Genomic DNA, 60,948 nt, shown 5'->3' with positions numbered 1-60,948 from the left:
TGTTTTGTCGCCATCAAACAATATTGATTGGTTAATTGATTGCAGCGACCTGAAGCAAATTTGATTGGTTGATTATTGTAACCAAAAGCAATATTGATTGGTTGCTTGTGGTGATTGGATCATTGTGGTGACCAAAATCAGAATTGATTGGTTGACTATAGTACCCAGAAGCAATTTTGATTGGTTGTTTTTAGTTTCTTTTAGTTACTAGTGTCCTTCCTCTTTTCCCTGTAGTGTGACCCATGCATGATCTTCTATTCATGGAGCAATATTAATTAATTATAGTAATCAGCGCCCTTGACCTTGATTTTCTTCCCGGCGACTTCTTGGACAAACTAAGAGAAAGACAAGCTCAGTCAAGTTCACCACAAGTCGTAAACGAAGACAACTTCCCGGTACAAACAAAGAGGAACAAACGTCCAAGAAAAAAAAAGCCCCAAAAGAAAAGAAACAAGAATAAGATTCCGAAAGAAATGACCAAAATCGTTAAAACTACCACCACAACACCAGAGCCCATGGTGATACGAAAACCAGATATTAGGAAACCGTCACAGGAAGTTAATTCTAAAAACAATAAAAATGACACACGCACCATATTGCTGCCCACCAGAGAAAAGATTGCGAAACTTCCAAATATTCAGTCACGTGTTATTTCGTCATCGATTCTGGACCAGATCCCGTTGTCTGTCCTGAACCAGATACTGCCGGGAGTTCAGGGTTTTCTGGAGTCTAATAATAACATTTACGACCAGAAGCCCGCGCCAGACGCCTTCAACAGCAGACTACACAATGCAGTAACTCTACATCAACCAATGCTGTCTAATGTTGTCGTTAACTATAAAGACAGACAGGCCAAAGTGCTCCCCCTTACTCCACGCCAATTTAACAGAATAAATAACGACCCCAATAGAAATGCGATTCTTCAGAGTTTGAAGGACATTCTGAGCCCCCCTCCTCCTCCCTCCCCCAACATGCAACAGAATTATCCTAATCCTAGGAGTAGAATGCCAGATTTAAGACTTAGCAGTGCAAATAATCAAAATGCTCTGCAGAATAATATCATTGATTCAAATGTTCCTTTTCAAAGGAAAGGGAGGGGACCACTTAGATTTTTTAATAGAAATCCTTAAATATTTCAAATACAGTAGGAAATAAGCAAATCTTTCTTTAGTTGGCTAAGAAGAAACAAAAAATAGCTGGAACGGAACTTGATTGTACATGTACATATGTATGAATATATTGGATACTAGTATTTCAAAAAATCTTAGGCTTTCTCTGTTCTCTTTATACAATCGGCAAAACGGGTGATATTTCTTACAAAAAGAAGCATCACTTTATTGGAGTTAATGTTTTACAAACTCAAAAAATTCGTTTCTTTTGTCAGACCTTTATGCAGGGTCTTAAACAACAGAAGTGTGAGTAATTATAACAGCTTTTGAGAATATTCTTAAATTCAGGAATTATGTTGAAACACATGATATTACATGATATGTTAGATCAAGATACATTTCCTAAATTATTAGATTTCTATGACTTTTCTAAAAACGTTTTGACATTTTGGCTAATTTAATAAGATATTATAATAGATAAGAATCCTGGATGTAATCTTGAAAAATTATATTGTGGAATCAAAATGGCAAATTCAAAATCAAGGCCAAAATCTTTCACTGGTTTTTCATGATTAGCGATTGTGGTCATGTTATAGTCTTGATTTGCACTAATTCAATTCAAATTTTAAAAATTAAACGTTATGAGGAGGATTCTAGTTACTATCATTAATTTCGCCCATTAACAATCGATTTAAACTGATTTCTATCCGTGCGGTTTTTTTTGGGGGGGAGGGGGTGTTCAATGAGGTGCATTTCAGTCCTCTTAAAATGCAAAAGATAATTGATAGTATATTTATTTTCTAAAATGCTTTAGCTACTATTTTTTTTTAAGATGTTGACCTTATCAATTCACTCTGATAAACTTTATATTAACCATAATATTAAGTCCACAAAAAATATATACATTCATTGACTGAGTTCGTTAGCAACATGCATTTTTTCGGACAAAAGAAGCAGACAGGTAGAAGATAGACAGTTTGGTTTGAGGGTCGGGGCCATTCCAAGTTTTTTCTAGGTCTAGCGTCCGCGTGCGCCTTGGTTTTCGACACCCCATATGTGGAAAAAAAAACACACAACAACAGGAGTCCTGGAATTGATAAATTTAGTCGAAATTTTGGAATTTTGTGAATTTCTCCAAAAAATTCTGTACAGTAAGTTATTTTTGGTGTATTGTAAGCATTTGATCCCTTGTTTTTGCTTAAGAATGGGTATTTCTTCTATTAGAGCAGTTTAATTATATCAAACCATTTTTATGACCTTTAAGCTTGTGTTTTATATTTTGGCTTGCGTGTTTTTTTGCGAATAGGTGGGTAGGTTTTTGAAAGATGAGTGGACGCTAAACAGAGAAAAAACGTGGAATGGCCCGACTGCATGAACGCATTTTGCCAATCAAAAAATCTTTACAATGCAAATTATTCCGTTTCGTTACAGCTGTTTTTTCGTCTAAATTTTCGGGTGCTCATTACCGCTACATCCTATAACTAGATTATGTAAGGTTTGTATACCATGTTCTAGATTCCTTAATTATTAATAAATTCCAAACTTACATTCTTGTAAATAAGAACAAAGGCAATCACAAGCCATATTACACAGGTACATACAAAAATCCGCATAGGATGACAGATTCTTTTAGACTAAGTATTCAAAATAATTCCTCGGAATTATAACAAAATTGCTAAGGATTTTAGACATGAGGCCTTGGCTTATGCAGGAGAAATTGTATAGGTAATGTTTACTTAATATAAATATTACGGTATAGTGCATGTGTACTTTTTTGTAGCGGTAATGAGTATTGTATAGCTGTTTGGAAAAGTACATCGCGGTAATTTAAAGAAGTTCTTTATTTTAGTTGTTCTTCGAGTTATGGATACGCTACTAGGGCTATTGCCATGATCAGTCTGACTAAAGCCAGCCCCTACTATTTCACTTCGTTAGTAGGTGATATAGTAGGGGCTAGTTTTAGTCAGACTGTAGCCATGATTGTCGAGGTTTCATCGTATTTATGACTAAATCTCGTCCATATTGGATGCCTTGATTTAATTTCTGATATATGTTGAACTTTAAACATTTGTTATATTTTATTAAACTGTCATAATTTTGTACATGCTTATTTTTTTCTGGGATATAATCATATAACTGCATAGTACATAATGATTTGAAAGCAAATATAGATTCCAGAGAAAGGAACTCTTGGAGAAGATTGGCAGAAAAATATATACTTGAACCCTGCTCTGTTTGGAATTATTTAGGGGTATTATGGAGACATTCAGTCGGATTTTCTCTTTTGTTACTTGTACCTCCGAAATTCTGATGATGTTAATTTTATTACAGAATGTAAATAAAACCATTAAAAAATTAATTTACGCCCATGCTTTTCTCTCGAAAATAAACCTTATATGCGTCCTAATTCTTTAATAAAAAATTATGATGTGTTTTGTCACCTTTTCTTTAAAAAAGTTATGAGTTGCTTGTCTTTGGAATTCACATTTGTAATGAAAACTGCATAGATGTCATGTGTATTGAATTATTTTTACAAAAGAAATGACTTCTGTGTTATGTTTTTGGTCTTGCTTTAAGTATGATTTATACCTATAGAAATTAATTGCTCCTTCAATTACAACCTCCAATCATTTTAGTCGAATTTTGGAAAGACATAGACTAAAGAGTACCTATAAAAGTGAAACTTTTAAAAAGAAAATAGTACGCATGTACTTACCGATACGTAGTTTGTGTATTTCTACATCTTCCTTGCCTAAAAATATATTAGAACAATAAAGTATTTATATATATAAACATAGATGTTTATACATGTTCATAATTCAATCGTGAATTCTTGGAATATTTTGTGTATATGATAATTGCATGTATAAAGGAAAGGTGTCCAGTTAGTAATGAAGATCAAGAAAATGAACTCTCTTTTTGTCTGAAAATTTTCCAGGAATTACCTATCGTGTATTTTTGGCACTTTTACATTCAAAAGTTTTTAGCCAATTAATTTTTACAGACAAAGGGATTTCATGGATAGATTTTCCTTCTGTAATACAAGTCATATATAGAAGAGAACTCGAATTCCTTTTGTGTACTGAACAAACTGACATCCAAGTCTGAAATTCTAGTTGAATCTCCCCGCTTCTTTGATCCGCCTATCTGAAAAATATTTAGGATCCATAATAATAATTTTAGATATTTATCTTATTTTTTATGAAGAAAAAGACGAAGATAACGATCAACATATATACAAACTACAAACATCTCATATATACAAACTACAATTATTTTCTCCCTCGTTTCACTCCTCCGCAAATAAATATTTTCTTGACTAATTTATTGAAAAACAAAGAAAAAGAATATACTGTAGGATTGTTGCGTTCGTTACAAATCGCATTTTTATTCAAAACATACAAAGCAAACTACATGTAATAAATTTTACACGATAAACAATGCAAGGGCTGGGAGGGCAGGGAAAACCAAAGACACAAAACAACCTGCGATTCTTTGTAACGAACGTCGCATTAATCTAACATTCCCTGATTAAACAGGTCTGGACGATTTCTAAATATGGAAGTCAAGAAGGATAACCGAAAGTTGCTATAAATGTACATCAAGTACACGTAATTATTTTTCTGTCCAATCAGACAACAGCATTTTTACACACCCCAAAACATATTTTAAAAGAACAAAAAGATAACACGTGCTTTTGTTTTTTTCGTCAAAAAGATTTTTTTAACAAAAAATCTGTAGAAGTAAGATGAAAACTTTTGAAGAATAAGGTATTCCCCACATTTTTACCGTGATCAACCATGACATTTTTATCTCGGTAAAGAAAAAAAAATAATGCACGATAGAATGTAATCGTTTACAGAGGTATAGATCGTACCAGCAAGATTTTATCAAGTTCAATTATAACATTTACCAGAATATATTATATGCTGGTAAATATTATTTTGCTTAGCCGTCCGATTTTCATCGAAAATGCTTATTAAATTTATCGTATGGAGTATACACATATAGTTTTGCATTATCACGGGTTTCATGAGCGCCGAATACTTAGCTATGCAGACTTTAAATGGGCATAAGGAAAGGCGTTTAACGTGGACAAAAGAGAATTTACATGAAATTACATGAATGCGTTTTATCCTAATATCTTACCTCGCAAATATGAAACTGCATGGACTACTAGTATTCTGTAATAAACACTCAAAAATAATAAAGACTGTTATCTTTTCAATAAGATTTTTATGTCAGGCTCTAAAAACTGAAAATTTACCGTATTTATATAATTTTTTTAACGTAAGTAAACTTTTGGGATTGCTACCCCCTATAGAGACAGATTTTTTTTATCCCACTTAAAACGTATTCCAAGCTTTCAAGTCGTGTTTGTTCACGGTAGAATTGTCATAAATATTATATTATTCCCAAATGCGCATAAAGTTTACAAAAAGTTTGTTCTAAAAAAATCTTTTGAGCAAAAAACTTAAAAACCGCGTGTTTTATTTATTCTCTCATGGGTTTGTCTAAATGCTGTTATCTGATTGGTCAGAAAGATTAGTGCCTTGTTTATTCTGTGTATTAATAGCAATTCACGGTTATCGTTCTTGATTTCCTTATTTAGAAATCGTCCAGACCTGTTAAAGTATTTATAGTGAGCGCTAAATCGCTCGTGCATGAAAAACCAGTTTCTTAAGATACGAAGTTTCACGGAGAATACCGAAGTAAAAACGTAAAGAAATAAATTTATTTTCTCCCTCGTTTCACTCCTCCGCAAATAAATATTTTCTTGACTAATTTATTGAAAAACAAAGAAAAAGAATATACTGTAGGATTGTTGCGTTCGTTACAAATCGCATAAAACAAAGGACAGTAGGTGCAATAAATTAAAATAATTTTATAATCCAAGATTCATTGAAACCAGAATTTTATGTTCAAGATTGGCTTTTATATAACCGTCTTTGGCTTTATCCGTGACCCACCGACCATGTATTTTTAAAAGCAATCGAACAGACACATTATCATTAGCAGCGGCTGTAACTCCGCCGCTACATAAACTGTGTAAAGCATATTTAAAACTGTCAAGGCCAATTTCATTTAAAGAAGACAACAATATTTTCCTAGCTCTTGTATATGACAGAGGTTTGAGTTTATTTGAAACGTTGCATTTATTGAGGGATTTACAAAAATTACATCTGTAAACATGTGATCATTGGAAGACTTATCCATCTCAGACATGAAGATGTTTAACCAAAACACAGGACACAAATCGTTTCCAGTTTTTGCGTATATCACCGAATTTCCTCTCCTGTAGATATCCGTTTTGCTTCTGGGAATATCAATTTCGATGTGAGCACTTTCCCAATTGGTATCACATAATCGAATATTTCATACCAGAAAAACACAATAAACACATCACAAAGGAACTTATTCTCGCATGGGTACAAATTTGAAGAAAATTCATGAGTCCGACTTATACTGTAGAAATACGCTTCCAGAAGCGATGTTGATACCCTCTGTTGCACCAAACCTCCCACAAAAAGAGCGACAATAGACACTGATGCAGGAGGATGCGTAAATGAATGCTTCGAACACCAGTCTCTGAATTTAGAGAAATATATGTCGTAGATCTTGTTCGTTGACTGAGATTTTGTATTTCTCACGATATGCGGCAAAGACTCCACTATGTAGCTAATAGGAAAATCGACTTTAAACTTGTCAATATTTATCCATTGGCCTTGATAATTCTCCAATGTCTGAAATATATATTAACATGAAAGTACATTAAAATTCAAACCAAATTTGTACAGTAACCAATAATAGCCACGATATTATATCACACATATTTACGAGCAACTTTTTTTTTTTTCAAAATCAAAAATTAGAGAGCAGTCTTCCATGATTAAAAATCAGTCATCAAAATAGTAGTATATGATTTTCAGAACCAGCATGTAAGATTATAATCTTATATTAGTATTGCAATCATTCAAATCTAGGAGAGCAGTCCTCCTTATTGAATAACAGTCATCCAATCATTTCATTTCAGTATGCATGCATATTGTACACTGGTTAACAGTCAACCTTTGTGTACTATTCTGTTCATATTTCACGATCAAAGCATGCAAATGAACATATAAATATAGTGTTCAACATCATAAATAGGAGAGCAGTCCTCCATGATTAAAAATCAGTCGTCAAAATACTAGGATATGATTTTCAGAACCAGAATGTTAGATTATAATCTTACATAAGTATTGCAATCATTCAAATCTAGGAGAGCAGTTATCCTTATTGGATAACAGTCATCCAATCATTTCATTTCAGTATGCATGCACATTGTACACTGGTTAACAGTCAACCTTTGTGTACTATTCTGTCCATATTTCACGATCAAAGCATGCAAATGAACATATCAATATAGTGTTAAAGTGACTTAATTACGAAGCATCCAATCCCAGTGCTATAGCATTACTGATTAATTTGTAAATACTCTTACTCCTTATTGGATAGCAGTCATCCAATCATTTCATTTCAGTATGCATGCACATTGTACACTGGTTAGCAGTCAACCTTTGTGTACTATTCTGTCCATATTTCACGATCAAAGCATGCAAATGAACATATACATACATCTGTATGTTGTTACAATGACTTAATTACGAAGCATCCAGTTGCGGTGCTATAAAATTACTAAATGTTAGCAGCAAAAACGTTATTTTTATCAGAACATGAACTCTTTTTTTTTTTTTTAATACTCATATCTTTCACAAACCACAAGAACTTTCATTTTTTGTCGATCAAAGAAGACCAAAAAGCTGCTGAATTCCATTTCGGGACGATTAAGGCGCCATATACATGTACACTGTAGAACCGTAATTTAATACATGTAAATGTTTTAGTGACCCCCCCTATCAAATTAATAAATGGGAGGAACAATCCAAATCCTTTGACCAGTCGAAAGAAAATGCGTCGAATGCGTTTGTTCCATGGATCCTAAACAAAGAAAAAAATATTTATTTATTTATTTATCTATGTATTTTATTTTATTTATTTATTTTTTTTGGACATTTTTTCAATTCGCAAAGATATATCGCAAATATAACGTCCCCAAACCTTATTGAAAAATGCAACAATATAATTGCATATGCCCCAAGCGACAAAGTTTGCTTCCACTTTTTGCTCTCGTGAAACCCAACCTACAGAAAAAGTGAATATAGTAAAAACAAAAGATAATAAATCCGAATTCATTGTGCCGATCTGCGAAATTCTACATGTAACATGTTTTGATTGTGTATTACTATATGTAGTTTTACAAGTTTTATTTCTAAAAAAAAAACCAAAAATTTTCACGAACATTTGAACTGTTTTAAGTTCTCTAAAAGTTGAACTTCGAACTCTCTGGTTCGGCCCACATAACATGCAAAACTTTCTTAGTCGAATCTAACATCACTCCACCCCCATCAAAATCACTAGCATCAGTAAAAACAATGCGGTCCGTATGCGATACCGTGGGGAAATAACCCTGGCGGGAATATATATAGGCTCTAGCTCACACCTTACGAGCAGTGGAATTCTAATATTTTCATCCCAACATGATGCATTAGCAATAAACATTGACAGTTTGTTTGTTTGTTTGTTTTTTTTTTTAAATATTATTATCTTGCTATACAAAACTTTCTTATTTATGTGGAGGGATACAAATAAAATCGACTTCTTAATTCCACTCAAAACCGAACCATTCTAACTTTGCATAGGACTCTTACTTGTATCATCAATAATAAGAAAAACCGGCATGCAACAAATCTTTTTGAATATTCTGTAAAAATAAAATACAGTTTTGTTTGGAATCGCAATCCCAGCCATCGTCTAAATACATTAAAACTCATATGCTTTAGCTCTCCAATACAATTCTAGTGGTCTAAATACTTTAGTAAAATATAACCAGCACTATTGAGACCGAAGGGTAGGGCTGTGAATACGAAATAACGCTTTGAACCATTGAAGTTCCAGGTTAAATTTACATGATGTTAAGCACTTGTTAAATAAATTTTGATCATGAATAAACCTTTTTGGCAAAATTGAGATCCTCTGAAGACCCCTCGAATTTGAAAATTTCTCTTTAAAACGCATGCATTCACTTGTCAAAAATCAACAATCAACCTTTGCTTTTTATTCAATGGCGCCGAAACGGTCAGTGGATTAACAAAATTGGCGGTTCAAATCATTCGATGGCTAGCTCTTCTCATCAATTCTAAAATGTACATGTACGTTTCAATAACGGGGGAGGGGCGCTCTGCAATATTGATTTGTTGTTAGACAAATACTGTAGACGTACTTTTTTCCACGGGGTCATGATTCCGCGGAATCTCAATTTCTGTTCAATCCACGGGTAGAAAATTACGCAGATTTTCTAGATTGTCACTATATGCCTTACATTTATACTAAGTACGCTTGGACAAATTTCCGCGGAAAATTTGTGAACGCGTACTTAGCGTAAATTAATACCACGTGGAAAAAAGTACTTCTACAGTATACAACTTTAGAATATGATATAAATTCTATACTCTAACCAAATTTGATAACATTTAAAATATAATTGTTTTGTTTTATAGCATTCTTATAATTCAAGAGATTTTTTTTTTTAAACGATCTTAAACTGAAACAATTGAATTTTCAGCAAACACTGTCAAAGTCAGATTTATAGTCTAATAAATGACTATTATACTCAACTTCATTCTGAACCTCGCAATCTCTCCTCGTTGCGCCGAAACTGCTGTTTAATAAACTGACAGCGTCAATGACATCAAAATCCTGTCCAGAATTGAAGCTTGTCTCTGTACGTTGTTTTTAAGGAATATCTCTTTTAGAAGTTGAACTTGAAAATAAAACTCTGTAATCTAAACATACCAAAGACACAAAACAACCTGCGATTCTTTGTAACGAACGTCGCATTAATCGAACATTCCCTGATTAAAGTATTTATAGTGAGCGCTAAATCGCTCGTGCATGAAAAACCAGTTTCTTAAGATACGAAGTTTCACGGAGAATACCGAAGTAAAAACGTAAAGAAATAAATACATCTCATATATACAAACTACAAACATCTCATATATACAAACTACAAACATCTCATATATACAAACTACAAACATCTCATATATACAAACTACAAACATCTCATATATACAAACTACAAACATCTCATATATACAAACTACAAACATCTCATATATACAAACTACAAACACTATAATTTTGCGAACAGTCGTGTTTGCTAAAAATTTCAATAACGCCAATAGAATTGACATAGACTTTATAAAGGAGAATTATTGAAATCTCTGTAGCATCAACTTATTTGTGAGTAGCTGCAGATCTGTAGCGTTATGGTTTTATATACTTGTCTTTGACCATAACGTTACAGATCCCGTAATGCAAAAAATGTGCAATTTACTGCGCAATATTTTTTGCGCTTTGGGGGAGAATTTCTCCATTTTCTAGCATTGGTTAATCATCTACCTTTCACTCCCTAATTCTAGACACATTCTGTAGCCAATATTTATGTTTTATCTACCTCCCAACTATTTATAGTTGTCTCTATAGACAATAAACTCGCTTAAAGTGAATTTTTAGTAATCTAACATATAATTTTAGTCAAGTGAGTTTATCACTTGTAGAGACGACTATAAAGAGTAAGTAGATGGATAAAATATATAGAATAGTTAAATAATGTTTCTAGAATTAGGGAGTGAAAGGTAGTTTATTGACCGGTGATGGAAAGTGGAGAAATATTGCGCCGTAAATTGCACCTTTTTTGCATTACTGGATCAAAGACAAAGACAAGTATATAAAACCATAACGCTACAGGTCTGCAGCTAATTTGTGAGTAAATCGTTTTTGCTATGCCAGGTGCTCCGAATTAAACTACTTGTTGTCTGTCTACCTGGTGTTGAAAGTGAACAATACCTTAGGCTAGGTAAACTTAATATTAAAATTTAAACCTTTATGATATATATATAATTATTTTGCTTAAGTTCAAAAAAAGTTTTTCATTCATGTTTAAGGTCAAGATCTATAGTAAATGAAAGGTCCCTACACAGATATATCGAATTTAAGAAATTATATATCATTCCTTAATGATGCTTTATAACTTTAGCTAGATCAAATAAGGTATTTCGGGGTATAATTTGTCAGTAAATAAGATAAAAATTATATTTTAAACTGTCATTTCCAATGAAAAAAAAAAGAGAACCGGTCATGAATATGGAAGTGTTTTTTTTCCCATATTCGAAAAAGGAATTTACATGTATCCAGATTGCCTTCAGTCTTCCAGAAAACGGTAATTTATATGTCCATAGCCTCTTCTTTAACATAATGTTAAACAAGCAAATTCAAAGAATTGTGGTCCCCCGCTTTCGGTGTCTTTTTGGGTGAGATGTCATTTCTTATGAACTTTTGTGCCTATATATGAACGCCCTATCATAATTTATCTATTTAGAAAGTATCACTGAACTCCAAGGTCAATGGCAAAGGGTTAACGTGTTTGGTATCCAATGAAAAGTCTTCTCAAATAAAGGATTACATATGTGAATTATGAAATCCCTAGCCCTTACCATTCAAAAGTTATGGTCAAGGTTAAAGTTTACTGATCAGTACAAAAAATCTCCAAGGTCAAGGTCAATGTTTGGAATTTTTATGTTAAAGTGGGTCAAACTCCAAGGTCAAAGGGTCAAATTTGGTGGTACCCAAAGAAAGGTCTTGTCACAAGAAATACACATATGAAATATGAAAGTCATAGCTCTACTAAATCAAAAGTTATGGGCAAGGTTAAAGTTTTTGTGACGGACGGACAGCTAGACAGACAGACAGACAGAGAGACGGACAGACGAATGAGATTTAATGTCCCCTCGCTTTCGCGAAAGCGGGGGACAATTAAATATAGGTATAGGTATAGGGACTACTTTTCATGTAATTTCACATTGAATTCCATGAAGATAATTTTCTACATATACTTAGTAATTCTATTAGAGCCGTAAGGTACGGGAAAACGGAAAGTTGAAAGTACATTTACTTTGTCTGATATGGAAATACTCCCATATTCACGACTCCTTTTCTTAATTTTTCGTTGGAAAACGACAGTAAAAAATTTGCAAGATTTTTCATCTTGTTTACTTTCAAATTATGCCCCAAAACACTTTATTTGATCAAGCTAGTTATAATTAAAGCATCATTAAAAGAATTTATTTCTCAGATTTGATAAATATGTAGGCATATTTCATTTAAAGATCTTAACCTTAAATCTTCGTTCTAAAATACTAAGGTATTCTTTGTGCAAACAGCTATAATAGATATACCTTTCGTGTATAGGCAATCTTTGGAGTTTAATTGGATCCGCTCCTCAAAAGAGCTCTTCAGTGCACGAAGGTAGGAAACTGAGTGTTTACTAAAGATGGAAAGCTCCACAAAACAGCCAATTTTATAAGATTTTTGGGGCTAACTGGGCACAGGACACGACTTGGTATAAGTAAAATAAACAGGTATGTTACTATTAAACCCCAGAAATTTATAAAAATCAAGAATCGATGTTGAACTGACTTCATACTGCAGTTAGATGTTTTCGTAGACATCTGACCTACTTTTCCGACCTTGTAAAATTAGGGCGCAGTGTTTACATTCAGTGTTTTTCCAATATAGCGGTGTTTGACAGCATACTGTCATACGGATATGTGTTGTAATATTCATAATAAGACCTTAAATTCAATTTACTTTGATAAAAAAAAAACATGGCTGAATAATTCAGTGAATTACTAAAATAAATAAATGAATAGGCCTATTAAGATATTAATCTTGGCAAGGTCCAGCACAATATCTTGATTTAGCTTTAATTATAGCTTGATTAAGCAATATATTTATTATTTAAGCTATTCTGATTTAGTCAAATTGTTTCTCTTTTTAGTAAATTAAATTGTTATTTTACAAAAATTTGAGAAACTGTAAAAAAAAAAAAAAATTTGCTCTATATAATATAGACAGCATGGACAGCTAGTCTAGTGTCTCTAGTACAAAGATTAACAAGAAAACATTGATGTAACCATCAATTGTCGCCCGGGAAATATATAAAGTAAACGATGAAAATGACTCTTGATCATCAAACCGCTTCGATATATGTGTGAAAAGGCATGCGACTAATTGATGGAGACGATGGTCGCGAATATTTTGAAACCTTGCATTCGGATAAAAATCAATCAAAAACGATGTCACTTAAATAAACTTGATCATTTCCTCAAGTAAATGTTGGCTGCATAAAATATAAATTGAAGTTTAACACAGGCATCACCTATATTTAAAAATGTGTTAATTTTCAAATTTAGAATATGAAATACGAACTGTGCAAAGTATACGTTTTTATCCGAGAAGAAAAATTCTATGTTCTAAAAAAAAGGGACTGTCATTTTTTCGATAGTAAATGACTAGCAAATTTATATATTAAATATGAAAAAAATATATATTTTTACAGATTCACTTTATGGAAGTATATATATTTATTTATGAATCTCGTAATTTATAAATGGAAAGAACATTTTGATTAACAATCTTTTTAATGTTTAGAAAACATTTAATTCTAAATAACCACTCCCACCCAAATCCCCATACATAAACACTTAAACTTAAATGTATATAGCAGCCCGGTCCTCCGGGCTGCAATAATTATAAGTTTTACTGCTCAATAAAGAGTTGCATTTGTAATGGTTTGGGCCGTGGATATCAGCCTGGCAGCTTAGCTCAGTTGGTGACTACTGACTGGAGATGCAGGGGTCATGGGTTCGATTCCCAGTCCAGCCATACATTTTCTCTCTTCCTGTTACACATTAAAGGGTTATTTCCTATTAATTCACACCTTTATATATCAATCAATAAAGATCTAAAACTTATGTGTTTTTAAATCTGATTCTGTCTGCATTCATTCAATTTAATTCAGGGTCCTTTTACAGCTGGCCATGGAATATGATGAGAAGGTTATTTTTCCCTGATTATAATTACACTAAGAAACCATCTTTACACCTACAACTCAGCTGTACAACTAAGTCAGTGAGTGAGCAAACAACAGAAGGGAGCTAAGAGAGTAGAGTGTAATCAATGGATGACCAGGATCTGTTCAGGGGAAAGAAACAAATATGGAAAATTGATGGAAACTGGTATCTGTGTATGTACCTGATGTTAAGTAAAGACATAAGTCCAATAAAGAGGTTTAGAAGTGCTTAAGAAAATAAACAATTGAACAAGTATAAATATATATCAGATATCCGGACGCCAGATATCCGTATGCTTCAGTATCTGGATGACTTTTCAGCAAAACAGAATTTTTTAAAGTTATTTTGTCTTGTTTATCTGGTAATTCAGATATCAAGAAACTTCACATAGCTGGACAAATTGACTAGGAACCAAAACGTCCGGATAAATGAGGCCCCACTGTATATGTTTCTTGAAAAAATTCCTATAAGAAACAAGCATTAGATATACTGTACAAAAATTTACAATGATGTTTTCCCCCTTTGCATGTAACAAGTGTATGGACACCTTACATGTATTTCACCTGTACTGTTGACAGACAAGCAGTTTATACGGGTGTGTAAATGTGAGGCCACAGGCACCGTCTTGGACCCTTACCTCTGTACTCGGTGTACAGACACCTTTACTTCCTACCTGGATTACCTGTCACACACCTGTACACCTAGGAGGCTGTACCAGTGCTGTTCCTGTAGACACCTGTATGGGACTGAGGAGGAGTTTGACTCTCATGACTGTAGACCCTGTCGATATCCATCTGGCAGTATAGACGATTACAGTGAGTAGGAGTAGCTCCTTAAACTGCAAATCAACCTTGTATATATTCTGCTAGAGCACTTTATACAGTGCAGGTTCTTATGATTTTTCAACATCATAGATCATATCAGTTGATCATTTATATATTCTTAATATTTATCTAGTCCCAGAAATTACAAGTATTCAAAGTGGTACCTTAAAAATATGTTATTTTTTATGGTTTAAGATCAACTTTTGAGATAGGCTGACTTTGAATTAGCACATCCTAGGGCCTTTTGAATTCTATAAAAATATGTACATTGTGTATACATACAGCATTTTATATACTGGTATACAACTGTCACAGTTCTTTGCAGTTTAAAAGAAAACCAACAATTCTTATTTCAGCATGTTCAGACACTTCCATTGGGGGAGAAATTGACTTGCCTTTAGAAACAATGAAGCACACAAACTCCCCAGGCATTTTCAGTGCCTCAGCCAAAGAAAATAGTGATGGACTTCTACAAAAAGTAAAGAAAGATGAGATGGATAGTGATGCAGACAGCTCACAGACTGAAGAAATGGAAGGATGTACAGATAATGGTAACATGACTGACCTCCCTGATAATGAGGGGGGTCTACATGCAACAGATCTAGAGAGTGCTTTCCATTCTCAAGATCATCAGGCAACAAGTGCTTCAAACGGTGACATCGCTACTGAATCTCAAGAACAAGCCCTGCAGGAAGCAGGGGTTCTTCAAGATAAGAATAAAAGAAGACAAAAGTCTTCACCGGCAACAAGAGAGAAGAGGGTCACTGGAACAAGAGTGAGAAAGAGAAAACAGGGAAGGGAACATTGGGGGGTCATCAAGCAGGACGTGGAAGGTTTGAGTGAGGTTATTCTGAGTCAGGTTACTGGTGTGGAGGGCAGGGCAGGGGTGACAAAGAAGAGTATAGTGAGTAAGGTGGTGGAATCAGAGATTCAGAGGACCAGGAGCACCAAATGGAAGAATGGGGGAGAGGAAACGGAGGCAGGTGATCCACCGACCGGAAGCAAAGGAGAGATGGATCATTCTTTGAAGGTTAAAACTCAGAAAGACATCACTGGGTTGAGCAGAAACAGTATATTTACAACATCATGTTCTGAAAAGGTTTCACACAGTCAAAGTGGACCTCATAATGAGATTCCTCAGGTTCCATTAATAGAGCCTAATGAGAAAGAAGATTCAAGAGATGAAAAGGAAATGCATGGATTGAGTAAGTCCAGTAGAAATACTGCTGCTGGGTCTGGTCATTCTGAGGCAAAGTTAGTTTTTCAGAAACTAGGAATATCAAACATCCCAAATCCTGGTAAAGAATTCAAAGTCTTTAAACTTATGGCTTCAGATCCATTCAAAGACGCGAAAAGCACCAGCATTGTCTCTCCTGTTCAACACCCTAAGGCTGTAACATCCACTCCAACAAAAGGTGTCAGAAATAACAGATCTCTCATAAAGCTTTTGTCCACTCCTCCCACTGATTATACCAGCCAACACGCACTACAGACTAGTTTACTTCCTTGTAATAATGTTTTCTCACCATTTGCAAATAGCAATGTTCCAAGTTCCTCTCAAACTGGGCAAAATCCTGACTCAGTGATGAGGGGCTTTGCTTCAGCAACAGGATTATCAACATTAACAAATGATTCTATAAGCACATCACAACAAGAGGAAAACACCGATTCCCAGTTTAGTGAGGAGGGACCAGACATTTCCATTGTTAAAAGTGAACAAATGGAGGAATCTGTTAATGATTCAGAATGTGTGGATGATGTTCCACAAACCCCAGACCCTGAAAGGGAACCAATCATTACCAATATTAAGAGTGAACCGATGGACGACTATTCCTATAATATTCCACCTACACAAGTTACCAATAGTGACCATGCTGTAGAGGGTCAAAAGTCCATTATAAAGAGTGAGCCCATGGACAGTATATTTGATGTTCCACAAACACAAGATAATGATATTGACAGTACCATAGAGGGTCAAAACCCTTTTATCAAGAACGAGCCTATCGATGATTCTTATAATTTTAGCGCGGGTTATTCAGTAAGTCAAAATGACACTCCTGAAACCATTGAAGAAAGTATACACTTCACAAATTTAAAGAAAGAGACTGGAAAAGATTCATCTAATTTTACACAAAATCAGTATGATTTTCCTCATTCCGGAGTCACCGCCGAAGGTTACGGAAACTTTACCACTGTTAAAACTGAACCAGGGGAGGAGTCATCTGACTTAAGTTCTTGTTATTCAGAGAACCAAAATGTTCTGCATTCTCAAGTCACAGAAGAGAAGCAGAATCTGGCTATTGTTAATGCTGTTAGTGCTGCACTAGAGAATTCAGGAATTCCTCCAGAAATCTTGTACGGAGAGAACGAGACAGAACAAACCTTACCAACAGAGAAAAGGACTGGTTCAGATACAGGACAGTTTTGGCTCTACAACTGTAAAACCTGTGGAAAGAAATTCAAACATGCTGGAACATTAATGGTGAGTGAAATATTCCCTTAAGGTTCTCTGACCCCAAGGTAATAAAGGTAATTCCCACTGTGGGAACAATGACTCTCATTCAGTTTCAATAATATTTCCACACTCAATATTTTTCAATTCATGGTTAGATTAGCCTGAAGTGGTTCAAAATATCTCTTTGTATGATTGATAATCCTTTGAGAATAAAGAAAACACAGTGAACATGATGTCCCTAAACAACCCAAAAGCTCCCTAAGTGTGTTGCTAGCTATAAGATACACTGGAACATGAACTGAAATCTTTAATTTTACCCCTGACAGGTACACAAGTGAGCACACAACCTGGAGAAGAAGCAGTTTCAGTGTTTTATCTGTTATTTTACTGTTGACAGGTACATGAGCAAGAGCACAACCTTGTGAAGAAACAGTATCAGTGTTTTATCCTTTATTTTACCCCTGACAGGTACATGAGCGAGCGCACAACCTGGAGAAGAAGCAGTATCAGTGTTTTATCTGTTATTTTACTTCTGACAGGTACACGAGCGAGCACACAACCTAGAGAAGAAACAGTATCATTGTTTTATCTGTTATTTTACTTCTGACAGGTACACGAGCAAGCACACAACCTAGAGAAGAAACAGTATCATTGTTTTATCTGTTATTTTACTTCTGACAGGTACATGATCGAGTGCACAACCTGGAGAAGAAGCAGTTTCAGTGTTTTATCTGTTATTTTACTCCTGACAGGTACACGAGCGAGCGCACAACCTGGAGAAGAAGCAGTTTCAGTGTTTTATCTGTTATTTTACTCCTGACAGGTACACGAGCGAGCGCACAACCTGGAGAAGAAGCAGTATCAGTGTGTTATCTGTTATTTTACTTCTGACAGGTACACGAGCGAGCACACAACCTAGAGAAGAAACAGTATCAGTGTTTTATCTGTTATTTTACCCCTGACAGGTACATGAGCGAGCCCACAACCTGGAGAAGAAGCAGTATCAGTGTTTTATCTGTTATTTTACTTCTGACAGGTACACGAGCGAGCACACAACCTGTAGAAGAAGCAGTATCAGTGTTTTATCTGTTAATTTACTCCTGACAGGTACATGAGCGAACACACAACCTAGAGAAGAAACAGTATCATTGTTTTATCTGTTATTTTACTTCTGACAGGTACATGATCGAGTGCACAACCTGGAGAAGAAGCAGTTTCAGTGTTTTATCTGTTATTTTACTCCTGACAGGTACACGAGCGAGCGCACAACCTGGAGAAGAAGCAGTATCAGTGTTTTATATGTGGGAGGATCTGTACAGCAGCAAGCTACCTTAAAGTTCATCTCAGGACCCACAAAGAGGAGCCCTCAGACACCACAAAGAGAAAGATTCAGTAAGTACATTCTAATTTAAATTAATAGAAGGTAAGGAGAAGATTTTATCAGTTAAACTCATGCTGCTTCAACAAGAGAATGTGACATCGAACAATTGGATGGGGTTAACTCTTGATTTAGGCCATCTTTAAAAAATTGTTTGTTTGCCCTCTCTTGGCTAAAAATGTCAGTCTCAAAAATTTTAACCTCCAGGAATGATATATTTATCTATTTTTTTCCCTTTGAATCTTGCATTGTCAACAACTTTCCCACAGCACCTACTTACTGATCTCATTTTTTTTTTTTACTTTGAGTCATGGGAAAGCAAACACAGAATATTTTGAGAATGGCCTTACTTTTAACATGTTTAAATAAAATGTATAAAATAAAACACTTAAACTTAAGGTTGAGATATTTTAATTCCAGATGTTTTAAATGTGATGAACAATTCCTCACACGAAAAGAACTTCCAGACTCACATGAGGATGCACTTTCAGAAGGGGCTGACTTACTGTATCAAGTGTGGGAAAGGATATCACCCACTACCACAAAAACCAGCTAGACAAACACATGGAGAATCACACAGGTAAATATAGTCACTAGACAAACACATGGAGAATCACACAGGTAAATATAGTCACTAGACAAACACATGGAGAATCACACAGGTAAATATAGTCACCCGCGAGAAAAACACTTGGAGAAACACACAGGTAAATATAGTCACTAGACAAACACATGGAGAATCACACAGGTAAATATAGTCACTAGACAAACACATGGAGAATCACACAGGTAAATATAGTCACTAGACAAACACATGGAGAATCACACAGGTAAATATAGTCACCCACTAGACAAACACTTGGAGAGTCACACAGGTAAATATAGACACTAGACAAACACATTGAGAATCACAGTATAGTCACTAGATACTAGTCACTACACTGGTAAATATAGTCACACACATGGAGAATCACACAGGTAAATATAGTCACCAAACACATGGAGACAAACACTAGACAAACACATGGAGAATCACACAGGTAAATATAGTCACTAGACAAACACATGGAGACACACAGGTACACACTAGACAAACACATGGAGAATCACACAGGTAAATATAGTCACTAGACAAACACATGGAGAATCACACAGGTAAATATAGACACTAGACAAACACATGGAGAAACACACAGGTAAATATAGTCACAAGACAAACACATGGAGAATCACACAGGTAAATATAGTCACTAGACAAACACATGAAGGATCACACTGGTAAATATAGTCACTAGACACCTGGAGAATCACACAGGTAATTATAGTCACTAGACAAACACATGTAGAAACACACTGTAAATATAGTCACAAGACAAACACATGGAGAATCACACTGGTAAATATAGTCACTAGACAAACACATGGAGAATCACACCGGTACCAATATAGTCACAACAAACACATGACACAACACATGGAGAATCACACAGGTAAATATAGTCACTAGAAAAACACATGGAGAATCACACAGGTAAATATAGTCACCCGCTAGACAAACACATGGAGGATCACACCGATTTTGTTTGAAGAATAAAGTACAGTAAAACTTGGGTTATAATAAAGTGACTGGGACTTATGAAATTACTTCACTATAATCATTATTTGTTATATCAGTATAAGGAATTGGATAAATAAGCAGGGGATGCAAGATAACTTGGCAATATTCCTGAATTCGTAATATCTGTGATATTTTTTTTTCTCATTGACAGAAAGGGTGTTTCTCTGCAAAAACTCAGCCAATGAATAACAAGTTTTTTTTTTTGATTAACAGATAAGTACCCATGTAAACATTGTGGTAGAGAATTCTCCAGCCAGGCAGGAAGGACTATCCATCTCAACAGTCACAACAAAGAGAAACAAACCAGTAAACACCCAACAGGTATTGTCAAATTTTGTTCTGTGTCTTCATGAAAATCTTCACCCCTTTTGCCCTCATTGCTAGAGGCCTAATTTAAAATGGCCAGGGGCAATTTTCAAACACTACATAATCCTTTTAACAAAACTGTGTCTGGTTGGAATTAAAGCAGGGCAAAAATGTTTGCTTGGGTAAAAGGGCAAATAGATAACAAGCTTTCGTTTGATTGACAGATAAGTTTCCCTGTGAGCAGTGTGGCAAACAATTCTCAGCAGCAAGCAGGGCCCTTCATCTTACCATTCATAACAGGGACAAAGAAACCATTAACTGCCCTATATGTGACAGAGTTTTTGAAAAGTAAGATCAACAAACAAACCATTAACTGCCTTATATGTCACAGAGTTTTTAAAATGTAAGGTAGACAAACGAACCATTAAATGCCCAATATGTCAGTTTTTTGTCCCCCGCTTAAAAAGTGGGGGATATTAATTTGGGTTTGTCCGTCCGTCTTTGTCACGATATCTCAAGAAACCTTTGAGCTTTTGCAATGAAATTTTGCATAGCAACTCCTTATGGAATAAAGAAGAATCCCATTGATTTTGAGGTCAAAAGGTCAAAGGTCAAGGTCATAAATAAGCAAATTCTGTCTGTTATAACTCTTTTGTTTCCACACGATATCTCTAGAACCATTTGAGCTATTGCAATGAAATTTTAGAATAACAACTTCCTGTGGCCTAATGAAGACCCCTATTGATTTTGAGGTCAAAAGGTCAAAGTTCAAGGTCATAAATTTATAAATTCTGTCTGTGTGTAACTATCATTTCCAAGCGATATTTCAAGAAGATTTTGAGCTTATGCAATGTAATTTTATACCAAAACTCCCTAGGACCTCTCTCACCCCTCTCAAAGTGCCCCGCCCCGTTTGTTTTATTAGTATTTATGGTATTACATGTTGCTATTTTTAGCACAGGGGCATGAGGAGAGTTATTGCGTATAAAAGAGGTTTTCAGCGGACTTTATGTTCTTATTACATCTATTAGAACTGTTTAATAAAGGCTAAATAAATCAAACACCATGGATTGTGTAAAATTTTGACAATACCGAACATGGATATATACATGTATGTGACTTCACTTCTGCTTATACTTGACTTCTTGTAAAGCGATTCCACGGTATAGTGGTATGTTTCTCGCTTCCCATGTGAGAGGTCCCGAATTCAAGTCCCGGACGGACCACTTTTTTTTTTAGAAATACCTTTATTTAAACTAAATTATAGTATTCAGCATGCGAAATGAGAAATTTACGAGGTCTGGCTTGTACAAACTCATAAAATCATCATTACAGTGTGATAAATATTCCATGTAAAAAGAATCTTCTATACACATAATAAAGAATAAGCAATTAAATCTTTATATCCATAATTATATATTTTATTTGCTTCAGTATACATGCATGTATACATTTAATAATTCTACAAATCCAGTGAGGGGGATCCGACCCCCCTCCCCTTCCCCCCGAACTGCCATGTTTCACTTTTTCCCCCTTCCCCCCGAACTGCGCACTGCGCAATGTTTCACTTTTTCCTTAAGCGGGGGACACAAATTCTCTGAATTAGCTTGTAAAAACTAAGGATGACAAAGGAACCAATAATTGCCTTATATGTCACAGAGTTTTTAAAATTAGAAAAAAAATATATAAAAAGTTTTAGCTAGTGCACATTTCTTTTTGACCAGTAATAGAGTATTATCTTTCTTTACAGAAATTTAGTTAAATATGAGAGTCACTTGAGGGAGCATGAGTTAGCTACCCTGTTTTTATGCCCCGTCTGTGGCCATGGATTTAGTACTAAAGGGGAGCTAACTTATCATCAGAAGAAACACCTCCAGAAGACAGAGGGGGCCAGTTCACATGTACTTAATGCTGTCCGGGGCCTGGTCAGTCACAGACAGTGAAGTGAGTTGAGACAGAGAAAAAGGAAATAATGTTTGCCTGCCCTCTCCTGACTCAGGATGAAGTGAAGGCATTCAACAAGGAGAAAAACTGACAATGAACATCATCTTGAAATGAATTCATCAGGATATTTTCACCCTCCCAGCCTCCGATTCCAGTGACAGAATCCAAAAGTTTTTGGATCAACAAAGAGACACAAACAAAGGCTCATTGATTCTTTGACTTAACTGGTAAAGAAAAGAAACCGTTGTGATTGACACTGTGAAAAGAAGTAGGTCTAAGCATTATTGAAGCTTAGAGTGAAAATGAAAGTACACCAAAAGGATGCATAAAGTGAAAGTACAAGGGAGAGAAAAGGATTTGGGAAAAAATGAGCATGTTGACATTTTGACATGCTTTGTTTTTATAAGGAATGATAAAAATGATACATTATTTATTTATTATTTATAAAAATTAGATGTATTTGAATGTAATTTTATATGTATAACTTAATCATGTTAATGCAGTTAGTTTTAAAGAGATAATCTAGTCAAGAATTCTTGCTGGCTTTTCTTTTATAAGTTTTATGTTCATTTGATTTGAGGCAGTGATTGGCAGTAAAAAGAGAAAAAAAATTATGAATGTAAATTTAACTTAGCATATCTCTTCACAAATAAAAAAGATGTATAGTCCTCAAAAAATCATAGGATTATTTACCCCCCCCCCAAAATGATTTAGACAACCCCACCCCCACCCCCCAAAAAATGATTTAGACAGATTGCTAAGTACTTACAATTTGAAATAACGAAATTCACAATAGAGGTGAATACCTGGAAGTAAAGGTGATCCATTGATTGGCATTGAATAAAGTAAATGAATCTAGATCTACAAGGCTCCTAAGGATGGTGCTTCTATCTAGTTTTCTGTATAAGCATAATTGACATCAAGGCCATCACAATTTATCCCCCCCCTCCTCCCCACGCCAGAGTGACCTGACACCCATTGCAGATGTGTGGATGGGGATAACTATGTGAAAAAAGTGTGTTGTCTAAGGAGACAACATTAATGTTCATAAACCCTCTGCTCACTCAAATAAAATGTTGCTTGAACCTTCAAAAGCCTAACCTATTAAAATTTATGTTCAAGGTTTGCTTTTTAAAAGTAGGTCAAACTCCAAGGTCAAAGGGTCAAAGTTCTTGGTATGCAATGAAATTTCTTTTCACAAGAATTACTTACATATGTGAAGTATGAGATCACTTGCTCTTAGTGTTCAAAAGTTATTGCCAAGGTTAAAGTTTTTTCATACGTACGAAAATCTCCAATGTCAAGGTTAAAAGATCAAGTTAATTGGTATCCATTGAAAGGTCTTGCCATAAAAAATACATGTGTGAAGTATGGACACTCTAGTTTTAACCATTCAAAAGTTATGCCCAAGGCTAAAATCTTTAAAAAATAGGTCAAACTCCAAGGTCAAAGGTCTTGCTATCAAATGAAAGGTCTTTTCACAAAGTATGAAAGCACTAGCCATAACCCTTTAAAAGTTATGGTCAGTGTTTGCATTTTAAAAGTAGGTCAAACTCCAAGATCAGGGTCAAAGTTCTAGGTATTCAATGAAGGGTCTTTTCACAAGGATTACACATGTGAAGTATGAGATCACTAGCCCTTAGCATTCAAAAGTTATGGCCAAGGTTAATGTTTTTTCATAAGTACGGAAATTGTCAAGGTCAAAAGGTCAAGGTTGTTGGTATCCAATGAAAGGGCTTTCAACAAAGGATACTTAATTATGTGAAGTATATATGTCCTGGTATCTACTGTTCAAAAGATATGGCCAAAGAAAAAGTTTGGAATTTTTGTGTACAAGTGGGTCAAATTCCAAGGTCAAAAGGTCAAATTTGATGGTACCCAAAGAAAGGTCTTGCACAAAAAATATACGTGTGAAAAATGAAAGTCATAGATCTACTAAATCAAAAGTTATGGGCAAGGTCAAAGTTTGCGGACAAACAGACAATCAGAGAGAAAGACAGACAGACGGACGGACACGACAAAAACTATATACCCCCGAAATTTCGTTTATGGGGTCATAAATATAAACAATTATGGCATGGTTTGCGGGGCAAAATTGGACAAATTGACACTCCAACTTGGCAAATCTATAAAGGAATACTAGACATTTATGTCATTAAGAGTTATCTCCCTTATCAGAGTATCAAAGACCCTTAAGTCCTATAGGCATTAGTGGGCGGCTGTGAACGATGGTCTCTGTGTTAACGACCAAACACCTATTCTCAGATAAGGAGTTAAAAGTCAAGGCAAAGGTAAACCTCAATTACAGTATCTTAATGTAATTTCAAAAATTAATTTATTTTACCGGTTCTAAAAGTGTGGTAATTATATTCATTATGTTAGGACATGTATACTTGACAAAAAGAGATTTTAATTTATACTAGTGTCAAGGTCAACAAAGTGTCATGGTGTTTTTGATGAAATTAAAATTATATTTGTCCCTTTTCTTTTTCCGAGAGAAACCCTTAAATTTTGAGTATTATATATATGCAGTTCGATCAGTCCTCAATCAACTGAACGAGAATTCATATATCCTTCAATATTCCCAGAAGGCTTTACAGTTTTGTCAAAAAAAAAAAAAAAAAAAAAAAAAAAAAACACACACACACAACATGATGTTTCCAATGTTCCCTTTTCATTATATAGCAAAACGATGTGAGATCATCTTTATAAAATATGTTTGCCCTCTCCCAACCAACCGTTTGAAAATGATCCAACTCGGAACTTATTTTAACCTTCTAGACTACGATACATTTTTTTCTTTTTATTCCTGATTTTTTTCTGTTAGCCCGTCTACTGCTATTTCCAAACTTTATGGACTCTGCGGGCCTTCACGAAATAAATATTTTAAGGGATATTCTGCTGGTTAGTATATTTCTTCTTCAGAATCGAAATTTGCGAGACAAATTTTAAAAATCCATCATAAAATGTTTATAAAATACTTTCTTAGAATTCAGTGTAAATATATTTCCATTTCAAGACTGTGAGTGTGAATATCATTCCGGAATTATTTTTTCCGGTACTTTTTATTTCATTTTTACACTGAGTACAAATATTCCGATTGATCCGAGATTGGAGCCTCGCGTTTCAGAGTAAGACTGACCAGAGACATATAATAGATTATACGTCTCTGGACTGACAGACTAGCTGTTTGTTGCACACGGTAAATCAGTGCGAAGTATTTTTTTTTTCATTTAATGATAATACAAGGTGTAAGTTAAACTAAGATTACATTCTAGACATCCAATGCATTCAACAAGGAGTAGACTCGAACTCTAATCTCAAGAGTCTTTATGTTGTTTTCCGCCAATATCTATATTTAATAAAAATTTAACGTGTAAATCTGTGTGGAGTTGAACAGTGCTTAATTAAAATACACATTATTATTTTTACGAAGTGTTTCATAAGGAAGCGACAACGCTCTTGTAAAGGTAACCCCATATTTGGGCAAAGAGGAATAACTCTTAATTATAAAACTAGGCCAAGCTTAAAAAATTCTTTGTTTGCAGTTACCGACCTATAATTTTTAGACTGGGTCGGAAGGTAGGCATTCTTTTTTTGTTTTTTTTGGAAAAAAATTCAGATTTTTGTTAGATAACAATTAAAAGAGGTTTTCATACACCTACTAGACATGAATAAGCTCACCTCTTGTTATAAACTACTGAATGATAAAAAACGTGTCAAAATTTGAAAACGAAACTGTTTCAATATTCTGAAAAATTGAAAAAAGAATCAAATTACCAAATGGCTAAAAAAAGTTTGGGTCGGATGCATTTTCAGTGGGTCGGTAGGCAACTGCAAACAAACTTAATTTTATTTTAGGCCCTACATTTGCAACAAATATAGGAGAGTCTGTAACCTATGCATGAAATAGGATGACATACCCTGAGTTAAATAAATTATAATGTAAATCTTTTTTCTTAAGCATGTGTTCAGAAATACTTCATGCATCAAGTCTGCTATTTTCAGACTTAAGTTAACAAAATGCCAAACAATAGACCATCACATAAAGAGGCCACAGAAATCGAGAGGATGCTAGAGGATTTCAGTACAGATATTGGTGAGTGATTTTTTTCTCAATCTTCTGTAGAAATCCTTCACTGATAATTATTTATATCGAAAAAATGTGAAATATAAATGAAAAATTATAGAATACAAATAAAAATTTATATGAAAGAAATGGAAAAAATTTACAATAGAAATGAAAATGTTTGCAATACAAATGGAAAAGAATGAATACTGCGATATTAATGTTTGACATACCAAATATTACTAGGAATGTTACATGTAGGGACAGTTCTGCACACAGAAAAAATTTAACATTGCTAACCCCCCACCCCCAATTTATCTTGCAACTGAATTATATTTAGGATTCAAGTTATAGTTTTGAGTAAAATGATGTAAAAATAGCCTCTTAAAATGATCCAAGTAATTTACTGTAACAAAACTTCATATAGTTTTAACACAATCTTTTCAAAGAGTTTTTAGAACTGCAAAGCTAAAATTTGCCATCTTTCACAAAATTACGAGGGCTGTTCAATAAATAATGTCCTGAACTATATAACAAACATTACAGATATCATATGACATTAAACTTGACTTTTTCTCATTATTGAATCTTTCATGAATTTATAACAGTTTATGTGATCACTTTTCATCACATAGTTTCATCGTGAGAAGCTGGGAAACAAGGGCTTTTCGAGACACTGCATTATAAATGAATGGTAAAGAATCAGTAAACTAGAGTAAAAATAAAAGCTTCATTATAGCTGCCGTAAAACTTGTTAAAAATCCCATAGAAATATTCACTGAAATATATGACATTTACAGCAACCAATGCCTGTTTTATAGACAAAAGAGCAGGTAGATTTCAATGATAAAAAATTATATAATGGACATCAAAAATGGGTACCCTCCTTGCCAACAAAAATTATAACAACTTATGTACTGTTTGCCAAATTTCAACAAATAATATTTGATGATGTATGATTGATTTTAAGACACATTGCAAATTTGATAGACATCATATCGGGAGTAGTTTATACTATTTTTAAGAAACGTTTGACGGTGAAAAAGCTTGGTACTCAAAGGTCACCCTATATTTTGAAAATTGAGTGAAAACGACAGCGTAAACGAAATTCGTAAAAATTATTTTAAAAATATCAGTAATTTTAGTTATCCACTTTTGTTTTATTTCAAACAGATATTGGAACATGAATCTATTGATTAAAACCCTCAAAACAAATTTTACCATAAGATGTACTTGATAAAAACGGCGAATGTCTGACAAGAGCACAGGTATTCAAGAGCACAAAGACAGATTTATATGTAATTTTCTTAAAAATTAGTGGTATTGTTGTTCAAATTCGTATTCGGAGAGACAGTTTAATTTCTGGAGGAGTCTAGAAAGCAATTTTATTGCAAAAAAATCAAAAGGTTTATTAGAGGAAGGACCCAGAATCAGGAATCCACTACATTGAATTTCTTCAAGACAGCGTCCAAACCCGCATGCCCTGAAGAGTAAAGGGACTTTCGGGATAAACAGAAAGTTAATGTTTTTTCACATTAACAATATTCGCCATATCTTTGACCTTTTGACTTGTTTCTATTTCCAAACTTGAAAAAACACCTTTCAGAGGGAAGAAACAAGTCCGGGAAATCACTGGATCTGCCATTTTCCAGTATACTAAGGGTCATACCCAAAAATGAGTTCTAAAAAAAATCAGAAATTGGATAAAAAATGTTACGGACATGTATTTTACTTAAAAGAAATTAATTAGTAAAATCATGAAGACTAGATCATTGAAAAGCATCTTTTGCTTCTTTCTGAGCACCGAGGACATTATTTATTGAACAGCCCTCGTATGTGGTAGATTGGAAAGAAAAAAAATTGTAAATTAAACTGAACAGATATCTGCATTTCATTTGGGAAGAGAGGGACGTATGGTCATACCCGATATATGCTAACTACTAATTTTTAAGCATTAATTTTTACAGGACATTGTGTTTCTCCTAATACATGTTTCATATTGTAACCATGCATGGATTACATTCATAAAATAGACACTCCCACTCAGATGACTCTAGGTTATGACAGTATTATAACTTAACTATAAAATTCATTGTTTTATATGAGTGTGAAGTATTTGATAAGCACATGTGTTTATACCACAATCTTTGATATTTTAGTTAATTTTCTTGAATGTAATCAGGTTTAAGATAATTAGGTTTGACTTTCCCCTTTTTTTGTCAGGTGAGAGTTCACAAGAGATGTCACATGCAGCAAGGTGCGTATTAAAAATTTTTAACAAGCTAGCAATAATTATTGGTAAGTGGTGTTTCAGGCATTTTAAGGAAGTTACTATTGAAGGTGCATAGACACAGATTTGAAGTTAATATTTTCTCAAATTTTTTGTATAATATCACAACTTATATATTGCAGTAGCATTTCACACAAAAATATATTAGAAATCTGATTTCATCTAATAGTTATTGAAACTTCAATTTTTTTGATGGGTTTGATTGACACATCCTAGCACTTTCACAAATTTTAATTTTATTCTAAATACCAAGGAAAATTGGCAATCTTTGTTGCATATTAATGAAAAATATTAAAACTTTAATCCAGAGAAAAAATTATACTCAGAGTAGAAATGTTTGAAAGCAAAACCCTTCACATGTATCGTCATTCTGCTTTAAGTGTTGTGTACAGAGTTAAGGAAATTGAACGCATTGAATTTTGGATTCCTAGTGGAACATAGGCCCTCTAAGTTTGACCTATGATTAAGAAACTTTTAACCTTTGCCTTGAACTGCCATACTTGGGCATTAGTATTTTACAAAGAATTTTGTTAAATTTTGCTAAATTATAAGCAGTTGCTGTAGTGCTTCAATGAGGCCAAAATCAGAGATCCAAATTATATTTGAACATCAAACATGCAGTCTTTTTTTTTTAAGATTTTTTCCCCCTAAATTTTCAGTGACTCTAGTAAGTTGCAGAAATCAAAGCCAAATTATGGAAGAAGAGCATCAAACATCGCACGAAGTATCAGAAGAACTATATTCCAGGCAGTTAAATGCTGTAAAAAAATGAATGAGATCGGTAATTCATTACAGGAAGAATTAATCAGCTTCTTTATGTCAAAATTAATGAATCTTTAAAAATTGTCAAAGTTTCAACTTGTCAATTTTTAATTCCTTGATAAAGAGCACTGTAACATCATCAAAGTTTACACGTAAACATATTTCTAAAATATCTAAATTGTCGAATTTTCAACTTTTCAATCTAACCAGAATTACAGTGCGATAATTGTTGATTTTATTACGTGGAGATGGTCATCGTTAAACATGAAATATTAATTTTTAATTGATTTTTATTGACAGCACAGGATATTGGGGATTCAAGTCTAGGCATGGTGGTTATCTGGGAAAGAAATAGCTCTATCAAAACTGTTGGCAAGAAAGAATTACTGGACAAGGTCTGTTCATATTAACACATGGAAATTTTTTCTGCTTATAACAGATCTCTTTATTGGTACTCTTTCAGTTCACTCATAATTGTTTTGATTTTGGACCCTTTATCATGATCTCTGATTTAAATGCCAAAATGTCCAAATTTTTGGATTCTCACCTTTTTTGGATTCCAGAATGCTTTTGGAAAGACTATAAATGCCAAACTCATGTTCAATTGTAAGGCAGATTTCAATTATTGGTATATACTATGATTTCAAACAGGACCCTATCGATGGATAAATTTTAAGCAATTGTAATTTCTTTGCTTGTCTTGCCTCAAAAATAAAAAAAAAATGTGAAAATTGTAGACTTTTATGAAATAAAATGTGATTTTTTAGTTTTGTGGTACATCATTAGTAAATAATGAAATACAACTTCAGAACATTAAAATGGTGCTTTTAAACTGGTATCTGTATATAGGTCACTAAGGCCCTGAGTCGCCCTAGCTGTAAACATGGTAAAGTTTGCGTCCCTACGTCTTCTTCAGAAAACAATGTAGACTTTACATCAGAGGGAGGCAACAGTAATGTGGGACTAGAAAATAATGAAGACAATTCACTCCAAACATCAGCTCAGTGTCAAAGCAGTAAGGAGGGAGATTCAGAGAAAAACGAGAAGGAAAAGAAAATGTTTAGAAAAAGTACAACTGGAAAAAGGAGTCATAGTGAAATGCTCCCGAAATCTAAAGAGATAGAGCTGAGTAGTCCACATGTTCTTCATAAGAGGGTCAAAATGACCTCACTTTTAAAATCTGTTCCATCTATCCAAGTGAAAGTCAGCAGTGCTCAGCGTACCCAGAGTGAAGAGGGAAAAAATCTCTCAAAAACTGCTCCTTCTATGCAAGTTAATGTCAGTAATTCTCAGAGTTCTCTAAATAAAGAGGGAGAGACACTTCTAAAACCCGAGCAGACAAAGGACGGTTGTTCTCAGAGTTTTCCAAATAGACAGGAAGAGCCACTTCCAAATCCACCTCTTGATGAAAAGAAAGGCAGCAGTTCTGAGGGAATCCAAAATAAAGTGGGAGATACATGTACTCTCCCAATACCAGCTCATGTCCTAGTGAAAGGAAACTGTTCACAAGGCACCCCAAGTAAAGGGAAAGACACACTTCCAAAACCAACTCCTGTCCAAGTGAAAGGCAGCAGTTCTGAGGGAATCCAAAATAAACTAAGAGAGACTCTAGCAGAATCAGCTTCTGTCCGAGCAGAAGATAACTGTTCACAGGGCCCCACAAGTAAAGAGAAAGACGCTCTCCCAAAACAATATCCTGCGATCCAAGTGAAAGACGGCAGTTCTCACGGTTCTATTCTAAGAACACAGGAAGAAACATTGTCCTCTGTAAAAGATGATAAAATAATTTCTTCAGAAGAACTGAAAGATTCAAAAAGTGAGTTAATTAAGAAATGAATTTAATTTTTGAAGATTCATGAGGTTATGAACTACAACGCTTCACGCCGGCATATTTCATGAAGTGTCTTATATTTACATTATTTTTCTGATGACTTGCCATAAATTTACGCCGTTCAACTGTCATTTTTAAAACAAAACAGAGTGCACTATATTTTTTGACGTTAAAAGCGGTATTATGACGTAACAATGGAGATATTCATACTTATTCGTGATACATACCTAACGAAGTTCATGAGAAAATATACTGCATTTTATTTTGTAAAGAATCATAAGGGAAATTTATTGGAAATGTAAATATTTTAAATTGAACTCTCAGAATGATAAAGCCTCTTGAGCTTTTATTTCTAAATATACTGCAAGACAAATGAAAGGCTCACTCTGAATTTTTTTTTTTATCATGTCATTATATTACATGTATATATGCATGTACATTAAATCTGCCATTTTCAGAAGTAAACAAATTTCCAAACAGAGGGAAAAGTAAAGTGATTACAGAAACAGAAATAGAGAAAGTGCTGGAGGATTTTAGTTCTAATCTTGGTGAGTGCTTCTTACATTATTTTGTCTTTTGTATGAATGCATTGTTGATATTTTTTGCAATTATTGATTTTAGAATGAAGTGAAAAAGAGGCTTTATTGGCAAAGGCATCTTTTCAGGCCTTTCTATCTTCATTACATCTTAATATCTTGAATGTTTGAATCAAAGTAATAATGTATTTTTTGAAGTTTGGGGATTCCTTTTTTTCAGGTGAAGAATCACGTGAGACATCATATGCAGCAAGGTGTGTATTACCATGGTGACCAATATAAACAATTTGTGTTTCACTTTAATGAACACATTATTTTAACTTCAGTGGGTTGAAATTAAGATTGGCCTGGGGGCCATAAAAGTTAGACGAGCTCACTTTTGATCTCAGTCTCACTTTTCCACTATAAATTCTGTAAATCTGGAAAATTTTACGTCGATTTTATTTTGCGAATTCGGGTCAAAATGGTGTTGATTAATTTTTACGTTTCAAAATTTTGCTAATTACCACTGCTTTGTTTACATTTTCTTATCATGCTTATTGGTAATTTATTTTTAAGAAAAATATTTTTGCAAATGCAATGAACTCGCAAATTTGCTAAAAATTTATCTACAGCAAAAATTTCCAGATTCACGGTATAAACAATTTGTGTTTCACTTTAATGTACACATTACTTTAACTTCAGTGTGTTGAAATCAAGATCTGTTGTTTGGTAACTGTATGTGTTTTTGCTAAAAAAATATCTTGTTTATTTTAACAAGCTTGTACTGTTCATTAATTGGTATGTTTTGCTTCAGACAATTTACTTTATCACTTGTGATTATTGGACAATTTGGTTGACCATTTGTAAAAGTGTTACTGAGGCTGCGTATATCCGGAATTTTTAGTAATTATCAACTTTTCATTTCCGACTTTTTTAGTTTTGTTTTCAATTCCAACATTTTTCATATAGTACCTATGTAACGGTTTCTTAGTTATAATATAACAATAAGTCCGTTTCAGGTTCGAACATCTCCATTTATTCACACACAGATTACAGGGAATAATAGGAATATAGGAAATAAGAAAAATGCCCTGAAAATTATAATAACAAATAATAAATACATGGCATAAAATGTTCTAACATATCCATATCAATATAGTTACTAAGTTACTACAATCTGCGGTTAACAGATACGCTGCTTAAAGTGAGGTAACTCTTCACACGAATTACACATTATAAAATAGAATAATGCTCCCTTTCAATATTATACTCTTTGAAAAATCATAAAACCTTTATACAACAATATTGATCTAAATGTTACAATAACGTCTACACAGACTTTACTCTTTTAGGATAATCATAAAATATATAAAACAATAATAGCATACCAATCTATGGGATTGAGCCTCTCCCAATCAATAGTGTCTGACTCAGTATGGCTCACATGGTCCAGATCATATCATATAATTACAAATTACCATAGTTTACATAAGTAAACCTATCATAAAAATATCTACATATTTATTTAAATAAAAACTACTATCTGCATCAATAAAACAGTTACTCAGAAATTCTGAATCAATCAGATTCTGACCTTGAAAGTGCTATGGAATTAATTTTGGCAAAATTACAGACTTTACAGTTAAATCAAATATTAGAAATCATATTAAAATTAGTATATAAATATTAGATTACCTTAATAGAGAGAAATAGTGTCTAAGTCAAATGTCAAAAAGTCTGAATTATCAAATCTATAAATATGGCCCTCTCTACTGAAAGACTGGACAGAGAATGACCATCACAAATAACAACTTTTGGAGGGAAAATAAGTAAACCAATAAAACACAACCTTACAAATTCCAAACCAATGAAAATAGTGGATACTACAAACCAAAGACCAGAGACCAGAACCTTCATACCCCAAGGCAATAATAATTAAGTACAGGTACTACCTGTTCTACCTGGGTGACCTTTATATATTCTTTATCAATACATTTATGTACAAATTAAAAACATGAAATATAATAGATTTATTAAATAAATTAATAAATCTAATACTGTAACACCTATATTAACAGATTTGAAGACTTTACCTATGAAAATTTAAAGGAATACATATAATAAATAAATAATTGAAATTCAATTTTTGAGTTTTTATAAATTTATCAATGAAACTACTGTGACAAAATGTAGGCAACTACCTGAATTAAAGTTTGAGAGATTGACTCAATGTTTACCGAATTACTCTGCCCAGATGTAAAGCAAAACAAATAAAGTTCTGTGTAGAGCTGCGTAATAAATGTATCAACTGGAATAAAAACTGAATAAGAGTACGGCAAGTGGCTTTGACATAAGTTTGGTGCTGACACTGACATTTATTTTAGTGCACATCAAATTAGGCGAAAAAGCTGTATGTTCATTGAATTCTTTAACCTAGACTAAGTGCTACATGTATGCATATATGTATATAATGAATAGATTTTTAAAAATAGATTTTTAACCAATACTTTGCAATAAATATTTTCATTTTTCATTTTCGCTAACTAGGAAAACATTAAATTGCTGCACAGGTAAATTCCGGAAATGAAAACGAAATTATGTCGGAAATGAAACCAAAAAATGTTGGAAATGAAATAAAAAAAAATTTCGGAAATGCCATGCAGATTTACGGAAATGAAATGCAGTGGTTACTGATTATATCAAAAACTTATACAATAACCTAACGGTATCTTAATTTCAATGGTACAAAATTAATTATCAAGAGGTAGAAATCAAAATTATTTCCCATTTTAATCTGCATGTATAAAAACTGTATCTAACCCAGATCTACTTTGTAGGCAGACTTCGTTTTTGTCCCCCGCTTTCGCGAAAGCGAGGGGACATTAAATCTCATTCGTCTGTCTGTCTGTCCAGCTGTCCGTCAGTCTGTCCGTCACAAAAACTTTAACCTTGCCCATAATTTTTTATTTAGTGGAGCTATGACTTTCGTATTTCACATGTATATTCCTTGTGACAAGACCTTTCTTTGGGTACCACCAAATTTGACCTTGACCTTGGAGTTTGACCCATTTTTACACAGAAATTTCAAACTTTTGTTTTGGCCATAACTTTTGAATGGGAGGTATAAGGACTTTCATATTTCACAAATGTATTGTTTGTGGCAAGACCTTTCATTGGATACCAACAACCGTGACCTTTTGACCTTGACCTTGGAGATTTACGTACTTATGAAAAAACGTTAACCTTCACCATAAGTTTTGAACGGTGAGGACTAAGGCTTTCGTACTTAACATATGTAATCCTTTTGAGAAGACCTTTTATTGGATACCAAGAACTATAACCCTTTGACCTTGACCTTGGAGTTTTAACTACTTTTCAAAAACTTTAACCTTGGTCACAACTTTTGAACGGTAGACACTAGGACTTTTATATTTCACATATGTATTGCTTGTTGCAAGACATTTCATTGGATACTAATAACCTTGACCTTTTGACCTTGACCTTAGAGATTTACATACTTATGAAAAAACTTTAATCTTGACCATTAACTTTTGAACGATGAGGGCTAGGGCTTTCGTACTTCACATATGTAATCTTTTTGAGAAGACCTTTCATTGGATACCAACAACTTTTATCCTTTGACCTTGACATTGGAGTTTTAACTACTTTTAAAAAAAGTTTAACTTTGGTCACAACTTTTGAACAGTAGATACTAGGACTTTTATATTTCACATATGTATTCTTTGTGGCAAGTCCTTTCATTGGATATCAACAACTTTGACCTTTTGACCTTGACCTTAAAGATTTACGTACTTATGTTAAAACTTTAACCTTGACCACAACTTTTGAACGGTAAGTGCTAGGGCTTTCATACTTCACATATGTAATCCTTGTGAGAAAATCTTTTATCACCAACTTTGACCCTTTGATCTTGACCTTGGAGTAGCCCTACTTTTAAAAAACGTTAACTTTGGCTATAACTTTTTAACGGTCAGGATAAGGGTTTTCATCCTTCAAAAAAATCAACTTCAATGATAATTTCTAAGAAATGACATATGATAGGATGTTCATATTAGACACAAAATGCCATAAAAATTAACATCTCACCAACAAAGCGGGGGACCACAATTCTTTGAATTTGCTTGTTTTTTTAATTTTCCAGTGACTTTAAAGAGCTACAGAAATCCAAACTATATTATGGAAAAAGAGCATCCAATCTCATCCGGTGTATTAGGACAACGATATTCCAGGCTGTTAAGTACTGCAAAAAACTGAACGAAATCGGTAAGAAATCTGTTAAATATATAACTAAACCCACGATTTGTTTGAACATGATGAAGATCTTCTTTTCAGCTCTTTGGTTAAAATCAAATATTTTCAAGGGGTCAAATTTTTGTGGTTTGAGGAAAATATATTTGTTCATGGAGATTTGATTTCGTGATCGAAGAATTGTTCAGTAGTAAAAAAAAATTGCATTTCGTGGTGGACATAAATTTATGAGTCTCTTCCACCTTGAAAACCATGAAAATTAAACCCCTACGAAAATTAGTGATTTCACAATAAACAAAAAGTGTAGATCTTTCAGTAAGCAGGGATGCATCTTCTAAAATTATGAATTTTTTGGCCCCTGGGGTTTAGGTAGTTGAGGTGGGCTCTACTGATGTCAAATTTTCTTGAAAATCTTTCTTTACTTTTGGATTAAGCACTCCAGATAAACAAAGTGCAATTGTTATAATAGCAAGGGTTCTTCTTCCAAATTTGTGAAATTTGTGGCCCGAAGGTCAGGGGGTCAGATAACTCCTACAAGTAAGAGCCTCGGTTAACGTACCTACGCTCCAGTCACAGCACCAAGTCAAAAGTATCTCGCCGTGAACCTCTAGCATGCTAGAGTAGGTGTCTGATGTTTTGACGGATTTTTGCATGCCAGTCTGATACATAATAATGTTATCCAACTATTTTTCATGACATATTTTATTTACGATTCTAAACTTTGCAGTCTATCTATGATTTAAAATCTTTGCCACTAAGTCAGCATTCTGAATAAAAACTAATATGTGATTATTTGTATCGCCATGAGAAATGAATGCAAATATGAGAAGGTCGCAAATTTTTATACGCCCGTCTTAAGACGGGACGTATTATGTTATAGGCTTCATGTCCGTCCGTCCGTCCGTCTGTCCGTCTGTCCATTCCTGTCCGGCTCATAACTTGAATACTATTAGGTCTAGGATTATCAAACTTTGTCAACTTATACTTCTTGGGTAGACGGTGTGTCGCGCACAAAAAGTAGGTCACTATGACCTTTAATAAAGATGCTATGGCCAAATATGGAAAAATCCTGTCCGGCTCATAACTAGAAAACTATTTGACCTAGAGCTTTCAAACTTGGCAAAAGTATACATCTAAAGTAGAAGGTGTGTCGCAGCCTATTTCAAGGTCACTGTGACCTTTATGTAAAGTGAATTTTTTCAAAAAACTAAGTCTTTTAAATTCTTAATTGCATAATCCTAAAAAATGTAAAAATATAGTTGTATCCTTATTAAAAAATGTTTAATTAAGTAAAAACTAATTTTTTCATTATATACTTTACAGCAATCTGTAACAATTGTTTATGCTTTGAGAGGAATTCAGTTTGTCCCATGGGCATAATTATCAAGCACCGGTCAAGAAGAAATTTGATAGCAGAAATTTGCATGTCAAATTAGAGAGAAATTAATGAGTTTATTGTCAGGAGCTAAGAGCAACTCTAGATCTGATGGAGCTGTAATCTAAATTAATCTCTTGGGAGTTGGGCAAAAAGAAATAGCCTCATAGTTGCTTGTGTTAAGTAAGAGTTCTTGATATGGTTTGTCCAGATAAAGATCTTTCAATTGGTGTAATGTAATTAAAAACAAATTGGTGTTTTAGTGTATGATTAAAACTAAATTAGTATTGTATAATGTGATTAAAACTAATTATTATATGTGTTCATTGAAAAAAAAATTATATTTCAATTTTTATATATTTGCAACAATGATGCTATAGCCAAATATAGAAAAATCCTGTCCTGCTCATAACTAGAAAACTATTAGACCTAAATCTTTCAAACTTGGCAAAAGTATGCATCTAAGGTAGAAGGTGTGTCACAGCCCATTCAAGGTCACTGTGACCTTTAATTAAAGTGAATTTAAGAAAAAAACTAAGTTTTTTAAATTTCTAATTGCATAATCCTAAAAAATGTAAAAATATAGTTGTATCCTTATTAAAAAATGTTATGTTAAGTAAAAACTAATTTTTTCATTATATACTTTACAGCAATCTGTAACAAATGTTTATGCTTTGAGAGGAATTCAGTTTGTCCCATGGGCATAATTATCAAGCACTGGTCAAGAAGAATTTTGATAGCAGAAATTTGCATGTCAAATTAGAGAGAAATTAATGAGTTTGTTGTCAGGAGCTAAGAGCAACTCTAGATCTGATGGAGCTGTAATCTTAATTTATCTCTTGGGAGTTGGGCAAAAAGAAATAGCCTCATAGTTGCTTGTGTTAATTAAGAGTTCTTGATGGCTAGTCCAGATAAAGATCTTTCAACTGGTGAAATGTAATTAAAACAAATTGATGTTTTAGTGTATGATTAAAACTAAATTAGTATTGTATAATATGATTAAAACTTATTATACATGTGTTCATTTTATATATATTTGCAACAAATTGCAGTCATGTTATACAGGTCGGAGAGAATACTCGAAATCGGGTATTATCCTTGAAATCGCGTATAATACTCGATATTAGGGTATCGTTGAATCCGCGAAATCGGGTATAGGAGGTGTAATCACCTAATAAAACTTAAACAATGGAATGGCGCATGTTGCCGAGTTAACTTTCATCTAGATACACATGTTTTCTAAAGATATCACTAGCCAAGTAAGAATTTGGGCTTCAAGATTAATGCGCTCGGGACAACAAATACCCGTGGAGCTCAGTACATTTTATGATCTGCACACAAAAAGGCGTTCGATTTGCTTTATATTTTTTCTTATGTTGAAAGTATATGCATCTTCCTAATGTTCATTCCCAACACAACAGAATTGTAAAGTATCAGAATTCGGGAATTTATAATAATTCCACATCAACACGACAATCATGAACAATTTGTAAATAAATCATATTATACGGAAACACATTTCACACACAAGATATGATGCCATGTATAAACAAGGGATTGTCTATCGTATCTAATTATGCGTCAATAATTACTTTCACATTCATCTTGTGCATAAAATCAAATTTATTTATGAATGTATAAATAATGTAATGATAAAAATGTCTAAAATTTTGGCTAAAAAAACCCTCTTTCTCTTTTTTTGAAAATCTTTTCTTTTTTATTTATCATTCAAACATATTTGCAGAATATGTCTTCAACATTTTAGCAGGGACAGTGATAGTTTCAGGAATACATGTACAGCTTATGAGAGAACATATCTGTTGATCATTTAATTTCGCTAAGTCATCAATATTTTACCATTTCTTGGCGACTTCAAAGGGGGGGGGGGGGGCTAAAGGCTTCTTGACCACCTCTGACAAAACAACCTCGACATATATTTTTAATCGAAGGGTAGATTTATTCATCAAATAAAAATCATATACATTGTAGGTAAACAAAAAGCAACCTGTTATTTTCTAACACAATATGAAACTACAAGTAACTAGAATTCATGTTTATTTTTAAAACACAATTTTTCATTATAGATGAGTATTAGGAAACGTTATTGTCATGAGTTATACATATCATAGGTAAAATAACTAAAAGAAAACTGTGACATATTGTCTAGAACCATCAGATAGTGCGTTGTATTAGCATATTATAATGAGGTATAAGATAGCGATATCAAAAATATATAGAAGGTAAAGAGGTAAAATTTACCCGGTCTATCAAATAGTATAATAAAGAAAGGAAGTGGCTACGATTTTTATGAAATTTTAATGTCCGATGAGGAATTACATTCCCATTCCAAGGCAATTGAACACTCCATTATTTCAGTTTGTTCATTAACATGTTCATAAACGTAAAAACTATAAGAAATGTGAAAACTTGACTGTGTAATTCATATTTCAATATGAATGTACCTCGATCTATATTGAGAAATTCAATGTATTATAAGCTCATGAAAAGATGTACACATTTGACTTTTATTTATACCCCCCCCCTTCAAAAAAAAAAAAAACACAAGAAAATCCTGTTCATATGACTTCTCGCTCTCAATTTTCACACAAATGCATAAAATAAAGGTAAAATAGCATATCTTGTATCGATTAAAATGCAACCAAAAAATTTACGGTGTGAATTAAAATCCATGCTAAATTGACATAAAAAAGGATACTCACCTTCAATTAGTTATTTTCAACCTGTTTTCCCGTGGGTATTTATTTAATCTTTTTTTTCTTCTTTATAATAACTTTGGTATTCTATTATGGCAGAGATATACAATTATGACTCGCTTATACTGTGCTCTCTAACTGTTAGGAATAATTTATATTTCACGTGAAAGGGACGCCATACATTTTGTAGTAAAAATACATAACACGGCGTTAGTCGTTTAATTTCTTTAAAATTTCACGTTTTGTGAATAGTGCACAAAGTAGAAAATTTAGTATATGGAATACTTTAATGGGAAATAAAGACAAACGAAGTGTAGTTATTTGATTTTAGAAATTATATTGAAAAATAATAACGCCATTGTGTCCTCTTTGTTACCCCAGCAGTGTTTGTCGTGTGATTTTAAACTTATTTGAGAACAGTATGAATTAGGTTTAATAAAAATAAATCCACAAGATACTGATGTACAAGTAACAGTTACTGGCATAATGCGCCGTTGCTTTATTCTTTTGTTTTTAAAGAAAGTTGCATGGAATACCCGATTTCGCGGATTCAACGATACCCTAATATCGGGCATTATACGCGATTTCAAGGATAATACTCGATTTCGAGTATTCTCTCCGACCTGTTATAGTCTGAAGAATAATTTATTAATTTAATTTATGTTTGATTTTTATCAGACTAGCATTTCATAAAATATGCAATAAACAATTTAAAGCTGCAGATGGATATTGTTATGCTCTAACACAACCAGTTTAGAATTATATGATGTATTATTTTTTATAATCAGTCCATACACTGTAACTAAGGCTCTTAGAGAAGTATGATAAGAAATGGAAATTAGATAATTGAAATCTGTGTCAATCTGTTAATCAAGGCTACCTGATTTTCTTGCATCCTAACCAATTCATGATTATTGAACAATATTTGACGGGCGTATCATGCTGTGGCGGGGCACTTTATTTTGATATGTCTTGCTCAGAAATAAAGTTAACAATTTACATGTACAGTGGACCTTCAGATATCCGGACGCCAGATATTCGGATGCTTCAGTATCCGGATGATTTTTCATCGGAACGGAATTTTTTAATATTATGTTGTCTTGCTTAACTGGTGATTCAGGTATCTGGATGCTTCACATATCCGGAGAAATTGACTGGGAGCCAAAGCGTCCAGATAAATGAGGCTCCACTGTACCAGTTTTTGGAGAAGTTATTTGTATTAGGTACATGTATTATGACATAACTTAAAATGTACAGTGTGGAATCAATGTTTTAACTTTTGATAATATGAGAAATCCATTTTTTTACCATGTTTACAGCCAATGACATTGGGGACTTTTTTCTGAGTATGGTTGTTGATTTTTTCCTTTACCATGTTTACAGCCCATGACATTGGGGACTTTTTTCTGAGCATGGTTGTTGATTTTTCCTTAACCATGTTTACAGCACATGACATTGGGGACTTTTTTCTGAGCATGGTTGTTGATTTTTTCCTTTACCATGTTTACAGCCCATGACATTGGGGATGTTTATCTGAGCATGGTTGTTGTTTGGGAAAGGAACAGCTCCATCAAGACAGTTGGTAACAAAGCATTACTGAAAAAGGTAAAATCTCTATACTTACATTGAAAATGTTTTTTCCTTATTAATATATTTATGTTTAGATTGTAGATGTAGGTTTGCATACTGTTAAGATTAAAATTAGCTGCAATCTTAAAATTTTGGACCATAAAATTTTTAAAATGTTAAAATTTTGGGCCATACAATTTGAAAATGTTAAAATTTTGGTCCGTCATTTATAATTTAAGTGCTAGAATTTCCAGAGTTACACCAGTTTTATGCACCTGTATGGACAGATCAGGGCACATATTGTTTTTGTCCTGTCTGTTTGTCTGCCTGTTGTCAACTTTAACCTTCACCATAACTTTTGAATCATGAGAGATAGAGACTTTATATTTGGTATGCATACTCCAATAATTCAGTTCTTTCAAATGACACCAAGGTCAATGACCCTTTGACCTTGACTGTGACCTATTTGCTAAAAATAGCTTTTTCAAACTTTTTTGCTGCTGGGCGCATAGTGTTTCATGAACACATCTTGTTGGTTCTAAAATATTGGACATATTCCAATTTAAGACAGTTTTTATGCCCCGCCATGAATATGGCCGGGGCATATAGTGTTTGTCATGTCCGTCTTCCGTCCTTCTGTCCTTCCGTCCTTCCGTCACACTTTGTGTTTAGCTCTGTTTAAAGCTAAGTTTCAAAGAAACTATCCAAGATATTTTCATCAAAGTTCATATGCTGATAGATATTGATGAGAGCTATGCAACTGCATCAATATTTTTTGACCTTGACCTTTACTTTGACCTTGACCTCACTTTTCTTAAATTAGTGTTTGGCTCAGTTTTAAATATGATACCATTCAAGATGGTGTTATCAAACTTCACATGTTGATACAAACTTGCACGGATGATGCATCTAGGAATGAACACTACCAGACTTGCTTCGGATGCTGGATCTGACCTATATTTTCCAGATGAGTGACCACGTTAAAGTTTTTGGAGCAGGTCCATTCCTAAGGAACTAAAAGCCCTACTTGGACCAAACCTGTATGGATGATGCATCTAGAGATGGACACTACCAGACTTGCTTCGGATGCTGGATCTGACCTATATTTTCATTCCCAAGTAACTATAAGCCCTACCTGAACCAAACTTGCATGGATGATGCATCTAGGGATGGACACTACCAGACTTGCTTCGGATGCTGGATCTGACCTTTATTTTCACTCCCTAGTAACTATAAGCCCTACCTGAACCAAACTTGCATGGATGATGCATCTAGGGATGGACACTACCAGACTTGCTTCGGATGCTGGATCTCACCTATATTTTCATTCCCAAGTAACAATATGCCCTGCCTTAACCAAACTTGCATGGATGATGCATCTAGGGATGGACACTACCAGACTTGCTTCGGATGCTGCATCTGACCTATATTTTCATTCCCAAGTAACTAAAAGCCCTGCCTTTACCAAACTTGTATGGATGATGCATCTAGGGATGGACACTACAAGACTTGCTTCGGATGCTGGATCTGACCTATATTTTCATTCCCTAGTAACTATAAGCCCTGCCTGAACCAAACTTGCATGGATGATGCATCTAGGGATGGACACTACCAGACTTGCTTCGGATGCTGGATCTGACCTATATTTTCTTTCCCAAGTAACTATAAGCCCTACCTGAACCAATCTTGCATGGATGATGCATCTAGAGATGGACACTACCAGACTTGCTTCGGATGCTTGATCTGACCTACATTTTCATTCCCAAGTAACTATAAGCCCTACCTGAACCAAACTTGCATGGATGATGCATCTAGGGATGGACATTACCAGACTTGCTTCGGATGCTGGATCTCACCTATATTTTCATTCCCAAGTAACAATATGCCCTGCCTTAACCAAACTTGCATGGATGATGCATCTAGGGATGGACACTACCAGACTTGCTTCGGATGCTGCATCTGACCTATATTTTCATTCCCAAGTAACTAAAAGCCCTGCCTTTACCAAACTTGTATGGATGATGCATCTAGGGATGGACACTACAAGACTTGCTTCGGATGCTGGATCTGACCTATATTTTCATTCCCTAGTAACTATAAGCCCTACCTTTACCAAACTTGCTTGGATGATGCATCTAGGGATGGACACTACCAGACTTGCTTCAGATGCTGGATCCGACCTACATTTTCATTCCCAAGTAACTTTAAGTCCTACCTGAACTAAACTTGCATGCATGATGCATCTATGGTGGACACTACCAGACTTGATTGGGATGCTGGATCTGACCTACATATTTACTCCCAAGTTACTATAAGCCCTACCTGAACCAAACTTGCATGGATGATGCAGCTAGGGATGGACACTACCAGACTTGCTTCGGATGCTGGATCTCACCTACATTTTTATTCCCAAGTAACTATAAGCCCTACCTGAACCAAACTGATCAAATTTTATACACATACAAATTTTCATGTTCCTTTACTAATATATCCTCGGCGGGGCATTCATGTCCTATGGACATATTTCTAGTTTTTTTCAAGTTTTATAGTCCTCTGATTATTCCAGTCAATATGTATACTTCCTCTATTTAAGACCATTAAATAGTGAAGAAATTTATGCAATTGAATTTTCTTGCACTAAAAACGTGTAGCAATATCAAAATTCTGATATACTGTGATGTAAACTTTAAAATTATCAATGTTTCTATATAATGGTAACCATCATTACATTTATTTAGATCGCAAAGGTCCTGAGTCCCCCTAGCTGTAACTATGGCGATGTTTGTGACCCCACGTCTTCACATGCAGATGAAGGTTATTTGTCGCAAAAGCTTGTTTTACATTTTGTTTTGAATAAAAATCTATTTCACTTAAAGGGGCTGGGTGGTTGTGGCCATTTTCAGATGGTTTTGATCTTCTTTAGAAGAAGAGTTCCATGTAATACAATTGTATATATATAATGATCAAATTTTAAAACTAAAATTTTTGAATTTTTTCTCTGCCAAATAATAGTTGACGGCTTAAGATACCATATCTGAAAATTTAAGATATATCTGGTGGTTAATTTGTTGACCCCCCCCCTCCCCCACCCCCAGCCTCCTTAATTTTAAACCAAACCAAATCAGTACTTTTTAACTTTTATTTGTTGTTAATAAGAATTTGTACTTAATTTTAGAGACAGTATTGGGAGAAAATGGTTTGTCAGCAACTGATAATACCAAACTTAAAACATCAGAACTGGAAACAGAAAACAATGAAAGCAATTTATCTAAAGAGACAAACAAGCGTGTTGAACTAAATTCAGGGAAAAAAGACAATGGAAATAAAGTGTCTAGAACAGTTACAAGTGGAAAAAGGAATTCTAGTGAGAAAAATGAAGAATCAGATCTAAGTCCACAAGTTCTTCTAAAAAGGGTAAGAATGACCTCACTTCTAAAGCCAGCCCCTTCTGTCCAAGTGAAAGACACCAGTTCTCAAGGTACCCCAAGTAATCTGGTAGAGACTCTTTTAAAACCTGCTCTAGGTAAAGACATAGAATCTCTAAATCCCCAAAGTGAAATAGGAGAAACTCTTGAAGAACAAGCCCCTGCTCATCTGAATGACAGTGGTTCACAGGGTCCCCCAAGTCCAGAGGGAGAGAAACTTCTAGAACCATCTCCTGTCCAAGTGAAAGACACCAGTTCTGAGGGTTCCCAAAGTAAATGGGAAAAGAGGCTCCCAATACCAGCTCATGTCCCAGTGAAAGGTAACATTTCACCGGGCACTCCAAGTAAAGAGGACACACTTCCAAAACCAGCTTCTGTCCAAGTGAAAGGCAGCAGTTCTGAGGGAATCCAAAATAAACATGGAGAGACTCTGCCAAAACCAGCTAGAGTCCAAGTGAATAACAGTGGTTTTCAAAGTCCCTCATGTAAACAGGCAAACACATTGACTTGTGTAAAAGATGGCAAAATAATTTCTTTAGAAGAGCTGCAGACGGAAGTAGAGTTAGCATTGAAGTCGCCGAATACTAATAATGCCCCAAAGTTTTATCTACAAAAAATACCCAGTGGTGATGAAAATTTCAACAAGGCAATAATCAATTCTTCAGGAGGAACAGAGAAAGTCACAAGTGTACAAACTCGAGCACTGCCTCAACCGACACAGCTTGTACCTATAAACACGCAGAGATTACCTCACAGGCAGCCGATGTTCCTAGTGGCCCCCACCCCTGTGACAGGCAGGAATAGTCCAAAGCTCTCAGCAGCCATTACTGGAGGTCAGTCTCAAGTTCGCCCTGTCAAAGTCTTTATCAACCACCAAATCATACCCTCATTTCACAAGATAGGAAGTCTGGCTGCGAAAACTCACACTATGAACTCGACTCAGATCAATAATTCTCCTGTAGCATCAACTTCTGCTCAGATGAACTCAACTCAGATCAGTAATGTGTCTGATTTAGCAGCAACTTCTGCTCAGAAAAACTCAACTCAGTTAAGTAATATTTCTGACTCGGTGACAACTACCACTCAGAAGTCTAGTGAACCAGAGCATGTACCAGATTCAGTGACAGAGAGCTGTTCGTCAGAAGCAGACGAGTTGAAGTTCTCGATTGTTGTAAAAGAAACAGACACAGGAGAGTACAAGATGTATAAAGTACCTATCTCTAACACAGACCAACAAACCCAGGAGGTCATTCTCCCAGAACTAGAGGGTGATGGAGGTGTCACTGTGAAATGTGAGCCAACAGAGGAATGGTCTGGTATTACACCTTATTCACAAAGTCAAAGTGGTGTGACCTCACCTCATTCACAAAGTCAAAGTGGAGTGGCCTCACCTCATTCACAAAGTCAAAGTGGTGTGACTTCACCTCATTCACAAACCTGGACTGGTATCAACGCTTCTCATTCACAGAACCAGAGTGCTATCTCTCACACAGAATCCAGTGAAATGGGTGGAGACAATGTCATTGTGAAAACTGAACCAATGGTACCAAGTGTATCTTCACATCATAGAAATACAAACATCAACAAGTATAAAAATCCTCAAAGAATAACAAGGTCTGTCACACGGGGGCAAACTCAGAAGGTAGTCGAGTGTCCGTACGAATACGCTCTACAACTGGATTCTGTTCCAAAGAGAAAAAAAGAATCCTTAATGACATTCTGGTACAGCTGTAAACAATGCTGTAAATCCTTCAAATACGCCAGCTCCCTGGAGGTAAGGACTGGTGTAATGGGATTTCTGTTGATTAATCAGAATCTTTCAGTTTGTCAATATAAAATTGTGTTCATTGATCACTAATATTTCTGGGTTTTGCTATCATTTATTGTAAACAAATTTACGTCACCATGAATGATAATTTAACTGATGTATAAAACCACTGAAGTTGCTGTATGTATGAGTTTAATACCTACAATCTAATTGAATAGTAGTTATGTGTGTGTTTTCATTAGCCATGTCTTTCTATATACTATGTTCACAGGTTCATAAGCAAATGCATGACCTCGAAAAGACAAAAAAGAATCGGTGTTACATCTGTGGGAGAACCTGTGCTGTCGCTAGGAGCCTGATGATGCATATGAAGGCACACAATGAGCCCACGGATAAGTCTGAAAACACATTCCAGTAAGTACACACCAGGAAGTCTGAAAACACATTCAAGTAAGTACACATGGACAAGTCTGAAAACACATTCAAGTAAGTACACAGGAACAAGTCTAAAAACACATACAAGTAAGTACACAGGGACAAGTCTGAAAACACATTCAAGTAAGTACACACTGACAAGTCTGAAAACACATTCAAGTAAGTACACACTGACAAGTCTGAAAACACATTCAAGTAAGTACACACTGACAAGTCTGAAAACACATTCAAGTAAGTACACAGGGACAAGTCTGAAAACACATACAAGTAAGTACACAGGGACAAGTCTGAAAACACATTCCAGTAAGTACACAGGGACAAGTCTGAAAACACATTCAAGTAAGTACACACGGACAAGTCTGAAAACACATTCCAGTAAGTACACAGGGACAAGTCTGAAAACACATTCAAGTAAGTACACACAGACAAGTCTAAAAACACAATCAAGTAAGTACACAGGGACAAGTCTGAAAACACATTCAAGTAAGTACACACTGACATTTCTGAAAATGCATTCAAGTAATTACATGTAATGTGATGGGAAAAAGTTCCTTTTAACCCATGATGAAAACACCCCGCAATGTGTTAGATTGATTCCCAAGAAGTTGATGTTTCTTTTTCACATTGAATTTAATATTCAAAATCTGACAGGTGTTTTATATAAATTTAAAATTAAATCTTTATTTTGATACAAGTGTTTTATTTGATTATTTTAATTACAGGTGTTTCATACAATTCTTTATTGTTATACAGGTGTTTTAAATGTGATGAGAGCTTTTTCCACCAGGATAATTACCAGGTTCACATGAGGATGCATGCAAACAAGTATGAGGAGCAGCAGGGGCACGTGAGGGTTCATGAAGGTACTGCAGTAAGGTTCATTATTTGTCTGTTCATGCAAACTGTAAACCAACTTTATTCCAGAGCAAGAAATATCTCTGAGCTTTGCAGACTTCATTCATTCCTTATGTAGAATGTTGCCACATGAGTACTGACTTGTAGTCGCATATGGATTCCAAACTAAAATATTGCAATTATTAAAGAGAAGTCATGAATAATAAAGTCAAACTTTGTTATCTCGAACCTGATGGGACTGAGTAAAAACTTCTAGATATCTGAGGATTTGAGATATCAAGGGTAAAATACTTAAAGAATATGTGGTTGGGACTTCCAAATCACTTTGACATATTCATGGAGTTGGAGATGCTGAAGTTCAACTGTAGTTCAGTTTACAATATAAATTATGTTATAATACTAACAATTTTCCATATAAAATGTAATACATTTATATAAATTAAATGAAAAAACAGTAAAGCATGCGTACAGCATGCTTATAACATAAAGGACAATATTTTTGTAAAAGTAATTCATCTATATCAATTCTGTTTATAATACAGTAAAACTCGTTTAGTACGAACACGGATATAGCGAATTCACGGTTATAGTGAAGTTTTTCTGGGTCCCCGACTAAATTCTTAACAAATCTTTGTAAAATTTTACGGTTATAACGAACTCTGATATAACGAATTTACGGATATAGCGAACTGATTTTGAGTCCCGCTGAGGTAATATATAATGAAATTTACATCTTTTATAACGAACTTACAAGAATCTCAAAATTTGATAAATTGAACTGACTTTATTTTATTTTAGAATGTATATAAAAATTCAATTCGAAATAAAACCTTGGTTATCGAAGTTTTTTTCCCCTAATATTTACTTCCCTAACATATTTGGTAGTAATATTTGAAGGAAAACATGCATATAGAGAATTCGCTACATAGCGAATTAAATTCACCGGTCCCCAGGACTTCGCTATAACCGAGTTTTACTGTATATATTTTTAAACAATCATGAATGAAAATCACAAGGTATATATATATATGCTATGATCATAATTAAGTTAATACCAATTTTTTGTTCCTCTCATTAAAAGTTTTGTGGTTTCAGGACAAAAAGAAAAGAATGAATCAGTCAACCAAGCATCAACTTCAAATCAGCCAGTAATTCCTACAGACCAGGGAGCTATGGAGGGGGAAACTCTATACAAGAGAAACAGGCAGAAGAGGAGGATAATAGTAGACGATTGTGAGAGAGGGTTGATTCCTACAGAGACAATGAAGCGACAATTCAGGGACACCTCAGACATCACAGGTCCTATGGAATACGCTCCCCCAACCAAAAAACTCATGCATCTGAAGGAGAGTCGGGACTCTGAGAGGCTTTTATCTAAACCTGGAAGATCTGGTTTATCCCCGACTGCTTCTAAGGTATGAAAATCTCTGTGTAAAATTGTTTTATTGTTCAGCAGAAAGATAATATTGAGTTTGTTGTTTTGTAAATGTTGTACATGTCAGCCGAGAGTTGACTTGAGATTGTAATTTTGTGTTATACAGTATAATCTTGTCCTTTACTGTGTATGCCCCTCACTCGGTCTGTCACAACAGATTTTGTAACATACTTTACAGCTACATTTATTTCCAAGTTAATTTCTTGCAAATTTCTAGGAATGAATCTCGGAACATAGTAAGTAACTCCTATTCTCATGTATTTTATTACAGTCATTTTCTCGGAATCTTGTCACACCGACAACTGACCAAAGAGAAGCACCAGTCTCAGATCATTCAAATCTTGAAGACTTTGATTCAACCTTGGAGGAACAAGGTATGTGTCCATTATATTCTTTTTAAATGTTATAGGACCCAAGAAAGTCTGTTGCTAGGTCAGAAATCAAACTCAGGTTCCACGTTATAACAGGACACAAGAAAGTCTGTGGCTAGATCAGAAATCAAACCCAGGGCCCAAGTAATACTAGTGGGGTGCTCTACAGACGGAGCTACCTTGGTCTATACTGTATGTGTACTTTAAAAAGCGGGCTTCATATTTTAGTGGCTTTGGCGCAGACAACAAAGTACTAATTCATGAAAGAAAGGATATAGAGAGAAAACGGTTGAAAACCGCTAAGAAATCATTTACGTTTACAATACACTGAACAAACCTGCGCTAATTTATGATTACGCCAACAACTCCATACCAAGTGATTGCTCTAAATTTGAAAACACCAAATTATTTTCACATACAGAATTTACCATAATCCTTATATTAAAAGATTTATATTCTGATTAGCAACAAAGTCAAAACCATAGGTCATTGTCGATCACTTGTAGAGAAAACAAAGTGTTCTGTTGTTCATTATTCCAATAACAGAGAGATCTTTTACAGGTACATGGCTGGTGGAGACTAGAATCAAAGAAGAACCTTTAGATGATCAGCCAGAGTTCACCCAGTCCTCCAGCTCACTCATACAGACCTCTACAGAAATACAGAAAAAACAGGGAACTGTGATGAACCTATAGACCTCTACAGATCTACCAAGGGAGCAAGTGATAAATATACAGACAGATCAAATCAAGACGGAACCCTCATCTAGTGATCCCCCTTAATCCTTAATCAAATACGATCTCTATTAACACTACTGCAGATTAGACCCTAAGTTGACAGATCTACCGAGGAAACGTGATGAACATACTGATGGATCAAAACAAGACGGAGCCCTCATCTAGTGTCCCCCCTTAATAACACTGCCTGTGTAAGTCATTAGCTAATGAACCCTCAACTGTTCCCCCTCCCCCTCTTCCATCACAACAATGCAAGTTCTGGGGAAAAATTGACAGCTGTGGAAAATGAACATGAGAAAAGAAAAGCCTCATCAAGAACTTGGGAGAGGATATAATACAGTGATTATTACATGTTATAAAGTATGATCATGTATGAAATATTTGACCCAAGAGTCAAAGAAAATTCCCATTGGCCAGAATGGACATGTATATTTGTTTATTTACTTGTGTGTTTTTGGTATGTTATAAATATTGATCACTCAGCCTGATTGCTATAAATAACTGGTAGCTGAAGCTTGTAGCTCTAGTAGCTTTGATTAGCTAAAGAGCTTAAGAATTTTATATTTTGGAAAGTTCACTGAAACAGATTTTTCAGTTTTGTTTTCACACATGAAGACAACAGGTTAAATGATTTGTAAAAATCTTCAGAATTAAAATTAAAAGTTTATTGATCAAACACAATGTTTTATTTTTATATGTTAAGTATTTATTCAAGGAATAACTGTCTAATTTTTTTATTTCATGATGTGATCAATTGAATTGCTTGCATTTATGCACAAAATTATCACTTAATCTAATCGATTGATCGTCATGAAATAAAACCAGAAGTCTCTATTGAGACTGAAGCTCTACTGGTTTGTACTTATAGCAAAGGAAGAGAAAAGTACTTAAGCAGTTGGGAATCGAAACTCTATGACAGCAATAAATAGAATAATGATCCTTGGTTAAGCCTCTTTATGTTCTTATTGTATTCTACTTGCATGCCACATTATTTATTATAATCAGACTAAAACTGTATTTAGAGTAGCATTTTGAGAGTATTTAACGGAAATTTCTATTTTAGTAACCAATGCAATAATATTCAATGAAGTCAAAAAACCATAAACAGAATTGTGTATCTTAGTATAGTCTACTTGTGAGCCAAGTTATAATGAAATCAGACCAAAACTGTAGTAAGAGAAGCATTTTGAAAGAATTTCACAGAAATTTCTAATTTTAGTAACCACGGCAACACTGTCACTGTTCATCAAAATCAAAAAGCAATATACAGAATTATGTTCCTAAGTGTAATCTACTTGTATACCAAGTTATATTGAAATCAGACCAAAACTGTAGGAGGAGTAGCATTTTGAAAGAATTTAACAGAAATTTCAATTTTTAGTAACCACGGCAACACCGTTCATCCAAATCAAAAATTGATACACGGAATTATGTATCTTAGTGTAGTCTACTTGTGTGCCAAGTTATATTGAAATCAGACCAAAACTGTAGGAGGAGTAGCATTTTGAAAAAAATTCACAGAAATTTCTATTTTTAGTAACCACGGCAACACCGTTCATCCAAATCAAAAACCGATACACAGAATTATTATCTACTTGTGTGCCAGGTTACATTGAAATCAGACTGAAACTGTAGGAGGAGTAGCATTTGAAAGAATATTTCACAGAAATTTCTTATATTAGTAACCACGGCAACACCGTTCATCGAAATTACACAAAATTATGTATCACAGTGTAGTCTACATCTTCGCTAGCCAAGGGTTTCCGATCCGATACCTACTCTACAACTTGTAGAGTAGGTATCGGATCGGAAACCCTTGGCTAGCGAAGATGTGTAGTCTACTTGTGTGCCAAGTTATATCGAAATCAGACCAAAACTGGAGGAGGAATAACTTTTTGAAAAATTGTTTACAGACAGACAGACAGCTATAGACGGACGCCGGACGCATTACTATCGCATAAGCTCTTCTGGTCTCTGACCAGTAGAGCTAAAAATTAAAAAGTTATTCCTTAAAATAGATAACAATTCAATGTCTTGTAGGTGAATATGGAATTTATTTCATAAGTGGGACAGGATTTTTTGATAGGGCTTTCATCCTTCACATATCATTTGCGTCGGAAGCAAATTGAAAGTGGGGGGCTAAGAGTTAAAAAAAAAATTATACCTTAAAAAAAAACAAAAAAAAAACTGACAAGCAAAAAAAGAAAAAGGGGTGGGGGGGGGGGGGGGGGGGTTGGAATGTCCATTTCCCAAACACGAAAATCCTACATCGTGCGGGGTGGGGGGTTAGGTTCGAACTTCAGTACCAATTTTTTTTTTCAAATACCACCACTTTCCCTATTTCTAGGTGACCTATTGCTATCCGTTTTCGTCCGTCGTCGTCCGTCGTTCGTAAACTTTTGAAGTTTTAACTTCTTCTCTGGAACCACTGAACCAATTTCAATTAAATTTGGTATACAGCATCTATGGGTGAAGGGGAACAACATTTGTGAATTTCGTGGTCCTGTCCCCCTGTGGGGCCAAAACCACTAAAATTAATGCAATTTTTAAAAATCTTCTTCTTTACTCCTGGACATCAAGCAGTCAAACTGTTGATATGATTGTAATCAGCATTGAGTCCTCTACCAAAATTGTGAAATTCATGGCCCCTAGGTTATGTGTGTGTATTTCTTTTTTCTAGTAGTATGCTAGTCTGTTATGTTTGATTTGTGAATCATGACATTCTGTGATAGTTTTACCTGAATAAAATGAAATGAAATGAAAAAGGGGTTCTGGTGTTAGGGTGGGGCTATATAGATCATATAGTAAAAGTGCATTATTTCTCTGAAAATCTTCTCTGCTCCTGGGTATTAAATTAACTAACTAAGAACATATATAGTTATGATAACCAAGTGTGCTTCTTCAAAAATTGTGAATTTCATGGCCCCTGCGTCAGGGGTTCTGGTGTTAGGGCGGGGCTATATAGATCATATAGTACATGTGCATTATTTCTTTTAAAATCTTCTTCTTTGCTCGTGGGTATTAAATAAACCAACTAAGAACATAGTTATGATGACCAAGAGTGCCTCTCAATAATTGTGAATTTCATGGCTCCAGGGTCAGGGGTTCTGGTGTTAGGGCGGGGCTCTATTGATTGTATATTTAAAAAACATTAATTCTTCAAATATCTTCTTCTCTACTCCTCGATATTAAACAAGCTAACTAAGTACATAGTTATGATTAACAAGAGTGCATCCTCCAAAATTGTGTATTTTATGGCCCCAGGGTCAGGGGTTCTGGTGTTACTGGGCGGGGCTCCATTGATTATATAGTGAAAATGATTTTATTCTTTCTCTGCGCCTGGATATTAGATAAACTAAGTACATAGTTATGATAAATAAGAGTGCCTCTTTCAAAATTGTGATTTTATGGCCCCAGGATTAGAGGTTCAGGTGTTAGGGCGGAGCTCTATTGATTATATAGTGAAACTGCATTAATTCTTTGAAAATATTCTTCTCTGCTTCTGGGTATTAAATAAACTAAGAACATACTTATGATGAGCAAGGGTGCTTTATCCAGATTTGTGAATTTCATGGCCCTTGTGTCAGGGGTTTTGCCATTTGGTGTAAAAGGGGGGGGGGTATAGTCTGAAAATAAATTAATGCTTTGAAATCTGCTTTTTGTTATCAATCAACCATTTATGATAAAATAGAATTTACGATAAAATTTCCAAAATTTTGAAATAAGTGGCCCCAGGGTCAGTTGTTCCTTTGGGGTGAACAGGTGGCAGGGAAACAGGGGGTGGGGGGGCCTGGCCCCCCCACTTTTTTTTCCCAACATTACCTTTACTATAGAAAATGTTCATTGAAAGGAAAGTTGGCCATCCCAGTTTTTGACCATAGTACTATAGTGATGTCATAGAATTGTGGGAAAAATTGGAATTGAAAGTAACTTGGCTTTAAAACAGTTGGCCACTACCCCCCCCCCCCCTCCCCCACGAAATAGGATTTTCGAGTTTGGGCAACTTTAATTTTCCTTTTTTTTTTTTTTGCTTGTCAACTTTTTCAGGCAAGTAAAAAAAATTTCTCTGGTTGCCCCCCCCCCCCCACTTTCAAAAACGATGCTACGTGCCTGGGTGGTACCGAGGCTTTCATATTTCACAACTGTATTTTTGTGAGAAGACCTTACTTTGGGTACCATTAGGAAAGTTTTATTTAGCCATTAAATATGAGCTAGGAACAGTCCCTATTTGTTGCAAAGCTATCATCTCAATGTTTAAATACTATAAGAGACTAAAAAATGTTAAGAATAAAAATAGCACTAGAAATCAAATTCTTATTGCTGCTTCCTTAGAAGATGACAACTTATATAGTAATGGTGTAAAGGATAATTGGCAAAGTCAGATTGAAAAATTAAAAAAGAAACTTAATCTTCCATCATTAGATATAACTGATAACACATTCAGCACCTGCTTGAAGAATTTTTACATAAAAAATGTTAATTTGCAACTCCAGAACATTGAATTCTCCAAATGTGGTAAATTATTATTTTTCAGTCAAATTAGAAAGAATTATGAATTACAAGACTACTTAAAATATCCAATAAATAAAGCTATACGTTCTAAATTAACAAAACTGAGAATTTCTGCACATCCCTTGGAAATTGAAGTAGGCAGATATTCAAAGCCTTGTATCCCAAAAGAATCGCGTTTTTGTCACTATTGTAAAACTATTGTAGAAAGTGAAATACATTTCATATATGACTGTCCCTTATATATAGATTTGCGAAAAAAGTACTGTTCTTTGAACATCTGTAATTTAAACGATAACATATTGAAAGAAAATCATTGTAAAGTATTATGTAATCCTGACAATGCAGTTCATTCTAGAAGGCTGTGTGAATTTTTATATGAATGTTTTGAATTGCGTTCCAAAAATAAAGCACAATTATAATATATATGTTTAATGCATATATTAGCTCATCACTGTCCATATTATACTGCTTGCATAATGATTATGTTTAATCTTCAAGTTGTTATACTCTGCATAGTTGACTTCACTGATCCATACACTTGCATGTATGTATTTTATTACTTGTCTTTTATATGTAACATGGTTGTATGCCAACATGTTTGGTGAATCAATAAAGAAATTGAAATTTTGCCATAAGGGAGCATCTTGTTCCTTACCATGCTTATAACTTTTGATTGAGAGAGATATGGCTTTCATATTTTTTGACATTTGCATTACCCAAAATATTTCTGAGCATGCTATGTATGCTATGAATTCTGAACCCTTGACATTCAGATTAACCTTATTTTATCAAAATAAAACTTGGTGATAATTTCTATATGACATATGTTATGGCGTTTATATTTGACACAATATGTCATAAAAAATTCAGATATTTGATAAAACTCTCTCAAATCAACTTATATTAGGCAAGATTTTTTCCCTTTATTTTGGGCTTACAAACCCGTCGCCACAAGTTTTTGAATTTTCAGGAAAAGGATTTTTTTCCCTCCCCATTTTGAATTTCAGTCGGGATCGAGATTTCAACTTTACAAACTCGTACTTCCGGTTTAAAATTAACATGGCGGGTAAATAAAGGTAGATCTGCAAATTGAAATTTCATAGCTGATATCAGGCTCATAGCTTGGTTTAGTGGAAAATATATCGAAAGCCTAGGATAGGAGTGCCAAAACGTGCCACCCGTTCAGAGGTGAGAGGACAAATAAAATGCGACTTTGTTGCACAATGACATACATGTCACTGGCGTCGGAAGCAAATTGAAAGGAGGGGGCTAAGTGTAATAAAAAAAATTTTTTACCTTCAAAAAAAACCTGACAAGCAAAAAAAAAAAAAAAAAAAAAAAAGGAAATGTCCATTTCCCCAAAGGCGAAAATCACCTACGATACAAGGTTCAATGTCTAAACTAGGTATACATTTGGAAAAAAAGTGGGGGGGGGGGGGCTAAGTCCACCCTAGCCCCCCCCCCGGTTCCGACGCCTATGCATGTTCAGGTCTATTCTCTTTAGAGAAGTGGACAGGCTTTCGCCTAGGTGAAAGCCTGTCGGACACACTTCTCTAAAGAGACAATAGTTCAGGTCCAGTACAATCACTAGATTTAGCTACGTAGCTTCATTTACCTACATAGCTTTATTTACCAACCTGAGGTAGCTTGATTTAGCTACCAAATCAATTTATTTCTACCGGTATATAAAAAAGCATTTTTCTCAGAGTGTGCAGAAAATATCATTTTGATGCAGTGATCATTTTCAACTTTGAACTCATATGAAAACAACTCATAAAAAATTCCCTCTTGAAAAAATGTCTATTTTCTGCGCAATTGCAATCAAAGTTTTGAAAGTTTTGGGGCTATGTATGACAGTTAGAACAGTTACTACTTGAATGAAATGACAAAGAAGTCCAGTTCCGGTTAACACGATAATAGGTCGGTAATTATTCTAGCACAATGTGAAGTAATCATACTCAGTCATGCCTCACCGCCCTCACCGCATGGAAAGATAACCAAACAATGGAATTACTTGTTTTACTCTAAATTGACCAAACGCAGCAATGTTTAAGCTTGCTCTGCTTTGGATTGTTTTTTAGCGTCCCAAGTATAAATATCAATATTCACTTAACTGCGATTTTTTTGTCTCTTTTTCATAAGAAGAAAATTTTTGAAAAGTAACCTTGAAATAGCTAAATAAAGCAACCAGAGGTAGGTAAATAAAGCTACGTAGGTAATTCTACCTGCGTAGCTAAATCTAGTGATTGTACTGGACCTGATGTTGGTGAGATAATCCGTATTAAAAAGTATCTGCTTTTAAATAATTTCCTCCCAGAGGTTAAAAACTGCCCATGGTAGCTATTGCCAGAGACATTGTTTATGTACATGTATTTGGTTTAGCTAATAGTTCAAGAAACATTCTTTAGAAAATGATCACTTAAAGCCTTGTGCATCATGGCATTATTGCATCAGATGTAATAATTATGAATAAAACTGTGAGTGTGAGAGAAGTGAAGCCCATTTGAGGTTGAAATAAACAATAGCCTGAAGGAATGAAATACTAATTATTTCAATACGAAAACAAGTATATACAAAATTAATATAAACAGACATGTAGCATTGTTTTTGAAGTGGCAGCCAGAATAATTATCTTGCACTTAACTGATTTTTTTAACACCTTCTGTATACTCTCGGGGCCTTATGTGCCAGCGGGCACGAAGAGGACAGGTGAGGTGAGGTCTGTATACTCCCTGTTAGTTAGAATAATCTAACTGTGTCTCAGTACAAGCCCTCACCACATCTATTGTTAAACCGGGCAATAGAACGTTCTATCTAACTCCCTGTCTGTTATAATTGATAAGAATATTTACTTATGGTCCCAAGTATATTTTAAGAACAATTTGTAGACAATCACTTGAAATACATTTAAAAAAAATATATATATATATATAAATTGAAAGCGTTCAAAAATTTGATTTTTTTTCTTTATAAAATTTGTATTTTGACCAATATCTAAAAATTTATATCACTATCCCCAACTGGGAGATGATGAAATAAACAAGTTAAGGTTCTACCTCCCTATTCCTTATAGGCACATAGCTAAAGAGGGGCCTGTCCCCTTTTTTTCTCAACATTACTTTTACATTTCCATTGAAAGGCTGGTTTGCCCCTCCCCCCTCCCCCCCCCCCCCACACACACACACACACACTTTATACTGCAGGAAATTAATGTCGAGAAAATGTAGTAAGAAATGCCAAAAAAAAAAAAAATGGTTCCCTCAAATTAAGTAGGTGTATATTTTTTTATTAAAAGAAAAATAAGTAACGTCAGGTGCCTGTGCTATAACCATGAATTATTGTACCTATATCATGTATATCTTGTTCATGTACCTCTCATTTTGTATATCTGTTTTTAGGAAATAAATGACGCAGCATCAACTTCAAATCAACCAGAAGGGAACTCTGTAGGGGGAATCTTGATAATGATTGAAAAGAGGGTAAAGAAGAGGATAATAGTAGACGATTGTGAGAAAGGATTGATCCCTATAGAGACAATGAAACTACAGTTCAGGGACACGTCAGATATCACAGCTCCTATGGAATACGCTCCCCCGACCAAAAAACTCATGCATCTGAAGGAAAATAGGGATTTGGAAAAGTTGTTTTCTAGTCCAGGAAGGTCTGGTTTATCCCGGACTGCTTCTAAGGTATGAAAATCTTTATGTGTAAAATGATTTTATTGTTCAGCAGAGAGTTAATATTGAGTTTGTTGTTTTGTAAAAGAGTTAGTTACAAAACTACTTTTTATTCCCCTCACTGAGTCTGTGACAATGGATTCAGTCTGTAACTTACTTCTGTCTTCAGGACTACATTTATTTCTATGTATATATGAAGCAAATACATTTAAGCAATTTTTTGCCAATTTCTAGGGATGGATCTCAGAATGTTGTTCTAAGTAGCTAATATTTTCATATATTTAATTGCAGTCATTTTCTCGGAATCTCATAACAAAGGCAGTGGAGGAAGGAGTGGAGCCTGACCCCAATAATTTAGATCAGGAAGTCTTCAATTCCAACTTGGAGGAACAAGGTACTGGTCCACTGCTTCTTAGATTGTAATTGCCTTTAAAGACACAACACTACTGTTCTTATTGCCTCTTGCAAAATTTTTACCTGCAAGTCTTTGGGTCTAAATCAATGACATGGAAAGGCTGTCGCTCTTTTCACACTCACTATAAATTCAACACAAAAAAATTCTTATTCTCTAACAAGTATCTTCTGAATTTCAGTCACCCCTATTTGAATGTGATGAAATGTGAATTATTATTTACTCACAATACCTTTTTTTTTGGTTGAATTGCATGAGTTAGTACTCTCAAAAGTTTCAATTTTGCCCCCGAATCAAAATACCCTGGGGATATATTGTTTTTGTCCTGTCTGTCTGTTTGTCTTCCTGTTTGTCTGTTGTAAACTTATACCTTGCCTATAACTATTGGGCTGTCAAGGGTAAGGCTTTAATATTAATGTCCCCCTTCAAAGAAGGGGGGGGCATATTGCTTTGCTGCTGTCTGTCTGTTGGTCGGTCGGTCAGTTGACTTAGTCATTTTTTCACAACCGTTCCACATACTGAAATGAAATTTAGAATATACATATATATATATTGCTACATTCCACTCCAGAATTGTATTAAGTACCAGCAGGGGCCTAGACCTTCACAGATTCATCTTGTTGACACGCGACTGACAGCATTAAAGTTCAAAAAAGCTATTTTTAGCATGTAGGTCACAGTCAAGGTCACAAGGTCATTGATCTTGGTTTCATAAAGAACTTGATTAGTGGGGTATGCATACCAATTATCTCTTATGATTCAAAAGTTATGGTGAAAGATTGAAAAAGCTATTTTTTAGCATATATGTCACAGTCAAGGTCACAACGTCATTGATCTGCATAACATTTGAAAGAGCTTAAGTTGTGGATTATGCATACCAAATATGAAGTCTCTATCTCATGGTTCAGAAGTTATGGCGTAGGTTAAAGTTTACAACAAACAGATAGGACAAAAACAATAGAAGACCCAATCTGTCTATCTGGGCGCATAAAAACCCTGCATGATTACTGCTCATTTTCTTCATATTCATGTACTAAATATCTATGTTGCAAAAAAATTGGCAATTGGTGGTATAATAAAATCTATAGGAAACAGCTGATCTTAAATGAAAAGAAGCAATGAAAGACTTCAAAGTATAATGCACTGTAGTTTATTTTTCTACTACATGTATTAAGATGATCCTTTACAGGTACTTTCCTGGTGGAGGTTAGAATCAAAGAAGAATGTTTAGATGATCAGCTAGAGTTCCCCAGTGTGACGGATTCCCAGTCCTC

The 60,948-nt window shown here is 34.5% G+C and overlaps 4 protein-coding genes across 8 annotated transcripts in view; all 4 read left to right on the top strand.

The window, feature by feature from the left end:
* Positions 1-12,519: 12,519 nt before the first annotated feature.
* Positions 12,520-19,338, top strand: LOC134263513 (uncharacterized). The gene is made up of 6 exons (XM_062745864.1): positions 12,520-12,631; positions 14,087-14,298; positions 14,704-14,940; positions 15,306-17,431; positions 18,654-18,796; positions 19,203-19,338. Exons 2-6 carry the CDS (start codon positions 14,232-14,234, stop codon positions 19,336-19,338), a joined length of 2,709 nt encoding a protein of 902 aa, XP_062601848.1. The 5' UTR covers positions 12,520-12,631; positions 14,087-14,231.
* On the top strand, positions 19,236-22,670 carry LOC134263521 (oocyte zinc finger protein XlCOF20-like). Of its 5 annotated transcripts, none has more exons than XM_062745876.1 (4): positions 19,236-19,362; positions 20,614-20,721; positions 20,931-21,054; positions 22,457-22,670. In XM_062745876.1, the coding sequence occupies exons 1-4, from the start codon at positions 19,347-19,349 to the stop codon at positions 22,647-22,649; spliced, it is 441 nt and encodes a 146-aa protein (XP_062601860.1). In that variant the 5' UTR covers positions 19,236-19,346; the 3' UTR covers positions 22,650-22,670. The 5 variants fall into 5 exon arrangements, with proteins under 5 accessions (XP_062601860.1, XP_062601862.1, XP_062601861.1 ...); XM_062745878.1 differs by lacking the exon at positions 19,236-19,362 and adding an exon at positions 19,915-19,937; XM_062745877.1 differs by lacking the exon at positions 19,236-19,362 and adding an exon at positions 20,000-20,019.
* Positions 22,671-25,800: 3,130 nt separating this feature from the next.
* LOC134263512 (uncharacterized) lies at positions 25,801-51,499 on the top strand. Its single transcript, XM_062745863.1, has 17 exons — positions 25,801-25,852; positions 26,659-26,749; positions 28,943-28,976; positions 29,669-29,790; positions 30,072-30,166; positions 30,621-31,587; positions 32,061-32,150; positions 32,359-32,392; positions 36,283-36,404; positions 41,989-42,083; positions 44,786-44,861; positions 45,223-47,246; positions 47,512-47,654; positions 48,429-48,538; positions 49,626-49,945; positions 50,237-50,339; positions 50,898-51,499. The coding sequence occupies exons 2-17, from the start codon at positions 26,674-26,676 to the stop codon at positions 51,029-51,031; spliced, it is 4,545 nt and encodes a 1,514-aa protein (XP_062601847.1). The 5' UTR covers positions 25,801-25,852; positions 26,659-26,673; the 3' UTR covers positions 51,032-51,499.
* Positions 51,500-59,072: 7,573 nt separating this feature from the next.
* The window catches only part of LOC134263530 (uncharacterized), a 2,267-nt gene continuing 391 nt past the window's right edge, over positions 59,073-60,948 (top strand). The window contains exons 1-3 of the mRNA XM_062745904.1: positions 59,073-59,274; positions 59,554-59,656; positions 60,864-60,948. The exon at positions 60,864-60,948 is cut by the window's right edge and continues 391 nt beyond it. Coding sequence (XP_062601888.1) covers positions 59,122-59,274; positions 59,554-59,656; positions 60,864-60,948 — 341 coding nt within the window. The 5' untranslated portion in view covers positions 59,073-59,121. The remainder of the gene's footprint in view (positions 59,275-59,553; positions 59,657-60,863) is intronic.

Source organism: Saccostrea cucullata, unplaced genomic scaffold, assembly GCF_032062105.1.
Source record: "Saccostrea cucullata isolate Sc308-1 unplaced genomic scaffold, CSIRO_AGI_Scuc_v1 ctg1150, whole genome shotgun sequence".
Lineage (NCBI taxonomy): Eukaryota > Metazoa > Mollusca > Bivalvia > Ostreida > Ostreidae > Saccostrea > Saccostrea cuccullata.
Note: the sequence above shows the minus strand (reverse complement) of the source record. Positions and strands in the feature narration are given on the sequence as shown.

What these genes read in the sequence shown, in the direction of transcription:
- LOC134263513 (XM_062745864.1), top strand. Translation starts at nt 14,232, where the DNA reads ATGGATGACCAGGATCTGTTCAGGGGAAAGAAACAAATATGGAAAATT. An exon ending in TGGCAGTATAGACGATTACA is followed by an intron (nt 14,941 to 15,305) that starts GTGAGTAGGAGT and finishes TTCTTATTTCAG; the next exon opens with CATGTTCAGACACTTCCATT. An exon ending in AACATGCTGGAACATTAATG is followed by an intron (nt 17,432 to 18,653) that starts GTGAGTGAAATA and finishes TACTCCTGACAG; the next exon opens with GTACACGAGCGAGCGCACAA.
- LOC134263521 (XM_062745876.1), top strand. An exon ending in AACCAGTAAACACCCAACAG is followed by an intron (nt 20,722 to 20,930) that starts GTATTGTCAAAT and finishes TTTGATTGACAG; the next exon opens with ATAAGTTTCCCTGTGAGCAG. An exon ending in TGTGACAGAGTTTTTGAAAA is followed by an intron (nt 21,055 to 22,456) that starts GTAAGATCAACA and finishes CTTTCTTTACAG; the next exon opens with AAATTTAGTTAAATATGAGA.
- LOC134263512 (XM_062745863.1), top strand. Translation starts at nt 26,674, where the DNA reads ATGCCAAACAATAGACCATCACATAAAGAGGCCACAGAAATCGAGAGG. An exon ending in GGATTTTAGTTCTAATCTTG is followed by an intron (nt 32,151 to 32,358) that starts GTGAGTGCTTCT and finishes CCTTTTTTTCAG; the next exon opens with GTGAAGAATCACGTGAGACA. An exon ending in TTCAACCTTGGAGGAACAAG is followed by an intron (nt 50,340 to 50,897) that starts GTATGTGTCCAT and finishes GATCTTTTACAG; the next exon opens with GTACATGGCTGGTGGAGACT.